At 42.8% G+C, this 72089-nt stretch overlaps 2 protein-coding genes across 2 annotated transcripts; one reads left to right on the top strand and one right to left on the bottom strand.

Moving 5' to 3' along the window:
- Positions 1-2453: 2453 nt before the first annotated feature.
- LOC121932389 (claudin-4-like) lies at positions 2454-14601 on the bottom strand. Its single transcript, XM_042470965.1, has 2 exons — positions 14471-14601; positions 2454-3759 (listed from the first exon to the last, which is right to left on the bottom strand). The coding sequence occupies exon 2, from the start codon at positions 3737-3739 to the stop codon at positions 3095-3097; it is 645 nt and encodes a 214-aa protein (XP_042326899.1). The 5' UTR covers positions 3740-3759; positions 14471-14601; the 3' UTR covers positions 2454-3094.
- A 32534-nt stretch (positions 14602-47135) lies between these two features.
- SRRM2 (serine/arginine repetitive matrix 2) lies at positions 47136-70731 on the top strand. Its single transcript, XM_042473775.1, has 16 exons — positions 47136-47590; positions 50386-50661; positions 51684-51788; positions 51928-52107; positions 53129-53206; positions 53402-53464; positions 53881-53907; positions 54645-54695; positions 54781-54870; positions 54977-55169; positions 55290-60229; positions 62115-62168; positions 62266-62370; positions 66823-66948; positions 67082-67210; positions 69627-70731. The coding sequence occupies exons 2-16, from the start codon at positions 50423-50425 to the stop codon at positions 69634-69636; spliced, it is 6390 nt and encodes a 2129-aa protein (XP_042329709.1). The 5' UTR covers positions 47136-47590; positions 50386-50422; the 3' UTR covers positions 69637-70731.
- Positions 70732-72089: the final 1358 nt, after the last annotated feature.

The raw sequence follows: 72089 nt of genomic DNA, 5'->3' as shown, positions 1-72089 counted from the left end.
TGCAAGCTCAGGCCCATGTCCCCCATTTGGGTCTAACTATCTGGCGTGTGGTCTTCCTCTCTTTCTACTGCCTTCTACCATTCCTAGCATCGTTGTCATTTCTAATTATTCATTTTTCTTCATGATGTGACCAAAGTATGACAGCCTCAATTTAGTTACCTTGGCTTCCAGAGAAAGTTTAGGTTTGATCTGTTTTAGAACCCATTTGTTATTTGTTACAGAGCCAATCCCTCTATGCAGAGATGACATTGCCGTACCCTCCAGTATTTCAAATATGAAAACCAAGACCTATGTGCCCAAGCAACATCAGAGTATGGTCAAGATGGCAAAATTTATTAATGAGGAAGAACAGGCATGCTAGGAGAGGATGCAGCCTGGGTCTACAGAGAATGGCAAGACTATACTCCTCTTTTCTCCTCTCTCCTACTGAGTTGAGTGCAAACTGCTTTTGCACTTTGAAATAATTTTGCAAGAACTGAAGCGAGCAGAGGGCAAAGTGAGAAAGAGGGAGGAGAGAGAAAACCAGAACATTTCAGAATCAGGTGAAAAAGTGGGACGGGATTAATGCCAAATCAGGACAGTTGCAGGGTATGGTAGTGATGGCTGTCAATGTGGACGGTTTCAGGAGGTTGGATAAATGTATGAAGGTTAGGGCCACTTGTGGGTCCTATTCATAATAGCTATATATTGCCTCCAGTATCAGAACCAGTATTCCTATGAAAAGGGATCTTATAGAATCTAAGAGTTTTCTTAGATTCTATAGCATGAGTTTTCATAGACTTGAGCTTACTTTCTCAGATGCATGCTTGGAGTGGAGAATCGAGACAAACCTATACAAGCCAGTTGTATGTAATTGCTGTGAGACAGATGGTATAGTATCACTTAAGCCCTGCGTATGGGTTTCACATAGAAAACTGGATAGGTCTCTTGTCTGATCCCACCTAACATCTTACATTCTTATAAATTCATTTCATAGCCCATAAGACTTTCAGCTTCATATGGATTAGTTACATTTATGCTCTATTCTTTATCACAGCTGGTTTGCAAGCAATTGCAGCCCAGCACTTTTTTAGAGGGAGCTTGGCTAAATAGACTAAGTGTGTGTGTGTTGCTTCAACTTGCCTGTATTATGGCAACCCAATGAACTTCACAGGGTTTTCTTAGATAAGAAATAGAGGTGCTTGCACCAGTTCCTTCCTTCCTTCCTCGCACCTGTTATTCTTTGATGGTCTCTCATCCAAGTATTTGACAACAATTCTCATTAATCTCATGAGTTTAGAGGCATCCTTGTATATCCCAATTTTGACACTTTCCTATAACGGATTATATAGCATGAGTGTTCATGGTCTGTATTCCACAAAAATGGTTACTAAAATATATTTGCTGGCCTTTAAGATGCCAGAGGCCTCCTTTTTCTTTGCTGCAGTAGAGTAACATGATTTCCCTTTTGGAAATTATTACTTGATAAGGAAGTTGGAAATAAAACTTATGGCAGAGGAAAACCATGATTTGGGTTACTGTCAGCAGTTAATGTAAAACAAAAGTTATGAGGGAATAATGTCAATCACTTTCACAGCTTGACTTTCCACCCTCAGCTACAGCCATGAGAGCCACTGTGGAAGGAATTTACCATCTTCTCCTGACCCTTTGGAGCTCATGGTGTTTTGATGGTGCTGTTTTTAGAGGTTAAGCTTTTTAAATAAAGGACTTTTGAAACGCTGTTGCCTTAATTGGGTCACTGGGTGACTTTGGGCAAGTCATTCTCTCAGCCTCAGAGAAAGGCAAAGGCAATTCCCCTCTGAACAAATCTTGCCAAGAAAACCCAATTATAGCTTTGGCTTAGAATCACCATAAGTTGGAATCCAACTTGAAAGTACACAACAAAGACAGTGTGGCCCTCCAGATGTTGCTGGATGCCACTGCGATCATCTCCCACCTTTGGCTATGCTGGCTAGTGCTGAGGGGAATTGCAGTTCAATATCCATCAGGAGGCTTGCACTTGGCTTGTGTGTATGTGCACCTTCATGTCACCTGTCAACCTATGGGGACCCCATAATTTCACTGGGTTTTCTTAGGCACGGGATACTCAGAGGTGGTTTTCCCAGTTCCTTCCTCTGAAATGTAAAGCACCTGGTATTCTTTGGTGTTTTCCCACCTGTGTAGTTTCCAAGATCAGATGGGGTGCCTTTAGGGTATTTAGGCACTGGCACTTGGCTAAGCCCCCCCAAAAAAATCCCTTTGTCTGTCCAGATCTTTGGACTTCTGATTCCTATAAGCAGAGCATATGGCAATAGATTATGGGAGTAATAGTTCAAATCATCTGCAAGGTCAAAGATTATCCATAATTTTCAAGGGGAATTGTTCCAGGGACATATTCTAACTTAAAATGTAGAATCTCATGCTCAACCCCAATTCTTTACTCAAAATAATAAGACCAATACCAATTACCATATACAAAAGCATTATTTTTATTCAGGTCATATTTTTTTTTAAAAAAGAAAAACTGGCATTCAATATGAAATGCATACAAGTTAGCAACAATCACAATACATGTTAGCAAAACAATAAAAACAATAGGACTAAACCCCATTCATTAAAAAATAATATGGTACAACATATCACAGCTTTCATTACACCAGTTTCGGTTACTGACTTCCACCCTTATCCTGACGAAAGATCCTATTGAACAGGAATAGGTCTTCAGGGTATTTTTGGCAGTTGGGAGTCCCTTGGTGAACATTTGGGGGAGGGGACAAGAATTAAAAAATTATAAACAGCATGGAAAGAGGATTTTCAAGATCCAGAACCACATCTATCTACATCAAGAAGAACACACTGATCAGAAGTCGTATGTTATCCAGAAGGAGAGTTCTGATGTCTGTAGGGCACGCCTATACAATGAATATTGTAACAATGGGGAATGGGGAAAGAATACTGATGGGACAAAAATGTTGGGTCGTCTTGGACCAGGATGTTTGGTTTTCAGTAGGGACACTCATTGTAGAGTCCCAGAAGGAATGCAGTCCTTCTCCTTCTTCCAATCCAAGGAGACCCAACATCATTGAGTTTTCCGGACGCTATCAATATGTTCTTCCTAGACATAGTTCTTGCTGGGGTAATCGCTTCTGGGTTGAGAGGCAGCTGCGGTGTACCGGGCACTGTAGTTGTTGCCGTCTTTCTTGGGGCAATTGCAGCACAGCAGTGACCCTCCAAGGAGGAGCAAGGCCGCGGATGCCCAACCAATGTAGAGGGATGCTCCCAGCTCTCTCTTTTGCATCTCACCCACCAATGGGCTGTAGAATTCACGGATGATGGTGTTGGCTGACCAGCACACAGGGATGAGGCAGAGGATCCCAGAGGCCAAAAAGACAGCACCAGAGACAATCATGATACGTGCCTTGGTATCCTCATCCTCCACGCAGTTGGTGCACTTGGCCCCCGCAATGCCAACCATCAAGGCCAGGAGAGCTATGAGAACAGAGATGACCATCAGTGCCCGAGCTGTTTGGATATCTTGGGGCAAGGCCAGCATGGAATCATAGACTTTGCATTGCATCTGGCCTGTGCTCTGCACCACACAGTTCATCCACAGCCCCTCCCAGGTGATCTGAGCAGTCACAATATTGGTACCAATAAAAGCTGTGACTTTCCACATGGGCAGAGCACAGGTAATGATTGCTCCAATCCAGCCCAGCACCGATAGGGCCATGCCCATAATCTGGAAACCAGCAGACACCATGGCTTCTAGTGAGGACAGTCCTGTAGAGGTACAGAAGAAAAAACTTTGATAAATATTCAAGCAGTGTTATTCTTCACATTGCACAGAAGTTACATTTTCCACAGTTTTTGAAAATGCATCTATATTCCAGAAGTACATGTATTCAGGAAGGCTATGATCCACCTACAGTATTATGCACAGTTTAATATACAGAATTCAGGATCCCTTAATATGCTACTGGCCATGAGCCTCTAACAAAGATTGAACTAGCTTCTTTCAACCTTGGATCCTCAGCTGTGGCTGGTCTACAACTATCATCTCTGCCAAGCATGGCTTCAAGAATAATGCAACTCCCAGCATTCCTTACTTGCAATCCAGCAACATCTGAAGGGAGGCAGGATTCCAATCCCTGGCTAAATGGAGCCCAACGTCATGGGATTCATGTTCTCACTTAACAAGGTTCTGATTTGGTACTCTCCCCACTAGCCTTCAGCCCAACCTGAATGTCTTTAAGTAATACCTGCTCTTAACCCGAGACAGAACAAGAGATCTCACAGGCCAATTTCAAAGGCTATAGAGCCCACTGTGTTTCAAGGTTCCCCTTGCCAAGCCGGTTTTCCTTGCTGCTCTCTGGCATTGACTAAGGATTAGTCTCATGCAGTTATACAACCTGTTTTTTCCAGTAGAACCAGGAGTCCAACACTTGTTCCATTGCCCACCCCATCAATGGGGTTAAATATTAGAGGGAAAAATACCTTCTGGCTAAGTTTAGTTTCATTTATGAAGCTGTAATTTCTCCCCCTCTGGAAGACCTCCTCCAGAACCAGCCAAGAAAATGTCGTTGATAAAAAGCTGCACAGGTAGTAGGTGATCAGAGTTACAGGAGACTTGGCAATGCTGATTTTCCAATTGAGCTTGGTAAAGTGATAACTCCCAGGATTCCCTAGCCAACACAGAAAATTAGAGTGCATGCTTTGTATGCAGATGGTCATGGGTTCAATTCTTGTCATCGCCAGCTTTTTTTTTAAGACCAGGTAGCAGGTGATGGGGGGGGGGGAGAACTCTGCAAAGCTACTGCCAATCAGAGCAGACAATGCAGGGCTACGGGAATCTTGTCATGCATGTCAAAAGAACAGCAAACAAACAGCAAGACATGAAGTCAGTTCCCATATCATGTGAAACCACTGCTTGGCATTACATGGGCAAGCAACATGCGTCAATTCAAGAAAGTTCCCTCCTCTTTAGTACACAGTCTAGTATGGCACTGTATCTGAACCAGAACCATCAAGGGCTGCTTTGTACTTGCTTCTCTCTTCCCCTTTCTTCCTCCTCCTGTTCCACAATGTTCTTCTGCTCCTTTCCTATTGTTAAAAAAAAAAGGCCTCTTCCAGGCCCCAAATAGCTCAGGAATGCTCAAAAGCATGGTGAAAATGCTCTCCATGTGCTTTAGAAGGCATCTGGGAGTTGAGTGTGATGTGGGTGGGTGTGCTCATTCTGGGAAGGGGAAGTTAAAACCCCTTCCAGCTTTTCATTCTTTGCCACCCCTGCTTTCAATAAATAAATACTCCACCTCTAAAACCAATTCTTCCAAACTCTGGCTATGGCACAATATGTTTTAATATTGTCAAAAGTTTAATCCTCTTTGAATGTTCACATTTCAAGCTGCATTGTGTTTTTAAAATTGTTAGGCACCTTGAGTTCCAGTTTTGAGAGAAAGGCAAGATAAAATAAATATCATCATAATCTTCATCATCAGGAAGGTACCCAAGTAGGCTGATGTAAATTACTGTTGAGAAGTAGTTTGCCTACAATTCTGCTGGCTATTTCCAAATCCCAGTTGAAAATCCTATGCTATTTCTGGCCTAAGTGGCTAATTATCTGGCATGGTATCTAGTTGGACCCTCTAGTTTGGTTTCCAGTTTGGTGTTAGAATAGCTGCCATAGCAATGAGATGACTAGGAAGATGATCAGCTTGGAAAAGTTCCTTATTTGGACTAAAAATCCCAAGGCATGCTGGGTAGGCAATTCATGAGTTCTAGTCTGGGGGGAAAAAAAACAACTTATCCAAATGCTGGGTGCCTGATGACCTTATTCTTCTTTCCAGGAAGAGAACTTTCATTTTTCAAGAAATATTCCCCACCTGACTCAGAGACAAGAGTCAACCTAGGTGAGTAGGTGATAGGAGATACTCCCTGCCTGTTTCAGACAGAAGGCCAATCCTTTGACTCATCAGGTCATGCAACTTCTCCAAGATAAGGTCCAGTCTCAACCAAGCCAGCAAAGAGGTGGTTATTTTCCTTTCTGCTTGTTAACAGAACAGATCAATCATCCTCCATGCCTAGAATTGCAGCGCTTGTGCAACTAGATGTTCTTCCCCTGCTCCTCCATGAGGTGTTTCCAGCAGGTAGGAAAACACCTGCCCTCTGAGCAACCTCAAGAATTGCATCACTACCTGCAGCCAGGAAGGTTTCTTGCCAGACTCTCAATAGCAACAGGAAAAACCATATTTAGCAACACATTGCAGGTCTATTGGGCAAGACCATTTGCCCAACTGACAATGTGTCATGCTTTTCACTGACATTACTGCTTCACTTATTGTTTGAGTTTCAGCCTACCTCATCACTAAGATTCCAGGCATGTCCTGCTACACCAGGCAGATGAAACTGAAAATGCTCACAGATGGGAGGAGTATAAATATGTGAATATAGATGTGTGCTAAAGGTTTTGTGTGAAAGGTCCCGTTCCATACCTTCCACCAACTGTCCTGATTTGGCAGTTCCAATTAATCCTCTGTCATACCATCCCCCCAGCTATCTTGAAAATGTCCCAGTTTCTCTCTCCTCCTTCCCTTTGTCCTCAGCTTACTTCAGTTTGGTGCAAATTTATTTCAAAATGCAAAAGTGGTTTTCAATCCATTAATTCAGTGGGGAGAAAGGACAGGAGGGGACAGACTCATGGTAACCCCATGAATTTCATAGCATTCTCTTAGGCAAAAAATACTCAGGTGGTTTTGTCAGTCACCTCCTCTGAAATATAACCTACAGTACCTGGTATTGGTTGGTGGTCTCCCATGCAAGTATTAATCAGGCCTGATTATGTTCAGCTTCAAAGATCAGACAGGATCTGATGCCTTTAGGGTAGGTTCAGGCAAAAGAAAACTTACTGTTCTGAGAATGAAAACCATACCATGTCTTTCAATTTTATGTCCGTCCTCCTGAACCACTACTTTGCTGTGGGTCCAAGAAGATGGACTATGTGTGTGGGAGAATGAATGAAGGTCCTACTAGCCTAAAGACTTCTAATGTCTATCCATGTGAAATACCACAGAAGCCAGTGGCACAAGACTAGAGGAAACACAAATGCAATCCTAACCAAAAACAAGTAGCTGTGCAAGTAAAAAGGAGGAAGGGATGGGAAGAAGAAAAAAGAATAGTGGCAGCACCTTTAAGATTTTAGTTTTTATTTTAGCATGAGTTTTCATGGGTATAAACCAACTTCTTTGCAGTGGTAATAAAGCCTCAGGTATTATAAATTTAAATAAAGAATATATTAAAAAAAATAAAGCCTCAGGTATAAAGTATATTTGTACAGTTGTGGGATTGGAATAGAATGCAATAGGATCTAGAAATATGCAAATCATTCCCCTTTTAGGGCAAGGGACATGTTCTTTCAAATTACTGTGACAGTGCAAAGGCTTGAGAGACTCAATGTATTCTTATCTACAAAGGGGCTTGCAGCCTCACAGGATAAGGACAGCCTAGATCTCAAAATATTGTTGCAATCAATAGAGACATTGTTATTATTGGCCCTTTAATGCCTTTGTCCTCATGTGGCCAGGAATGGGTGGGACCTGTAACTGCATCAATCCTTCCTCAAAACCATCTCAATCCCACCTTAAAACACCATCCTAAACAAACATCTTAAACATTGTTTGAGGCCCATGACTCTGTTATCACTTTCCTTTTCCTCTATGATTTTAAAAACATCTTTGCCCACTGAAGAAGCCAACAAGCTTTTAATGTTAGCACAGTATATGTTGCACCTTTTGATTTGCCTAATAAGTTATCACCACAGTATGTATTTTGGATTTTGTTGTCTTTTCCTAGTTAAGAGTTATTCATTAACATTACAGGGCCTGTTGTCTCAAACCAGACAGCCAGATAGTCTAAGCCAGGGGTAGGCAACCTGCGGCCTGCGGGCCGGATGCGGCCCAGCGAGGCCTTGGGACTGCCCCCAGCCTGGTCCTGCCGCCAATTGCCGCCAGGGCCTTTGGGGGGGCAATTGTCTATAGAAGCCTCAGAAACATGCATTTATATTAACATTTTTTTAAAAATCAGCAATTTTTTTTCGCGTGTCCTCCATTTTTTTAAAAAAAGTGTCTTCCATTTGAAAATTTTGTCCTACATTTGTCCTGGTTTATTTATATATTTAATTTTTTAAAAATTATTTAATTATTTATTTTTTGGGTTCGGCCCCCCAGTTGTCTGAGGGACAGCAACCTGGCCCCCGGCTCAAAAAGGTTGCCTACCCCTGGTCTAAGCAATACATTTTTATTTCAGCTGGAAGGACTCTAGCCCAAGATGGGTTGTGTCACCATTTTCTCATTTAAAACCTTCCAAGATAGGGAGAAAGCAAGAGAAAAATGCTTTAAAAGTTAGTGGTAGCAACCATGAAAAATATTAGGGTCATAGTTGGAACAAAGTGAGCAACAAGTTTTGTTGTACAGTATTTCTAAAAGAAATTGGGAGCAGGGTATTTGTCTGAAGAGGGCACTCTCCTTCTTCCAGGTCTAGTCCCCAAAGCCTGCAATTGAAGTTTACCAATATATATGAAGGTACACCATTTTTCTCAAGCAAGGACTGCCAAAAGAAAGAGCAGCTCAACTGCAGCTTGCACCTGAAAATGGAGACCCCAAAGAGCTTGAAAAAGTCCTGTCAAATTTTTGTCAATAGACTATCAAGTGGGAAGCCATATTTTGAATAGGATGTCATACACACTATGTGTCTGTCAAGAAAATGGCTTCCTGGAATAGGCAATGGATTCTAATCAGATCCTTCACAGCTCCACTGGGCAGATGGCATGCACTATGCTAACTAAATATATAGTGCAAGGCCAAGGTACATGCAACAGAGCAGAACTCCCAACCATTTTCTACAATTTCAAAACTGCCAAAAAGGGGAAGCTTTAAACTTTAAGCAGTAGCATGATAGTGTTGGTGTTGGGGATGAGAACGTTACGATCATGCTGTACCAAGATACTGTGCCAAGCTAGCACATATTGATCAGAGTCACTGTCACTATTTAGACTCCCAGGTCTTAAGAGCCAAGTCTAAATTGCAGAACAAACCAGTTTTGCTCAGTGGAAGCTAGACAAACATTGCTGCCCTAAAAAGCAAATCTTCATCTGGAGACATTACCAAATAGGGAGCCTGAAAACCAAGTCTTCTTTGGAAGACAACTTCCCCACAATGCCATAGCAGTGTCGTTTGCAAGCTGAGGGATTCTGGGAGTTGTAGTCCAAATAAACTAACTTCCCCATGCTCTCTGATCAAAGATTAAGGTAAGGGAAAAAAATCTCTCTGCAACAGGGTCAGCTCAAGATATTTTTCTGCCAAAGGTAAAGGGTGAAATGGCAACCCCTTCCATTCCAAATACAGAACAGAGAGCTAAAGTTTTACTTCAGCAACTGCATAGTCTCTTACCACACCAGAAGGCAGCATGGTAGCTGCCCTCTGAAAGTGTGAAAAAGCCAAAGGCTCAGGAGAAATGACTGAGGAGAGGAGGCATGAATGACAGCCCCACCAGCATAAGCCACTTGAGAAGCAGTTGCCTCTCTGTGCTGAGGGTAAAGCAGAAGAAAAGGGAATTCAGGTTGGCAAAACAAGAAAACATGGGAAAGTCTCTCAGTGCCACATCTCTCCTACAAAATTGTCACTCTCTCATTTGATCCCCACAGCTTTGCTTACAGAACTGGCAATTCGACTGCAGATCGATCTGGATGGTTTGGCTCCAGGAGAATGGAGCGTAGACTCTAGATAAGCTAAGCCCCAGCAAGTGTAAAGGGGCCTTGAACACTGAATTGTTAGGTTAACAAAATCCACCCGCATTCTCTGCACATTTCAACTGCCTACAGCAATCCTCCAGAGTCACTTGTGAAGCCTGGGTGGGTTTTTTGCTCTATTTGAGCAGCCTAAACCTAAGCTCAAACAGGTAAGCACAGCAAAGGTCAGGCCTGCTTAGATGCTACACCCTCAGCTCCATGCAAGCCCCTAATCTGAAAGGCAGGGAAGAGAGGCAAGGCTAGGTGCACTTAGCAACCAGAAAGCCCAGACCCCTTTTTATTGCTTTCATGCATTTTTCAGCTATGAGTTTTGCCCATGGAATACAGTCTTGCAAGAAGAGGATGGGACCCACAAAAAGTGTTGTGCTATGCTTTTTAATCATACCAGCAGTAGCACCTTTTCATTTTGAGAGTTCTTCCAGAGAAGAAGAGAGGGAAAGGAAAAGAAAAGGTAGATTAGAATAAAGACAAACATACAGTAACGAGGGCAAAATGATGGTTAACAAAGAAGTTACTTTGTTCGGACTGTAACTTCCTGAATCCCCCACCAACCATGGGGGGGGTCTTGGAGTTGTAGTCCAAGCAAGTAACTCTCCAAAGTTCTGGTGTTTCTCAAGGTAGACCTGAGGCCTGAAATGAGGTTGAATACTATCTACTTCCCAAATCCTGGACCCAAATTTGTACAGAGAAGCCACATATTTACACACACTCCATGTCTTTCAGACAGGTTAGTTAACACTTCCCCACTCCCTCCTTGCAACTTGAACATACATTTTAACAAGGCTTAACAATTACAGACTCAAAACTTTGCATCTCGCCTATTTAAAAGCCTCAGGTTAAATTTTCATGACTTGTACAAGACCATGCATTTCAACAGCACATTAATCCAGAGTTATTTCCACTGCAAGATTTATGGCTCTTTCCCTGCTTTAGGGGACAACTTTCTCTGCTTGCTTGCTGGACAGGAAAGAGTATTTGTGGGAATCAGCCCATGCCCATGCTATTCAGAGAGGAACAAGACTGCTAAGTGCTCCCTAAACAGCAACTTGGAAAAGTTATTCTAGACACTTTAATAGTACTGACTACTGACCTCCCATTCAGCAATTGATTTAATGGATCCCCATAGCTGGATTTGGACTTAGGCCAGGTAGGAATCTCTAACTGTTGCTGGACTTCAAACCCCAGCAGCTCAAGCCAGCAAAACCAATGGCGAGGAACGCTGGAAGCTATAGTCCAACAACATCTGCAGGACCAGGTAATTCCCATCCCAATCTAGGGCTACAAATCTTAACTGTTAGCAGTTCTGCCTGGGGGATTCTGGGAGTCCAAAGATTTTACCAAGCTCTGGCAAACCATTGTGCTTTGCTGGCAACTTTAAAGCCATCTCACACCTTTGCAAGTGAAATAAATAAAACATGGCTTAATCTAGAATTAAACTATTGCACTTTAGACTCTAGTATTAAGGAGGCACTAATCTTTAATAGAGGCACCTGCGTGGCTCATTATTACACATATGATTGGAGTAATAATCATGATCAGGAGTAGCCTCTATGGCATCCTTTGGAACAAAGGATATACTTTTATCATTGGCCATGAGGCAGTAAGACGCATTGGCATTCCCAGTGGGGTGTAGTGGAGAAAGCCTTGTCCTACAATGGCCACCACTAGTAGATCATTTACACAAGCTCTGAAAAAGCATCAAAATGTTTCCTCCACCTTAAGGGTTTCGATCTACAAGGAGCTATGCCAAATATGTTCATCACACCTGGATGGAACAGGTGAGTATGAGTCAAAAGCACACTGTAGAAATAATCCAGTTTGAGACCATTTTAACCTTCCTGGCTCAATGCTAGGGAGTTGTGGGAATTGTAATTTTTTGAGACATTTAGCCTTCTCTGTCAGAGAGCTCTGGTGCCACAATAAACTGGCACAATAAACACAGTAAATTCCCAGGATTCCCTAGCACTGAGCCAGGGCAGTTAAAACAGTTTCAAACCGGATTGTGTTTTGGACAATGGATATGACTTCACCAGTTGCAACAAGTTGTTTCCAACTTATAGCAACCCTAAGGGGAACCTATCACCTATCGAGGTGCGTGTTTTAGTTATGCTTTTTAACGTATGTGATTTTACACCGTTTTAGATTATTTTAATTGTTTTATATTTTTATTGTAATGTTCTAAAAATGTTTTTATCTGTGAGCCGTCTTGGATCCCTTTCTGGTAGAAAGAGGTCATAGATAAAGAAATAAATAAAATATCAAGGTGTTTCTTTGGAGAGGGTTTGCCATGGCCACCCTCTGAGGCTGAGAGTGTGACTTGCCGGAGGTCACACCCAGTGGGTTTGCAAGAAGGTTCCTTTCCAAAATATCATCTCAATAAATTTAGGCAGATGGACACATACGGGTCGGTGCCAAACACCAGACCCATTTCTATTCACACATACTGAGTTGTTTGTAGGAGACAAGAAATCTTGCAAGCCATCTGGATTTTCCCTGCATGTATATGGAAATCTTTTAAGGATTTCCAAAGTTCTGGAATTATACCTCTCTGTGTTGTAATGGTTTAAGCGTTGGACTAAGACTCAAGAGATCAGGGTTAAATTCCCTGCTTGAGCATAAAAATTCACTGGGTGACCTTGGGCAAGTCACACTCTCTCAGCCTCAGAAGATGACAATGGCAACAACAACAAAAAACCTTGCCAAGAAAAAGATAGGGTCGCCATAAGTTTAAATAACACATTCACACAGTTACTTTTCCAACCCAAGGCTCTTTGTGGGTTTGAGATGCTGTGGGGAGATTTCTTGACCACCGGGATGTACTAAAACAAATGATAATACTTGCCCAAAGGAAATCACTGCCTATAGGGAATCAGGGGGATTACTTGTAAGTATGGGCAAGTTTTCTCCAATGATTCTCTGTGGGCAAGCAACCCCCCGGATTCCCTATGGTCAAGTATTCTCCAATGATTTCCTATGAGCAAGTATTCCCCATGATTCTCTATGGGCAAGGATTCTACAATGATTCCCTTTGGGCAAGTGTTCCCCAATGGTTCCCTATGGTCCAAGTATTTTCTATGGACACGTGTTCCCCAATGGTTCCCAAGGAAGTGTGTTCTCCAATGGTTCCCTACGGCCAAGTATTCTCTATGGGCTAGTAATCCCCAATGATTCCCTATGGGCAAATAATCCCTAATGTTTCCCTATGGGGAAGTGTTCTCCAATGATTCCCTAGGACCACCTTTGTCCTAAAGAGCGGGAATCCCTGCTGAAAAAGCCCCTCCGATGCCAGGCTCAGGACAAAGAGACACGAGGCCAGGAGGGGGATCTCTGCTCCAGGGAACAAAAGCCTTCCCTCCTTCTTCCCCTCCAGGGCTGGGCTGCCCTTCCCTCGCCCTTCAACCGAAACTGACCCCCCTTTTTCCCCTCAGGTGGAAAGAGGAGGAGGGGGGGAGGAAGGGGGTTTCTATGGGGCCAGAGCCATGCTCTCCACCCAAACCTGCCAGGACCGGTCAAGGGAGGAGGAGGAGGAGGAGGAGGAAGGCTTGGCCTTGAGACCTCCTTTTCCCCATCGAGTTTTATCACTTTTTGAGCCTTCCTTTCCTATTCTAGAAATGATCCGACAGTAACCACCTCTGGAGCCCCAACACTGACCTAGGATTAATTCCCAGCTCACAGCCTTGACTCGCCCTCTGCATATGCTCAGAGACACCCTCTACATGACTAAAACCCATTTTCCCATCGAGTTTTATCACTTTGGAGGCTTTCTTTCCAATTCCGAGAGAAGGCAAATGACCTGAAAAGTACTGTAACCACCTTTGGAGCCCTAACACCGACCAAGGGTTGGCTCTGCATATGCTCAGAGGCACTCCCTACAATGACTGAAGCCCATTTCCCCATGGAGTTTATCGCTTTCTTTTCACCTTCTGAGGGAAGGGAAGTAACCACCTCTGGAGCCCCGACACCGACCAAGAAAGGAGTCCGTCCTAACAGGCTTCAGGAGCTCTCTGCATATGCTCAGAGGCACCATCTCCAGGACTGAAACCCGCCCTTTAAACTCCCCCCCCCCGCAAGTCAAGAGTTTGTGGCGATGGAAACCAAATGGAAAGCCAGAGAATATTACAAGATCAAGAGGAGCTTCAGGGGGCATTTATTCCAACTCAACTACTCCTAAAAGATGCCCAAAAAACCCATCTTGAAGACTTCCAAAGAATGAGAGTCAAGATGACCAGACGTCCTCTTTTTCCCCCACGACTTGTCCTACATTTCAGCCTTCTGCCCAAGAGGAATGTCCTCTATTCCCCAAATGTCCTCTATTCTGAGCATGACTGAGAAACATTCATTTATATTTAGAGGAGCGGGCAAAGTTCTTAGAGTAACGAAGTTCCTTCCCACACCAGTCTATTCTTCTATCAGATACAGTTCTTACAGTCACTAAAGTTACTTCCCTAACGTATCTATAGGAAGAATATAGCGTCCAAGAGAAGAAGAAAAAATCTTGGATTGAGCATAAAAGGTGGGAACAGGTGCCACAAACTCCAGCTCCCAGAATTTCACAGCCTTGAGCCAGGGTAGTTAAAGCGGTGCCAAAGCGGGTTATTTCTCCAGTGTGGATTGCATTGGCCTTTTTAGTTGTCCCCAAACCCCTTTGGCCAAAGCGATCGCCCTGGCTTTGCATCCCTCCAACCCTCTCACCTGTAAAAGCGGAGCCGAAGAGGGCAGGTGCAGCTCAGCAGCCAAGACTCCCGGAGAACAGATGAATGATGCCAGGCTCCATAGGGACCGGGCTATATATATGTATATCTCCCCCCTCCCGGCCTTTCCCAAACCACACCCCCCTCAGCCCCGCGACGACGTCATCCTCAGGTGAAACTCCCGCCCAGGGACAGGAAGCCGAGGGAGGGAAGGAGGGATCCTCCTCATCATGGACAGCCCTGAGGGAGGGGGCACTTCTTGGGAAGAAAGAGGTCTCCTCCACCAGTATTTCCCAAGACTCCAGGATAACAACATCTCAAAGTGCATTATAACATCCCGAACCCACCAACAAACAGGGATAACCTTGGTGGGGCCAACCAAATATGCCCAAAATATACCCGCAGGATGGGTGACAAGTTATGACCAGGAGCTGTTAGAATCATAGGGTTGGAAGAGACCCCAAGGGCCATCCAGTCCAGCCCCATTCTGCCATGCAGGAAATCTCAATCCAAGCATCCCCTACAAATGGCCATCCAGCCTCTGTTTAAAGACCTCTAAGGAAGAAGACTCCACTACACTCCCAGGGAGTTTGTTCCACTGTCACAGTTCTTACTGTCAGGAAGTTCCTCCTAATGTTGAGGTGGAATCTCTTTTCTTGTAGTTTGCATCCATTGCTCTTTGTCCTGTTCTCTGGAGCTCCCTCCTCAATATGACACCCCTTCAAGTATTTAAACAGGGCTATCATATCCCCTCTTAACCTTCTCTTCTCCAGGCTAAACATCCCCAGCTCCCTAAGTCCTTCTTCACAGGACATGGTTTCCAGGCCCTTCACCATTTTAGTCACCCTCCTTTGGACACGCTCCAGTTTCTCAGTGTCCTTTTTGAATTGTGGTGCCCAGAACTGGACACAGTATTCCAGGTGGGGCCTGACTGAAGCAGAAGAGAGTGGCACTATTAAGTCCCTTGATCTTGATCTAAAGTAAAATAACATCCCAAACCCACCAAACAGGGATAACCTTTATAGGGCCAATCAAAGATGCCCAAAATACAACCATAGAGTGGGTATCATGACCAGGAGCTGTGAGCCAAAAAGATGATCCTTATTCAGGTATGGACATGCCTTTATGGGACCAACCAAATCTGCACAAAATACTCACTGCTTTTGGCTTGAGGAGTTTAGAGCCAGCATGGCATAGTGGTTTGAGTGCTGGACTATGACTCTGGAGACCAGGGTTTAATGCCCAGCTCAGCCATGAACCCCACTGGGTGAACTTGGGCAATTCACATGCTCTCAGCCTCAGGGGAAGGCAATGGCAAACTTCCTCTGAACAAATCTTGCCAAAAAAGAACCCATGATAGAGTTGCCTTAGGGTTGCTATAGGTTGAAAATAACTTAAATGTACACAACAACAAAAGCCCTCTCGACGTTCTCTGAGGCAGCCTTGGCTTTGACATGACTTCACACCTGAGTCCCTGTACTGGGAGGAAGGCAGGGTATAACTAAACATAAAAATAAACATAATAATAATTCATACATTCCCAGCTGGAATAAAGGAATAAAATAAATAACAGGTTTGGGGACTCAGATATAGGCATCCCAATTCAGATTAGGCCTACTAATTAAACTACTAAATCTACCCACATCCCTCAGATGGAGTGGAGTAAACTGTCCTGATCACATTGTTGAAGTACAGTTCAAGTGCTAATATGGACAGATTCTGAACATGGAATGAAGTGGGAAGGCATCATTTTGTCCTTTGCTTCTGTCAGCTGAATGTTCTGATGTATCTTGAAATGTGTGTGTGACTTTTGCCCTACCTATTACTGTCATGCTTTCCTGGAAGGTTTCACATTAGGGAACATGGCCCTTGGGGCAGGGATAGTCATCCCTGCCTCTGCCATTTAGCACACCTTGGAAAAGTTAACCTTTGGGGACTTTTGTTGTTGTTGTTAACTGCTGTCAAGTCGACTTTGAGTTACGGTGACCCTATGAAGTTCTTGTAGACTCGGGGCTGTGGCTTCCTTGATTGAGTCTATCCATCCGGAATGCAGTCTTCCTCTTTTCCCATTTCCTTCTACCTTACCAAGCAATATTGTATTTTCTCAGGTTATGTCCAAAGTACAAAAGTTTCAGTTTAGTCATCTTGGTATCTATAGTGAGTTCAGTCTTGATTTGCTATAGGAACCATTTATTTGTCTTTTGAGCAGTCCATGGTATCTGTAGAACTCTTTTCCAGAACCACATTTCATATTAGTTGATTTCCTTCCTATTAGTTTTCTACACTGACCAGTTTTCACAACCATAGATAGAAATGGGAAATGCAATAGCATGGACAACCCTAACTTTAATATTCAGTTATATATATTCACACTTCAAGATCTTGTCTAGTTCCTTCATGGCTGACCTTCCAATTCCTAGTCTTCTTCTGATTTCTGGACTGCACTCTCATCACCCAATCTCCCATTCAGCCAACTGGGACATTCCGGGAGCTGTAGTCTAACAAATAACTCTTCCAAGCTCTGTTCTTGTAAAGAACAGACTTACTACCTTGCCTAAAGAGAGTTCAGGAGTTCTAGCTCCCAACCCCCATCCTTTCCATTCCACTCAGTTTCCTTATTGTCCCTGAAACTCAAGAATGCGAAACTCCTCCAATGGTCCCTGCTTTAACCCTTAATTCCAGAGGAGAGAATGTTCCTCAGAGTAGCAGAGAATGTGGAATTTCGGGCTGCCATTCCTAAGCACCTTTAACAGTAGAATAAATCCCACTGAATACAATGGGACCCAGTGCCAAAGATGTTCCGAGAGCTAGATATGTTAATCTGCTGCGGCAAAACCAACAGTAAACAGTCTATCGGCACCTTAAAGGCTCCAGAAGCTTTATTTTGTAGAAGTCTCTATGGATTCACTTGATCAGAGCAACAGATTGCTGCCTCAGTTGGCAGAAATTTATACAGCACTTGGGTGAGAAGGGACTAAGTGGACATTGAAATGCAGACTGTAGAAACGCTGATTATTATCTTTACTGTGGCCATTAACAAACAGTAGTCAGGAGGTAACACAAATATCCAAGCACAGATGAACATGTATGGGATGAGAAGACTTTGCCCAATCCAAGTGTCAAGTTGTTTAAGACTATGTTGAAATTTGCTGCCTCTAGGTATGGAAGAGAGCCAGCATGGTATAGTGGTTTGAGTGCTGGACTAGGACTCTGGAGAACAAGATTCAAATCCCAGCTCAGCATGAAAAAACACATGGGCAAGTCACAGTCTCTCAGCCTCAGAGGATGGCCTTGGCAACCCCCCTCTGAAGAAACTTGCCAAGAAAACCCCATGATAGCTTTGCCTTGGGGTAGTCATAAGCTTGAAATGACCAGAAGGCACAGAGCACACACAGAGAGATATGGAAATTTGGGAATTCTGGGAGTTGGAGTCCTAGAAGTAAGTTTTACAAGCTCTGCCCAAGAGGTATAGGCATTTTAACACACACACACACACACACACACACACACACACACCCCATATGAAGATTCCCCCCCCCCCCATTGTGAAATTCCAAGGAACAACCTAGTCTCATCTGAGATTGTGGTTCAGGCCTTCTGGGGAAGAAGCTGTCACGCAAGTAGGTTTGATTTCTTCAGTGGTGGCTTTTTATTTATTATTTCAAATAATTAATTTTGAACTAGACTTATTAAGCACTATGGTCTTATTCAAGGCAGAAACATTGCATCAGTTTCCTTGTTGGATGGGAGGTGGGATCTGGGTACTTGGAGAACAAGGAAATGGGTTGACTGCTTGGGCCTCCTGGTGGGTGTAAATTACCCACCTTGCTGGGGCATGACAATGAACCATTGAAGTAGATCCAGCTGGAAGATCCGGCCCTTTCATGTCCCTGAAGGCGGGTGGGGACAAGGAAGAACAACAACAATAGAACTGAGAAAAACAGTCTCCAGATGGGGGAGGGAAAGAAAGTTCCCACTTTTCAAAAGCCTAACTGGGTCTGTACTTTTTAGAACTGGAGACAGAAACTCAGCAGATGAAACTGTGTCCAAGGTCCAAAGTGGATCAAACATCTCTGTTGCAGATGACCAACCTGCGGGGCTCCAGATCAGATGTTCTTGGTCTACATTTACCATCAGTCAAAGCCAACAGTGAGGGATGATGAGAGTTGCAGTCCAACAACATCTTGAAAGCTATAAATTCCTTATTGCTGATATATGAATTTCTAAGGCCCTTTCACACAACACATTTATAGTGCTATGATTCCACTTAAGCTGTCATGGTTCCATCCTGTGAAATCCTCAGGTTTGTAGTTTAGTGAGGTATTAGAGTGCCCTGGCTGAAAATTCTACTGGCCTCTTTCTACGATACAAATCCCAGGATTTCATGGAATGTAACCATGGCAAGTAAAAATGGATTCATAGTGCTATACCTGTGTAGTATAAATGGGGTCCTGGTAGTTTTGTTCCTGTTGTCTGCCCTCAAATCATTTCCATCTTAAGGCAACCCTCTAATGGGGTTTTCTTGGCAAGTTTCTTCAGAGGAGGTTTACCATCGCCAACCTCTGAGGCTGAGAGAGTGTGACTTGCCCAATGGGTTTCCATGGCCAAGCTAGGATTCGAACCCTGGTCTCAGAGGCATAGTCCAACACTCAAACCATTGTGCCATATTGGCTCTCAACCAAATATAACCATATAACTAAAAAAATTGAACCTGGATATATCATGAGAAAAGATGACTCAGCAGGAAACACAACAGTGTTTGGTAAGGTAGAAGGCAGTAGGAAAAAAGGAAGATGACAATACAGGTGGATGGACTCAATCAAGGAAGCCACAGCCCTGGGTTTGCAAGAACTGAGCAGGGCTGTTGATAACTGGGAGAAATGGAGGTCTCTTATTCATAGGGTTGCCCTCAGTCAAAGTTTACTTGATAGCTACGAACAACAACAGCAGCAACAACAACAGGAAGGATGCCGAGGCTTATAAAGGAGAAATGGGTTAGATCTTGACTGACTCATACTTAAAGTAGACACCCTAATATAAGAGGATTACATATCCACAACTTAAAACAGTTGTGGAATCTAAGGATGGCTAAATCTGGATTCAAAGCACTGTAAGCAAATGAGAGGCAAGTACTTTATCCTCTGAATATCTTTGTTCTGAAGTCCGTTGCTCTGAAGTCAGTGGGACTTTTTCCCAGCTCAGTGCAGATGAAGGCTTCAGTCCTGTCCGCTTAGGCTGCATCTGCATTGGAGAATCATAGAAACATAGAGTTGTAAGAGACCACAAGAGCCATCCAGTCCAACTGCCTGCCAGGAATGCAAATCAAATAATGCAGAAATAATGTAGTTTGACATCACATAAATTTCTATGGCTCAATGCTATGGAATGCTTGGATTTGTAGTTTGTTATGGCACCAGAGAGAGCCAGTGTGGCAAAGTGCTTTGAGCACTGGACTAGAACTCTAAAGAGCAGGATTTGAATCCAGCTTGGCCATGTAAAAGCAGCTCGAAATGATTTGAAAGCACACAACCACGAACAAACAACAATGGCACTCTGACAGAGAAGGCTAAATATCTCACAAAGCTACAAATCCCAGAATTTAATAGCTAGAGCAGTTAAACCAGTGTCAAACTGCATTCATTCTGCAGTGGAGATGCAACCTTAAGGTATAAATACAGCAGGTAAACTCAGTTTTCATCTCAGTCAACAAGATAAGGTTGCACAGCTTGACTAAGGATTACTATATCTCAAATATCATATTACTACTACTGTACTACTACTATCATACCATTTCCTCCACAGTCCAGGACTCAAGACAGTTTACAAAAGGTGAGTGTGTTGTGAGCCTTCAAGTCATTTTTGACTTATGGTGACATTATCAAGAGGTTTTCCTTGCAAGATTTGTTCAGACATTTGTTTTTGCCTTTCCCTGAGGCTGAGAGCATGTGACTTGCCCAAGATCACTCAGGTAGATAGAGCATGTAGATAGATAGATAGATAGATAGATAGATAGATAATAGATTACATATATGTTAAACATATAATTAAACTATCAAAATTGAAAGCAGTTAAAAGCATAACTATTAAAAACAACAAACAAAGCATATGTAAGGCCTCTTTGTCCCTGAGCTTGCCAAAACAAAATGTTTCCATCTGCCTATAATGTTAAGGAAAAAGCCACATGGGTTACACAGTAAGAGAAATAAAAGATGTATGTGAGAGTCAGAGTGACTCAACAGAAGCCAATGGAGAACCACACAGGTGTGAATGGTAATACAATTAACAAGTCCTGAGTGCCAAGGACAAGAAATGCATAGTGAATAATTGGACACACCTGACAATTGTTAAGTGGTCAAGGCTGAGATGATGAAATCATTAATTGTAGGATGAACAAAGAGAACCAATGGGAATGATGTACACGCCTACTGGGTGGAAACAGACCACAGTAGGTGGTACCATGATATGGCTATAATAATGACTATACATCCCAGTGTATTTTGTGGGTTGTAGTTGTGAGTAGTTGGATTGGAGAGTGAGGAGTTGAGTATTGTTTGGAGCTGTGTATATAGTAGAATAAAGTAGATCTTTTATATAAGACTACTGAGTTGTCTGGTGTCTTGGGTGAAGCTACAAGAACCAGCAGGACCCTGGTGAAGAAGGGTGAAGACTTCTGTGGAAGCAAGAGTGAGAAGGCTTGGAGAGTTTGTCGGGGTCTTCAGCCTGTTCTCTGCAACGCTTGCAAAGATATAACAACTGGCCAAAACTGGTCAGCGTGGTGCACAACCAGGTGGTGAGTTCCAGGCCAGGTGAAGAGCCACAACTCCCATCATCCCTGACATATAAAGGGATAGCAAGGAAGATGCCGGTCTAACTTCTCTAGAAAGAGAGTTAGAGAATGGGAGCAGCCACCAACAAGGCCCTCATGATTCTTGCCAGATGTACCTGTGAGGATGGTAGGATCACCCTCCCCAAAAGATCTCAGGACACAGAGAGTTCATATAGGAAGATATGATCCTTCCATACAGCCGCACATTCCTACTTGTCTGAACTTCTAGGGCAGGGGTAGGCAACCTGCGGCCCGTGGGCCGGATGCGGCCCGGCGAGGCCTTGCCCCAGCCCGGTCCTGCCGCCGATTGCCGCCGGGGCCTTTGGCATCTCACGCAAGGGGCATGGTGGGGCAATTGTCTATAGAAGCCTCAGAAACATGCATTTATCTTAACATTTTTTAAAAAATCAGCAATTTTTTTTGCGTGTCCTCCATTTTTTATTTAAAAAGTGCCCTCCATTTGAAAATTTTGTCCTACATTTGTCCCGGTTTATTTATTTATTTATTTATTTATTCAAAAATTATTTAATTATTTGTTTTTTGGCTTCGGCCCCCCAGTTGTCTGAGGGACAGCAACCCGGCCCCCGGCTCAAAAGGGTTGCCTACCCCTGTTCTAGGGTATGAAAGAAGGCTGTATTTTAAAAAATTAATTTTAGTGGGTCCCCTTCCTTTCCCAAAATGATAGTCAGACACCTGAGTACACTGCTAGAGTGAATGAATACAGCAGCTGCCTTTAAGGGCTCAGTATTTTTTCACTATAGTAACGCTGTCACCAGACACTTCTGGTCTTGCTTAAAATATTGGGCATGTGTAAGTTACAGAAGCAACAAGATAAGAACTAGATTACAATAGCTACTCACCTCCTCAGTTCTCTTCACTCCTAGATGCACATTTAGGTCCCAGGCCACTACTTATTTCAAAATGCTTTCCTAAATGACTGTGGTTTTATTCGAAGTCTGAATGCAACAGTCAAACCTTTCCTAGACATCTGTTTCCCTGAGCTGAATGTCTCACGATGGTTAATGATTTTTTCTGAGCAGCTTCTGCAACTTGTTTTTATGACCTCTGGTTTTATGAAGGGTTTTTATTGCTCATTTTATTGTTTTAGTGGCCAAATATCATTTCTAAGGCCTGGATACATGGGTAAACAAAGAAAGCATTCTGGGCTGAGATGAATTGGCTTTTGCTCCCTCTGTTTCAAAGATAACCACTCAAAAAATGACCCATGGTGTATAGATTCTGCTTGTGGACAGTTCAGTTCTCCTTTTGTGGAGTTTCACATGGATTACATCAACAGGTTCTCAGTGACTGGTTGCACAAAGACTAGAGAGGAACTGGGAAAAGGAAGATGAAAGCCATGACACTCACTCCAGATGTTTCCAGTGGTGAGGAGTGTAAGGAGGTTGGGTTTTGTTTTGTTGGCTGCATTGACAAGCCAGGAATAAAAGACATTTTGGGGAAGAATGTGGTCTTCAAAAGGGGTAGCTAGAATGAAGAGTGAGAGCCAGCATGGTGTAGTGGTTTGAGCATCTGAGTACAACCCTGTAGACCAGGGTTCAATTCCCTGTTCAGCCATGGAAACCAATTGGGTGATCCTGGATGAGTCACACACTCTCAGCCCCAGCAAATCCTGTGACAGATTACCCTTAGGTTCACCATAAACCGGAAATGACTTGAAGGCACGCAACAACAACAAACAATGATGAGTGGGTAGAACATACTGTATTGTATTAGAGCAATGGTTCTCAACCTTCCTAATGCCACAACCCTTTAATACAGTTCCTCATGTTGTGGTGACCCCCAACCATAAAGAAGAGCGGAGTCTCTGTTCCTAAGACCATCACAAATATGTGTTTTCCAATGGTCTTAGGCGACTCCGGTGAAAGATTCATTTGACCCCCAAAGGGGTTGTGAACCACAGGTTGAGAACTGCTGTGTTAGAGAGAGCTCATGGTAAAACCGATTTATTATTATTATTATTATTATTATTATTATTATTATTATTATTATTATTATTTTGCAAAGTTGCCAGAAGGTGCAGTTTTAGGAGACAGCATATTCAATCAGCTGCCTGGAAGTCATATATCCTGGCTGGATTCTAAACAGCTGATGTCTTGCCTGAGTCCCCATCACCACTTGGAACAACTGCATACCCTCCAGCATTTCACAGATAAAAAATGGGACATGTGTGGCCAAGCAACATCAGAGTGTAGTCAAAGTAGCAAAACTTATTAATGAGAAATAAATGACAAGCTAGGAGATGCTGCAGCAGTTTGCTTTTGCCTGAGCATGTTATGTGGCCCATAACATCCAAAATCGCAAAACAGTATATCTTTATTGGCCAACCAAAATGCACAAATATATGTTGCAAGCTTTTGAAGCTCCACTGGCTTCTTCATCAGGCAAAGTTTTTAAAAAATCATACAGGAGAAAATAATGTTAGTCACAAGCCTGCATTTTGTGAAGATGTTGCTGTGTTCAGGTAGGCTTGCCCTAACCCGGCTGCAACCGGGAATTTCCTGATTTGGGGGCCCCGAGCCCCTCCCGGCACGGGTGCAGCCCCAAAACCGGGAGCCCCCCGGTTGCAGCCTGGGTTGCTGCGCCCCAGGCAGGCCCCGCTGCCCTCTTCCTCTTCCTCGGGGGAGGCAGGGAGGAAGAGGAGGACAGCGGGCCTGCCTGGGCGCAGGAGGCGAAGCTGGAGGCGGCGCCTCCCCGCGCGCCTGCGCCACCCTCCTCCTCCGCCCCCTCTCCCCCAGGCCGCGGGAGGAGGCGAAGGTGGCCGGAGGCAGCACCTCCACGCGGGGAGGGGAGGAAGGTGGGGAAGGTGGTGCAGGCGCGCGGGAGGTGGGGGATTCCCCGGGATTCCCCCCCCCCAGCGAGGGCCTGGATGGGGCTCCGCGATCTTGGGTCCTCCCAGGCCCATGCCAGGCCTTGGACAAGGTTTAAAAATGTAGGTCCTTTTTTTTTTAAAAATTTCCTGGCCAGAATTTTTTTAAAAAAAGTCCTACATTTTAAACCTTGTCTACATTTTCCCGGTTTGGAGGTCCCCAGGGATGGCAACCCTATGTTCAGGTGTTATTGAGACATTCGTTCAGCTGACCCCTACTCCTTCTTGCAATGTGGATACTCTAGGAAAAAAGAACTCTTCTAGAACACGCCTCATAGCCCAAAAAACCCACAACAGAACTATGGATGCTTGTTGTGAAAGCTTTCGACTTCACATTCTAGGAAAAATTGTTAAGTTCCATTTGCAGAAACAATAAAGATGCTTCTTTGGATTGAAGTTGCTCGTCCTTGTGAAGCCATAGCTTCACAGGTAAAGAGCACTGTTCTTCAAGTTGACTTTTACTTATGGCAACCCTATCCTAGAGTTTGGAGAGCCAGCATAACATAGTGGTTTAAGGATTGGCTATGACTCTGGAGACCCGAGTAATTCGATATCCCCGCTGGCCATTAAAATTTCCCGGATGGACTCAAGACACACTCTCTCAGCCTCAGGGATAGGCAATGGCAAACATCCTCTGAACAAATCTTGCCAGGAAAACCCCATGATAGGTCATCTTAGGGTTGTCATAAGCTGGAAATGACTTGAAGGCACAACAACAATCCTAGAGTTATCCTGGCAGGAAGTTCCTGAGAGGAAGTTTGCCATTACTTTTCCCTAAGGCTCAGAGAGTCTGATTTGCCCAAGGTCACACATGGCTGAGCATTGATCTCCTGGAGTCCTCTCACCAAGGCTTCCACCTTAACTGCCATGGTTCCATTCTATGGAATCCTGGGATTTGCAGTTTAGCGAGGGGTATTTAGATTCCTCAGCAAGAGAACTCAAGTTTCCCACAAAACTACAAACCCCAGGATTCCATATAATACTGTTATGGCAGTTAAAGTGGAATCAGCACTATAATTGTCTAATGTGAATGGGAGTTATTCCAGCATTCAGATCACTACACTACACTGGCTCTCCTTCTTTCTCTGTGTATGTGCCTCCAAATCACTTCTCAGTTTATGGTGACCCCATTAATCTCATAGGGTTTTCTTGGCCAAGGAATACTCAAAGAAGATGGTTTTGCCAGTTCCTTCCTCTGAATTATAGCCTACAGCACCTGGCATTCATAGGTGGTCTCACATCCAAGTACCAACCGGGCTGACCCTGTTTAGCTTCCAAGATCAGACAAGATCCATTGCCTTGAGGGTATTTAGGGCTTCACTTTGTTGTGTTATTGTGTGCCTTTGAGTTATGGTATACAGTATGTGTGTCCCTTCAAGTCAACTTACATGAATTTCATAGGATTTTCTTAGGCAAGGAATACTTAGAGGTGGTTTAGCCAGTTTCTTCTTCTGAAATGTAGCCTACAGCACATGGCATTCATAGTATCTAGGGCTGACCCTGCTTAGCAGTAAAAATACAATGGGAAAAAGTAAGAATTTACTAGTATTTCATTACATTCAAAACCTCTTTCCTGGGGCCTAATTCTACATAATGGTAGATTTTATTATCTTTTAGGACAAGCCAGTGCATGCCTCAGGCTCAGGAACTCTTACCAGCACCTCTTGCTGCTGATTTAGAAGAAACTACACTTTTAAATTCAGTCTAATCACAGTAAATTGGCTTTTTGGTAAGAAGACAGGCTATAAAACTAACATTTAGTATTAAACCCAGAATACTGACTGGAGGATTAGAAATATCTGCCAAAAAGAAGAAGGCTGACAAATCACAATGACAAACATTAGGGTGTCAGTATTTGAGATAGCTCCCACACATTTTCAGTTAGAATTATCTCTCTGTCCAATGTGTGAAAAGCCCTGAAGCAAACTGGAAAAAAGGACTGTGAAAATCAAAACTTGGAAAAGTCACTCGCAGAACCTGCCTGACCAGAAAGAGCTCCCAAAACTCCCCAGTGAACATGGAGGGTAAAACCTGATCAATAGTCATAAAATATAATAATGTGAAATAAAAGTGTGTGGGTGAAGTCAGAGACAGCAGCAAAAGTCGAAAGGGAATTAAAATTTTATTTTACACATCACATTCATACAGCAAGTGACACGAACCATTATTGATCCAAAACACACTACAGATGTAATCCAGTTTGAGATGGCTTTAACTTGCCTTCTCTGTCAGAGAGCTCTGGTGCCACAATAAACTACAGTTCCCAGGATTCCTTAGCACTGAGTCAGGGCAGTGAAAAAGCAGTCTCAATCTGGATTATTTCTGTGTTTTGGACCATAGTTAACAATAACAAGACCAAAAGGGGGGAAATTGCATTACAAATCAATTAGAAAACCCTATAAAATGAATGGGATTGCCATAAATCAACAGTCAACTTGAAGGTACACACACAGACACACACACACACACTATGTGATGGTTGTTGTTTTTAGCTCATATTCTGTTTGTCCAGTTCACCTTAACTATAAAATACGTCTCCAAAATTTCCAAATCCTGAGATTCCAGTCATCCTAAAGAAATGTGTGATCTATTAAATAATTTTTAAAATGAAACAACAGCATACCATAGTATACCAGGGTTCAAATACCAGGTCATCTGTGTAAATTCACAGGCTGAGCTTGGGCAAGTCACACTCTCTCAGCCTCAAAGGGTGGCAATGGCAAACTCCCTCTGAAGAAATATCCAGAATAGGTTTGCTTTAGGATTGTAATAAACTGGAAGTGACTTGAAGGCACAGAAGAACAGCAACAACAACAACAACAAATATTTGCAAAAAAGTATTTCCTTTTTCCCATTTCTTTATCTTATTTGATATTTTTTGAAATAAAAGAACAGTGGACTATATTCGGCTGTAAACTGTTTTTCTGCAGAAGTGTTCTCCAGCACTGAGAAGGAAAGGAACATCAAAAAGTCCTTACATATTTGTCAAGAATTAACATCAACCATATAAATAGTTATTAGTACAAGCCTTAGAAATCTGCTCAGGTGGTTGTATTAATTTTAATGGGTTTTACGGAAGAAAACTGCCTGGTGGTTTGTTTGCCTAATAACATTGCATCAAAGGAACTGTGAGTGAAATGACAGAAAGACCATTATGTCTCTTGGAATGCTGTTTAAACAAAGGGAATTTGTTGTTGGCTGAATAACTGCTCGCCAGTCAGTATGCAAAGGGATCTTGTAGCACCTTTGAGACTAACTGAGTTGTAGCATGAGCTTTTGTAGACTTGAGCCTACTTCTTCAGATGCAAAATGCACCTTCCTCAGTCCTTTTTTTATCATGCCTAACTTCCTCAACCTTTCCTCATAAGTTTTGTTCTTCATACCTCTTATCATTCTGCTCCATCTTGTCTATATCCTTCCTAAAATGAGGTACCCAAAAGTGAGTGCAGTACTCCATATGAAGTTTGACTAGAGCAGAATATAGTGGACTATTTTCCTTCACTTGGAAACTGTGGTTCTATTAACACATGCTAATATATTATTTGCCTTCTTTGCTGCAGCATCACACTGCTAGGTCATGTTCAATGTATAATCAGTAATAATCTCAATATCTTTTTTTCACGTGCATTGCTATTGAGCCAAGTATTCCCCATCCTATAAGTGTGCATTTGGTTTTTGAGGTCTAAATGTAAATATTGAATTGATCTCTTTTGAATTTCATTCTGTTCGTTTCAGCCCAATTTCTACTTTATCAAGGTGCTTTTGAATGTGTTCATATCTTCCAGTGTGTTAGTTACTCCTCTTAGTTTTGTATCATCTATAAACATAAGTATCAGTCACAGAACAGTGCAGTATTCCTCTCTAGACTTTCCTCCAGTTTGAAGCACAGCCATTGAGGAAGATCCTTTGAACACATTTTCCCAACCAATTATGGATCCATCTAACAGTGTTCCTATCTATTCCACATGTAATCACTTTGCTAATTTAATTTAAAGATTTATAATATACCACTTTTCAGATTCAGATATTCAGGACAGTTCACAACATATTGTTAAAATATACTACCAACTCACCAACCCCAGATGAAATAAAGCAACAATGAACAGCAGAATTAGACATTAAAGGAGTTTATGTTCATTATCATGTGCTGATTCCTATGGATAGTCAGTGTGGTTTGTTATTGTTAGTTGCTTCAGTTCAGTTCAGGTTCAACTTATGACAGCGCATGAAGCTAGGCTGGTCACAGTCTCCCAGCTTTATTGCCTCCATGGGTTGTGTGGCCATATAGAAAAACCATATCCCCCAACTGTCAGGGACAATCCAGATTAATCCTCTCTATCTCACTTTTTTCAGCTCCTTTTAAAATGTCCCAGTTTCATTCTCTTCTTCCTGCTTCCCCCCTTTGTCCTCAGTTTACCTCAGTTGCAGCAAAGTACAAAAGTAGTTTACTCTCAGTTAACTCAGCATGGGGCAGAACAGAAGAGAAGGCAAAATCCTGCCCTTCCCAGTAGATTTGGACAAAAGATAACTGCTGCAGCATTTCCTAATTTGACTGTCCTTCTTCACTGATAACTTCTATCATTTTGATAAAACTTTGATGCTGTTTAGGTATACAAGTGGAAGAAGAGGGAATTCCAGCAACTATTGCTCATCATTCCCTCTGCCATACACATGTTAAAGCCACAGGAGCCTTTGTTTTCTCTTTTCATGTGAGTGCCCTACTCTCAAGACGTGAGACCAAACAGGTGGCAGGAGACTAGTCTGAGATTGCTGGGGAAAAGAGGGTGGATCGGTGGGCAAAGGCAATAAATAAACAGAGGACAGTTCAAAGGTCATTGCTCTAACTAACTGTCTCAATTTGTTGGGGACAATACAGATTAATCCTCTATATCCCACTTTTTCAGCTTTTTAAAAAATGTCCCAGTTTTATTCTCTTGACACTAATTATATGAGCTGGAGCATAAGCTGATCTGCTTCATATCTTCTTTCATAAAATAAAGCTGCGTTAAATTTGATAGATATTTACAGTTACAAGGCTTAAATGGGTGCCAGCCAAGGAGATGTTTATATCACCTTGCATCTTCATGATAAAGATACAGTGGAAACTCTCCTTATGTAGGGGATCCGTTCCGGAACCCCCCCCCCCCCGCATAAGGCGAATTCCGCCTATGCTTGAGCCCCATTCAAGTGCATGCGGCGGCCCACACGCTCCTGCATAGCTTTACACATATAGCACGCCTGCATATAACGTGGGTGCACTGTACATATGTACAGTAGTATAACGGTCCATTTGGAAGTGCAGGTGTATTCTGTATGATAATCCCCCCAACCATGCTTTTAAGGAAAATTCAGAAATGTAGACAGATGACAGCTGTGTTGATGAATATCAATAAAACCCATTCCACCAGCTTTCATCTCTACCAGAAGCAGGTCTTTTGTATAGTGAATCGCTCTTAATTCCCCCATTCAAAACCAATCCACTCCCACCCACCCCTCAGTTTGCATTACAACATGGAGAGTTGACAACAATGCATGATGCTGGTGAGAAAAACTGATTTTGTCTCTAAGTTTCTGTGAGGGCTGTAGTGAAATTAAAAGGAACAGGGAAGCTTCTGAGGTGTGGCAAATGATTCTGTTGTCTCTGCTAATCAAAAAGCTTTGACTCTGTGTATATGTGCCTTCAAGTCACCTGTTGACATATGGCAACTCTGTTAATTTCACAGGGTTTCCTTAGGCATGGAATACTCAGAGGTGATTTTGCCAGTTTCTTTCTCAGTCTAGCCTACAGCACCTGGTATTTGTTGGTGGTCTCTCATTCAAATACTAATTAGGACTGACTCTGCTTAGATTTCAAGATCTGGTGCATTTCAGGTGTATAGGCCCTGCTGTGACCTTGTGAGCCCTGGAAGTGCTTTAAGAAAGCAATTCTTATTCTCATCATGTAGACACTTTTGTTTGTCATGGTATAAGTATAAATATATAATTTAATAGACCCAGGTTTGTCCTGTTTTCAGCCTGGAACAGTTTAAGGCAGGAAAAAAAATGACAGTAGTTGGTACCTGTTGGCATGATTATCACTATTTCAGTCTCTAATCCTGGCAATGGCCCTCCAAATGTTTGGACTACAATTCCTTGGCTGGACCTTTTGGAAGCTGAGTTCCAAAACATCTGGAGGGCTAAGGAGGTATCCAAAGTGCTGGATGCTTTGGGGGGATTAGGTTCAGCACCTTGGATAAAACAGAGAGGGCTAAAATCCAAAGTGGGTTCACAGACCTCATTGACAAGTGAGCCACCCACTATTATTGTCTAGAATAGACTAAGGAGTTTATCACATGGGAGGGAAGCGCCCAAATCCCGTGGATAAACAGGGATTAAATCCAGGAATATCCTGATTGTTTTCAGACAATGTTGTGCAATGTCACCATTATCCTGGACATAACCCATTAATTAAAGTGCGCAATTTGGCTGCTTCTTATTTTCAGGAAAATCCCGAAAGTAAAAAGTAGCACATTTTGGTCATTTTATTCACAGATTAAGTCCGGGATCATGGTGACATTGTGAAACATCATCTGAAAACAATCCTGCAAGTGTGATATTCACGGGATTTAAACCCTGTTTATCCATGGGATTTGGGTGCTTTGCTTCCTGTGTGATAAAGTCCTAAAACCTTTTGCATGTACATGTCTTTATGCTGTCTGTCGTTTTATGGTGATCCCATTAATTTCATAGAGTTTTCTCAGGCAAGGAATACTTAGAGGTGGTTTTATCAATTCTTTCCTGTGAAATATGGCCTACAGCTATTTTGATGGTCTCCCATCCAAGTACTAACCAAGACTGATTCTGCTTAGCTTCCAATATTTTTAAAAAACTTATCTCCATTTTCAAAGGCTTTTCAGCCTTTCAGCTGAGCCTTTACCAGCAGTATGACTTTGGCTATTAGTGAGTGAGCAGAATATTTATCTTATGCTGAAAACTTGCTAATTTTTTGGATATCAACATGTCTATTAAAGTTAAAAGAGGCTTGTATCAAGTGAGTCATTTTTTGGCCATTTGAGGCTAAAATTGTTTCTAACAGCTGAAAACTTGTTTGTCTATTGACCTAGACTGGATGGATCTATTCACCTGATCTGCAATGTTAATGACACCAAAGAGTTATAGCAAAGAGAGATCTGTGTCACCTTCTAACATGACAGTAAATTTCAAACCATTTCATCAGCATGGAATGTTGCTTTAGTTGGAAGGTTATTATACTTGTGTGTGAGTGAGTGAGGTGAAGGAACTGAAATGTAAAAAGAACAAACGTTGAGCATTGTTATAAGGCAGACTGCAGTCCTCATACATTTATGCCAAATCAAATTTTTGTTATTTTTTAAGGTCCCACAGGAATCTTTGTTATTTTGGCTGCAACAGATTAACATACCTGCCCCCCCCCCATGCAAGATAATTACCTTAAATTCTTGAGGAATGAATGGGGAATGTGTGGCTCTTAAATGGTTGGTGGATTGCGCTCCCCAAGAACCCACAAGATTGCCTATGTTGCCTAGAGCCAATGAGATGTGCAGCCCCATAACATATGGAGACCAACATGTTCTCCACCCTAATTGCAAGGCAGGATGTGAATCAAATCATGCAACCCTCCTGATGTTGTTACACTGCAGCTCCCAGCAATCCTAGCAAGCAGAGTCAATGATGAGGAATGCTGGGAGCTGCAGTCCAACAACATCTGGAGATTTGTATGATTCCCATCCCTGTTTTGATGTAGGCAAACTAAGCTAATTTCCCAACTCTGGGACCCAGATGTGAAGAAGATGCTTCCTCAAGGTAAAAATGGGGACAAACCAGGAGACACTGATTTTTCTGGCACAAGGGTCGAAAGAGTTAAGATTATTCCTAAGAAATAAGAATGGAATATGCACTGCAATTTTTTTAGCAAGTCATATTGTAATAAAGCATTAGCATTTAGTTTATGCTTTGCAAAAAAAAATCTTTCTTGTATTTTCAGTACCTCCCACCAATAAAGAAGTTATAGTTTTTTTAAAAAAGCAATTTGTCTCAAGATCTGCATTAGGGCAGATGTCCAGATGTGTTGGATCATAACTTCAATCATCTCCAGCCACCATGGCAAGGTGATTGAAGATTATGGTTATTCTGGTCTGATACTATTAAATGGTCAAAAGTGGGAAAAGCTGGTTTAGGGAGTGAAGCTGCTCCAGGATGTTGTTGTCAAAATAAAAGCAACAACAGAAAACAAACAAAACACTGTGCTGAATCACTGAAAGTTCAGTATTAGCTGTGAGTCAGTATTTGGAACCGAGTCTAATCTGAGTATCGAAGAATTGAGATGCCTGAATTTGTAGTCATTCCGACGGTCACCATATAGAAACTAAGGAAACGGTGAGGATCAAGCAGTTTATGTGGACCACATGCTATCATGCTCTGTGGTTGCTGTTGTGGATATCATGGAAACAGCAAATGGAGCCCTACTGCTAGGAAAATGGAGACCACTTCCGGTGCAAGATTTTTTAAAAAGTAATTAGGTCTGGCAGAATGGGGGAAGGATCTTAATCCTAACCCATAGAAAGCAGCCTCAGAAGGAGTTACTTGAGCTGCATCTACACTGCAGAATTAATGCAGTTTGACACTACTTTAACTGCCATGGTGCAAAGCTGTGAATTCTGGGATTTGTAGTTTTGTGAGATATCTCTCTGTCAGTGAGATATCTCTCTGTCACTGTTGTTGTTGTGTGCCTTCAAGTCATTTCTGACTTGTGGCGACCCGGAGGTTAACCTATCATGGGGTTTTCTTGGCAAAATTGGTTTAGAGGAAGTTTATCTGGAGGAGGTTTACCCTGAGGCTGAGAGAGTGTGACTTGCCCAGGATCACCCAGTAGGTTTCATGGCTGAACTGGGAACTCAACCCTGGCCTCCAGAGTCCTAATCCAACACTCAAACCACTACTAACTACTGTCACAACAAACCACAAATCCCAGGATTCCATAGGGTATAGAGCCATTAAAGTGGTGTCAAACTGCATTAATTCTGCAGTGTGGCAGCAGCCTTAATCAACGTACTCAGTTATGTTGGTTGGGGCTGACAATTAGAATCTTAAAATCATAGAATTATTGTATTTCAATACATTGGGAGGGCATCCTTGGTGTGGGAGCGGGTTTATCCCATCAGGGCAGCCATCTCACTGCTTAATATAGCCTTCAAGCTATTTTCTAAACTTCCAGCTGTAAATAAAACTTCCTTAGATTGAATACGAACTGTTTACCTGTGGTTATTATCCAATGAGCTTTGTGGATGAATGAAGATATGAACCCAAGTACCTCTAATTTTAGTCTGTTACTCTAATTTTGAGAGACGTTCTTCCAAATGCATTGACATACCCACCCTCCCTAACACCCCACTTCCATGACGTAAATGGAGTTCAAAGTGCAGAAATATTTTGTGCTCATGTAACTCAGCAGAGCAAAGAGAAATGGAGGAGTCTTGCTCTTCCCAATAGGCTGAAGCAAAAGCAAATGCTGCAGCCTCTCCTTGTTGGTGTGTTCTTCCTCCTCAATAATGTCTGCTATCTTGACCACACTATGATGTTGCTTAGCCACATGTGTCCCACTTTTCACCTGCAAAATGTTTGAGGGTGTGCTGGGCCCAAATGGCAATGGGGCTTCAGACAGGGCATCAGCCATGCAGGATCCAGAAGCCAGGGTATGTAGCTTTCAGGCAGCTGCATGAATATTCCAGGTCCTGAGACTAGACCTTTTGACTCTTTTGCAAGGAATGGGGACGGTTTACCATTGTATATGTGCACAGCCAATTTACTACCTTAGTTATTCATTCAAGATGCCACATATAATGTGTGCTTGTGTTAGGTGAGGCCTATGTTCACTTTTACCCTAGGGCTCATTATCTTGGAATCTGTCTCCAGGAACTGCTTGTTCCTTGGCTTTGATCCTGCAAAGAACACTGGAGCATGGCTTTGTGTTTGCTTTACAGTGCCAACGGGGGGAGTGTTTGGAGCCTAGAGCCACAGGTGCCAAGGGTGCCTTGCTGGGATCCTTTGTGGGGGTTTGGGTACCTGTGTACGCTCCTTGTTATGCTCAAGATGTCCTTGTCAATGTTATTACAACCTGTTTACTGAGGAAGACTTTCCTGTCTCACCTTCCATGTTTTTCAGCTGCACTGTCCTTTATGTATATATGCAGAGAATGATATGGTTGCCTCACACCTCTCCAACTTCCTTTGGTCCTGCTTCAATATAGCCAAAAAGATTTTTCTCCCTCCTCTCCTGTTCCTAAAACAGTGATTCCTAAACATTGTTCCTCTAGGTGTTTTGGACTTCAACTTCCAGAATGCCTAGTCAGGTTGGCCAACAGTCAGGAATTAAGGGAGTGGAAGTTCAAAACATCTGGAAGACCAAAGTTTGGGAACCACTGCTAAACTTAGGTTTGTTGTGATTGTTGTGTGCCTTCAAGTTGTTTCTTATGCCAACCCTAAGGCGAACCTATCATGGGGTTTTCTTGGCAAGCTTCTTCAAAGGGAGTTTGCCATTGACATTCTCTAAGCCAAGAGAGCGTGACTTGCTCAAAGTCACTCCGTGGGTTTACATGGCCAAACTGGTATTCAAACCCTGGTCTCCAGTCATGGTCCCACACTCAAACCACTACACCACGCTGGCTCTGCGCTGGCTTAAGTACTCCCAATGATATTGGGGGTAATGGTTGGAAGTCATACCATCTAACATTTCACAGATGAAAAACAGGACATATATGGCTAAGCAACATGGGAGTGTGATCAAGATGGAAAACATTATTACAGAAGAAGAAGCTGCAGCAGTTTGCTTTCCCCTAAATCTACTGGTATGGGCAAGAATCTTCCCCCTCCTCTCTTCTCTCCTCTGCTGAGCTAAACTGAGCACAGGCCACTTTTGCTCTTTGAACTCAGTTTGCAGCAACTGAAGTAAGCTGAGGACAAAGCAGCAAAGTGGGAGGAGAGAAACTAGATGATTTTTAAAAAGAGGGACAACAGAGGGTAGAGAGCCCATGTGGCATACTTGTTAGAGTGTTGGATTATGGCTCTGGAGACCAGGGTTTGATTCCTTGCTCAGGCATGAAACCCACTGGGTGAGCTTGGGTGAATCACACACTCTCAGCCTCTATGGCAAACCTCCTCTGAACAAATCTTGCCAAGAAATCCCTGGGATAGAGTTGCCATAAATCGGAAATTACTTGAAGGCACACAACAACAACAACAACAACAGAGGATTAACTGGGACTGTCTTTGCCAAATTAGAACATACAACTGAACAGCAAAATCAGAATCGCCCAAACCATTGTATTCCCAATGGAAGGTATGTAAAGCCATGCTAATTTGATATGAAAATGTGTCTTGTGACACCTTAAAGACAGACAAGTTTATTGTGGCATGGGCTTTTGTAGACCAGAGCCTACTTCATCAGCTGCATTAAGTAGCTTCTTCAGTTGGCCAGTGCAAGCTCAAGACATTTTGCTGCCTGAGAGGGAGGACAAAATCCCTTTTCCTTGTCCAGCCTTCTGTCTACAAAACTAGACTGGACTGGTTGTAGGATTTTTCTTCCATGTTGGTAATGGAACAGCTGATTCTTTGACCACAGAATTGCAATGTAGCTTTGGAGACACAGGGTGGGCACATAGCCCATACATACATCCCCCACCCATGAAGGAGAATAGTCAGTGGACTGTTATCACCCCCTTCCATCGTATGCTGTCTAAGGTGTCTTTTTTGCATTATGGTAAGAGAAGCTGTGTATTTGATGTTTGTGTTTGTAGCTAGATACAGACATGAGATAGCAAATAGTTTATCAGGGCAGACAAACAAAAATAATTCTTCACACAACATATACAGATAATTTGTGGGGTTTGCCACCACAAGACATGGCAAATACCAGGGCCAGAATATGACATGCAGAGGCCCTGAACTGTGTCCGGTTTCAGAGATCCTATAACATTACCCACTTTTCAAAGTATGATTCTCAGTTGCTTTTGGCTGGTTGTTTGTTTGTTGTAGCCCCTTCATAATCTAATGTTCTCAGCTGCAGTTTACTTAGCTGGTATATAAATCCAGCACTGGTGATGACCCCTAGTTTAGAAGGTTGTAAAAAGGGATTAGACAAATTCATGGAAGACAGGTTGCACAATGACAATTAGATGTAGGAAACCCCAGTATTTAGTGTTTATAAACTAGGAGTGGTAAAACTTGTGGCCTCCACTGTATGGTTGGGCTACAACTCTCATCATTGGGTTTGAGATGATAGGATTTGGAGTGTCAGGGACCCTTTGCCCCTGCTCATTCTCCAAGCATAAATCCTGTTTGGACAAAATGGCAAGTTCTTTGCACAAAACGGGCTCGAAGGAAATCCAAGGTTTTGCAAAAGCAGGAGAAAATCAGGGGGAGGAAAAAAAAAAGGGGAGGGATACATAATTGCCAAGCATAGACTAATAAAAGAGTTTTACCTTTGTTGCAAGCAGAAACCAGTGACACTTCAAACGCTTGTGTGATTAATTCTGTGCTTTGAAATTGGTCCAATAAGGGTATCAATGCTTTGTGGACTTTGTTGTATTTCTCTTTGGGTGTTCAAATTCTTTTAAGGACATAAAAATAATATCTAATGAAAAAGTAGCAACACTATGCCCAAACTGCTGTTTGGAGATTTGCACCTAGAGTACAGTAGTCGTGATTCCAATGCAAAAAGTAGTGCCAATTATGTCTACGATGCCCAAGAATTAGATGACCATCTTTCATTCTTGCCCTGCCCTGCCCCCTTCTGGACTTGAGGCACAGTTGCAGAGCTCCACAGTCTCACCCTTGTGTGTAGAAAGACCTTAGGAAATTAATATTTTTGGACTACAAGTCTCACAGTCTTACATCCAGCAAGCTGTAGGCTAGACTTCCATCATCCCCAGCAAGCACAGGCATTAGGATGCTTTATATGTTTCTTAAAGGAAATGGTCACACAGTAAAGAATTCTAGGATCATGTGGGAATGCTTACCATACTATTGCCTTCAGTTTTAAATTATCATTTTGAGTCTGATCATTCAATAAACAAAATTAGGACCACTTCTTTTGGCGTCTCCTGTGCCACTGTGTAATAGCTTGTGGCAAGTAATTAAAATCTATTGGGCTGGTGTTAGAAATCATCTCGAGGTTGTCATTTGTACCTTTGGAAATACAAGATCCACACAGTGCACACCCTCCACACTGTGGAAGGCTTTGCTTTTTATAAAATCTGCATAGTTTGGAGGTAGCACGTTTTCATCCTGAAACTCAATGGGCCAACTAGGATTCCATTTCCATGTGTACTATGTCAACAGGAATAACAGGAATATTTTCTTATTCTTAAGCTATGGCTCCAGAAACAGCATCTATGCCTCGAGGTTATGAACCTCCAACTGTAGCTCCTTCCTGTGGTCATGACAGGGAAGGAGACTGAGAAATACGCTGAAGATGAGAACCATGAAAAACATATTTACGTCAACAGCAGAAACAGGGCACACTTATCTTGAAGCAATGTTGGCCCAAGTTTCGGTTCTTTTTTATAAAAGCAGCAGCTGCATTCACTCAGACAAGTGGCAGAGCATTTCTGCAAGGGCTGTTCAGACTTTGAGAGCTACTTGATATCAGAATTATTCAAGAGGGCCTTTCTCCTGGACTCTTCACCTCCCATTTTGATGAAAAGCATTAAATTCTCTGCATGCTTCTTGGCAGGGAGGATGAGAGAAGTCATATACAGGGTTATACAAAGTTCTCCTCTTGTTTCCCCCAAATCCTTGCAAGCAACTCTTGGTAACAACTCCTTCCCAAACAAGTACTACAACAAACTGCCAGGGACAGTTGCTTTCTTGCACGACTTCTTGTGCCATTGTCACTCTCACATGAAAACACTTTCCAAAGAGAGAAACTGCACTCTTGAGATAGTTTGTTTATGCTTTGGAAAGCATTGTGGGGTTTTGTTGTATTTTGCAGCATGGTCAGCACAGTTACACCTGAATATTTTTGCTCCTTGGATTGCAAGATACCAAACTGAGCCACAACAGGGAAATCCTAAGTAAGAGGGAAAGAGAGGCCTGGGACTTAATTCTTTGAGGTTTTCTGCATCAAAGAAAGGTAAAACTCTTGAATTGGACTACAATTTGGGACTACAATTTGGCAGGTTTTACGTATACAGCAGCTAAAGTTTTTTCCAGATGCAACAGTAGCAAGACTCCTTGGGAAATTCAGTGTTGTCTGCCTAAGAAAGGAAGTTAGTGTCATGCATAGGGGCAGTTGGATGTCAAGAGAAGTTACTTTTCTGTTGCTAATGGAGCTGAAATTGCATTACCTGTCCTTTACTGCTCTTTGTTCTTTTCCTCAAATGGCTAATAGGAAGAATGGCTTCTGCCTGCATTGAAATCCTCCAATACATCTTGACTGAAACATCTCAGACTGAATGTAGGCCTGTGACTCTAACATCACCACCACTTTTCTCCTGTTTGGTTTTTAACATCTTTTGCCTGATGAAGACTCCAGTGAAGCTTTGAAATGTTGCATAATGTATTTTAAGCTTTGGAGTTGGCCCAGTTAAGGTATCGCTGCTTGGGGACTTTGGAGTTTGTTGTATTTTGCTGTTTTTTTAACTGCCCTTGAGTCAACTCATGGCAACTCTGTGGATGAGGCATCTCCAAGAAGCCCCCTATTTTCCACTGCTCTGTTTAAGTCCTGCAGATTCATGCCTGTGTCCTCCCCAATTGAGTCTATACATCTGGTGTGTAGTCTTCCTCTCTTTCCACTGCCCTCCACCTTTCCAAGCATTAGTGTCTTTTCAAGTGAGTCATGCCTTCTCATGATGTGGCCAAAGTATGATAATCTCAGTTTTGTCATCTTGGCTTCCAGGGGAGTTCTGGTTTGTCTTTTTGGCTGTCAACTGTATCCTCAGCACGCTTCTTCAGCACCATATCTCAAATGAGTTAACTTTTTTCCTATCCGCTTTCTTCACTGTCCCGCTCACACATCTGTACATAGTGATGGGGAATAAATTGCCTTGGACAATTTAGTGACTTTAGTGTTCAGTTGTATGTCTCTACTCTTTAGGATATTACCTAGTTCTTTCATAGCTGCCCTTCCCATCCCCACTCTTCTTATTTTGCTACTCCTGAATATATATGGTTTTTCCTCCTTTGTATTGTAAAAAAGCCTCCCTTCCATCTAGCTGATAGGCTTCTGCAGGGGCACCAGCAAAGTCACTGTGGAAACAGAGTTCTCCCCTACAAAAGAACAATATGAACAGTAATTACTTGCCTCATTCATTTAGAACTCCCTTTTCAGGGTGAGTATTGCTGCCATTGGAAGCAAATAATCCCCATGTCAACATGGAGGTACTCAAGGTCACATTTTAGCCCAGATGTTAAAGGTGCTGAACCTTGTCTCCCAAAATTTGTGCAGCACCTTGGAATTTGGGCTAAAACTCAAACCTGCCCCACTGACATTGAACCTACTACCCAAACTACACAAACCTACTACCTACTACACAAACAGTCATGGGCCTAGAGCAGGGGCGAGCAGCTATGGAAGGCTAGGAGTTGGCACCCCTCCCCTGTAGATCTTGGAAGGCCACATCTTTCCACCACACTTGGTCCAGAAAAATAAATAAATTATTAATCCCCCCAAAGCTTTCTAGATGTACGGGGGTGTTTTCACCCTATTTTGGGGCCATCCAGGGCCATTTTAGGCCCAGGCGAGGCCATTTTACCCATAGGAAATGAGCCAAAGTCAATTCCTGTATAATTCCTATTTCAATAAAGGCCCTTCCTCTATCACTTTATGTTATTGGATTTGCTATATGATATGGCCAACATGGCTACCCCTGGCTGTTTTCTGGTTTTCAAGATACTGCATTATAGCTGCAACATGGGAATCCTATTTGAGGTTTCTACCTCCAACAAAGGAAAAACATTTTGCCCTAAAATTGGGACTGCATTGGCATGTTTTACCTCAACATCACCTAACCTTTTCCTGATGCAAAAGAATGAAGACTCCTTGAGAAATGCAGTGTCCTCTGCCTAACCAAGGGGCCTGTGGCCTCACAAAGAATGGAGACATGCTGGATTGCAAATGAAGTATATTTTTGTGTTGCAAATGGATGCTAAATTTCTTGGACTTTGAGAATCTCCCAGCAGCAATATGGCCAGAAAGAAGAGGTGCCAGCCTGCAAGAGATACCCCTCCATACCATCTGAACTAAGAACAAAGACAGCAAAATGCAGGCCTATGACTAACATTTTCAAGTTTTTTCCCTGCTGTATGGTTTTTAACACCTTGCCTGATGAAGAAGCTAGTGGAGCTTTGAAAGCTTGCAACATGTATATTGTGCATTTTGGTCGGTCCAATAAAGGTATTGCTATTTGATGGATTTTTGAGGTTAATGCATTTGCTAAATTGGTCCAGGAAGGCTGCAAAATGGGCTCCAAAGTGCCCACTGCCCCCCTAGTGGACATTTCAGGACATTTCAGGGCAATTAAAAATAATTTTGATTAAAAAAGTGTTTTTGACCCTTAGGGGCCCTAGAGACCTCCAGACATGGTGGAAATCCACATATACACACCACTAGAGAAACTAGCACTCACTGGCATACTGCCTCCTATACTTAAAATAATATACTAACATAACATGCAGCCATTGAGAGCTCTAGCCTCCATTAATTTATCTAATCATCTTTGAAAGTCATTCATGCTGGTGATGTGGACTGGACAGGCCTTTGAGTTAATCCAGTAGGGCTCTTCTTATGTTCTTAAGCTCAACTCTATTCAGTCTCACAATTGGGGCTGACTAGAACCAAGTCGACGTGTGCAAGAATGATGAAGTTGAAAATTGATGGTGCAATGCAGCAGAGGCATTAATCCTGAATCTGGAAGTGTGGAACTATGTAAAAGTGCCCCGCTGAAGTCAGTGAGACTGACTTCCATGTAGGCATGAACAGAATCGGGATCCTCAAATAAAACGTGCACCTACGAAGTTCCACAATTATGCAACTTGAAGAGTAAAAATCCCATAGCCTTGAAGGCAGCAAAATTGGAGAAGTTCACATTAAGAAGAAGGATTTTCCATAAAAAATCTGTTGTTTGGTAAGGAAAACAGGGTTAAAACTGGAAGTCCCCCTGAGTGAGACACAGTTCCCTTTTTTGAGGTCAATTTCTTAAATATTTGAAATCTGCTGTCATCACCTTTGTCCAAACATGGCCAATACTTCCAGCTTTTCCTCTTGCAACATACATTCCATACTTTTGATCTGTTTTTGTTTTCGTTGTTGGTGTTGTTTCTTGGGGGCACAGCAAGAGAAGTCAGAAGTGCAGTGCATACTAGAAATGACATGCTGTTGTGGAAACATGATGATGGTTTTTTCCTCCTCCTGTATCATTAGCCTTCTCATGCACAACTGATACCACGGGATTGCTCAATTGTTTTTAGAGAAACCGGCAAATGTAAGTGCAAAATTGTTAGATTCCACACTGCATTTTTTTCAACATGTGGCATGTGGCATGTTAAACAAACAAACAAATCCCAGGATTGCTTTGTTAACAGGGGTGACAATATCATCTCTCCTCCATCCAGTCCTCTCCTTCTCCTCTAAACTTAGATTAAAGCCCTATACTACTTGCAGGGTCAAGGAATGGGTTGTCTTAACAATTGCACATTACTCGGAGCTGTCCTTGTTGTTATATTAAACATTGTGGGAAAGGCAGTCCTGAAAAGACAATTAACACTGTTGTTGCTGTGTGCTGTGAAGTCAGCCTTGACTTAAAGGGATCGTATGAATGAGATACTTCAGTAATTCATAACAGACCTGCTCTGGTCTTGAACACTCAGGGTTCTGGCTTCCTTGGTTGAGTCAATCCACCTGTAATGCAGCCTTTCTCTTTTCCAACTGCCTTTCTCTTTACCTAGCATTATAATATTTTCCAGTGAGTCATGCCTTTGCATGATATGTCAAAAGTATTATAGCCTCAATTTAGTCATGCTGGCTTCTAGTGAGAGTTCAGAATTGAATTGCTCTCGGATCAATTTATGTGATGTTTCGACAGTCTACAACATGCATAGAACTCTGCTCCAGTACTGCATTTAAAATTACTTTATTTTTCCCTACCAGCTTTCATATCTGTACATAGAAACTGGAAATACTGTGGCATGTATTATCCTGGATTGGATATAGGATGATACATCTTTGTATTAGACCATCATATCTAGTTCCTTCACAGCTGTCCTTCTAGGTCTTACTCTTTTGGGTTCTTTTTAACTACCGATTTTATTTCAATAACAGATCAAAGGTCACCCATATCAAAAACTTTAAAATTCAAATGTCTTTGTCATCCACTTTAAAGTTACATACATCTTCTGAGGTTCTTCATCTGTAATCCTGCTTTTGTACTGTCTTCTTTAACCTTCATCAGCAGTCATTTCACCTCTTTGCTATTTGCTGCTAGTAATGTGGTGTCATCTGCATATCTTTTTAAATTCTCTGCTCTCCAAACTTTCAACATCTTCAAGACCTATTAGCTTTACAAAAGACCTCTCCCCTCCATGAAAACTGTAGAACTTCTTTGTTGATATGGATCAACATAGTTCTCCATATATTTTTTTTGTTTGGTGGCCCTAGGTCTGTAATGACTGATTGTGCTTCAAAATTTATCACTGCTTGCAGAGTAGTTGCTGATAGAGCTGGTGAAGCCCTGTTGTTTTGCCATGATTACTTTTTCTTTCCAGCTGATGTAGCTACAATTACCTCTTCAGCACCAAGGTGTCTCTTTTAGCAAAATGAAAATACTGCAGATCATCTATTTTAGAAGATGATTCAGCCTCTCCCGCCCCCCTTTTCAACCTGCTGTTCTGTGGGATTTTAACCTGCATTGGCTGTTCTGTCTCTGCATTATATCACCTTCCCCATTAAAATTCAACAAGTTCTGTTTGCCCTTTTCTACTTAAAATTGTTTAGATTTTATGTGCTCAGTCTGGCCCTCTCTCTCCAGTTTTTGTGGGTCATCTCCAGATGGGAGACAAGGGCATCAGTTCTCCAGTTTTTGGGGGCTTGGGTCCAGGAAAGAAGGTCTATGCGGATTCTGGGAACTGTAGTCCAAAAAAGTAAATTTCCCAAGTTCTGAACATATCCAGCAATAGATAGATGACCTTAACAAGTGGTCTCTGCCCCTGTGATTTCATACCTGTTGCTCTATGCACTCAGGTGACCAGAGGCCTGATTCTCTTGCTCACATCTTATGGCATCTGTAAATCCAAATGTTGACTAATAATATAATATAATAATAATAATTTTATTTCTTATCTGCTCGAGGTGGGTTACAACATAATTAAAACACAACCATTGCTACCCTTGGAATCTTAGTATTCCTGATTATTATGGTACTTATTTCTCTGCCCTCCTGCTGCCAGTTTGTTGACACACATTTTTCGTTCCTCCCATCCATACTTGGACAATGAAAGACCTCTGGGCCTTGATGTTCTTAAGAAAGCATGACTCAAAATATAGGGGTAAAGTGGTTTGGATTCTGGACCCTAGGATTCGAATACCGGCTCAGATATGGAAACCCACTAGGTAGCATTGGACAAGGTGCACTCTCTCAGACTCAGAGAAAGACGAAGGCAAACCCACTCTGAACAAATCTTGCCAAGAAAACCCTGTGATAGGGTTGCCATAATTTGGAAATGACTTAAAGGTGCACAACAACAGCAACAACAAACATTTTAACTCTCTCTTCCTCAGTTTTAGAACTTCGCCTGTTTAAAATGCAGCTTATTTGGCTCCAGTAAATCTCATGTTATCTAGACTGTGAACATCCTAGAAAATGAGAGTGAGCAAATATCAATACACAGGGGAAACTTTGGCCTGTTACAGACTGCCAAAATAAAGCTGCTTCGGGTCTCTTTGGAGGTATGCTGTTTAAATGATGCATGCATCCTAAGAATCCGGAAGCTGCACCAAAGCTGCGCTCCAGTGCTTAGGAATGGAGTGTGGCTTTGGCGCGACCTCCGGACTCTTAGGACCCATGCATCATTTAAATAGCATACCTCCAAAGAGACCGGAAGCAACTTTATTTTGACAGTCTGTAACAGGCCATAAGCACTCAGCCCTCTGTCAGACTAAACACTATAACCACCACAACTGAGGTTATAGTGTTTAGTCACACATTTATATACTGTGTATTTCATAAACAGTAGATTTTTAACTATATATTTACAGCACACTCCTTGGTCCATTCTGGAGGTTACAGTGTTTAGTGAGCAAACATTCCCAGGCTTCTTATTTCTTCTTCATGTTTACACACTTATAGCCCAAGCTGTGCCTGTCTGGACATCTGGGATTGGTACAGTACCATATTCCTCCTTATGCAAAGTCTGGTTCCCATCTGAGAGCAGTATGTTGCAGTGAGTCTGCTCTTTCCTGTGGGTCCAAACTTGGACTGCTAGACATTGGTCCAAAACACAGTGTAGAAATAATCCAGTTTGAGAACACTTTAGCTGCCTTTGAGTTGACCTCGACTCATGACGATCCTGTGGATGAGACATCTCCAAGACCCCCTGTCCTCCACTACTCTGCTTAGCTCCTGTAGTAGATTCAGGGATGCGACTTGTTAAAGTTAAAGTGGTCTCAAACTGGATTATTTCTGCAGTGTGTTTTGGACCAGAGTGGACCAGAAACAAAATGGCAGGCAGCTCTATGGCTGCATCCGCACAGCAGCAATAATCTGGTCTGACAGCACTTTAACTGCCATGGCTCGATGCTGTGGAATTCTGGGAACTGTAGTTTATTTCGGTATCAGAGCTCTCTGACAGAGAAGGCTAAATATCTCACAAAACTACAGAATTCCACAGCATTGAGTCATGGCAGTTAAAGTGGAGTCAAACCGGATTATTTCTGCAGAGCGGATGGAGCCTATGATGCAAACACACACACACAGAGACACACACACAAACACACTATCTGGTGTGCAGTTTTCCACTCTTTGTGCTGCCTTCTACCTTTCCCATAATTATTGACTTTGCTAATTATTCATGTCTTCTCATGATGTGGCCAAACTATGACAGCCAAGCTTCCTCTCAACCAACAGTATATGTACCCAACTCTCTTCCATGCCAGCATTCTCTGAAGATGCCAGCCACAGCTGCTGGCGAAACGTCAGGAATAAGCTATTCCAGAACATGGATTCATAGCCCAAAAAACCCACAAAAAACTATGGGTGCCGGTTGTGAAAGCCTTCGACTTCACATATGACAGCTTCAATTTGATCACCTTGACTTCTAGGGGTATTTCAGGCTTGATCTGTTTTAGGACCCATTGATTTGTCATTTTGGCTGTCCTCAGCACTCTTCTCCAGCACCACAGCTCAAATGAGTTTTCTTTTTATCCGCTTTCCCCGCTGCCAAGCTTTCACATCCCCACACACTGATGGGGAATACTATGGCTTGGATTATTTTAACTTTGGTTCTTAATTGTATATCTTTGCTCTTTAAGATCTTGTCTAGTTCTTTCATGGCTGCCCTTCCCATTCCTAGTCTTTTTCTTATCTCTTGACTGTAGTCTCTGTCGCAGTTCCTTTAACATATAAACCCTTCACTGAACGAAACAGCAGTCTATATACTACACTACAGAGGTCCACACTGCAGAAATAATCCAGTTTGAGAGCACTTTAACTGCCCTGGCTCAGTGCTAGGGAATCCTGGGAACTGTAGTTTATTGTGGCACCAGAGTTCTGACATAGAAGGCAAAATGTCTCACAAAACAACAGTTCCCACAATTCCCTAGCATTGACCTTGGGCAGTTAAAGTGCTCTCAAACTGGATTATTCCTGCAGTGTAGAATGGACCAGAAACAAAAATGGCATCTGCATTGCAGCGATAATCCGGTCTGACACCACTTTAACTGCCACGGTTCAATGCTGTGGAATTCTGGGAACTGTAGTTTGTTTTGGTATCATAGTTCTCTGACAGAGAAGGCTAAGTATCTCACAAAACTACAGTTACCAGATTCCACAGCATTGAGTCATGGCAGTTAAAGTGGTGTCAAACCAAATTATTTCTGCAGAGTGGATGCAGCCCATGATTTTAAAATACAAACACACACACATGAAATATATATATGCCTGCCCCAAAAGATGTCTCGCCTCAAATATGTCTATCGGTCGCAACTAATTTTAATTAGTATTTTATATTGCTGTCATTTTTGTTTCTGTTTTATTTTTAAAGTAGGGAGGGGGGTTGGGGGTTATATATGAATTGGTTTTATATGTATTATGTATTTTATTGTTACTTTTGTGTTACTGTAACAGGACATAAATAATAATAATTATTATATTAATCAAATAAATACATTTAGCACTGTGTCAGGCCAGGAATTGTTATTATTCTAGAGGGACTTCTTGAAAAGCCCAAAGGGGAAGATTGACTATTTCTTTCTGTTGTTAATATATATATATATATATATATATATATATATATATATACACACACACACACACATATATATATATACACACACACACACATACATATAGTGTATCATAAAGGTGACGTTTCAAATTTTATTGACCACAGAAAGAAAATAACCAATCTTCCCCTTTGGGCTTTAGAGGAAATCCCTCAACAACAACAACAACAACAACAACAACAATAATAATACTTTGCTTGACACTATGCTAAAGGGAAATGGTGATGACACCCGGTGCCTGCTGGGGATTGTAGTCCGCCCGCAGCAGCAACCTGAAGCGCTTGCAATGGCCCCGTGGAGGCATCCGAACTACTACTCCCAGCATGCTCCCCTGAAAGGCGCTGAGGCGAGAAAGAGAGAGCGATGTACGCCACAACACGTCTTTCTAGCGCGAGTTCTCGCGAGAGCTCCGCACCCACCCCCTTGTGACTCTAATTCGGGAGCGCGCGGTGGCTGACGGGAGGCACGATCCTTTCGTTGCCCCCATTTTCCCCAACCCACCAACGCGTCCTCTGGCGTCCATTTTAGGTCGGGTGAGAAAGAGAAGGAAGAACGGGAAAATAATAACAACAATTATAATTATAATTATATATATATTTTAAAAAAAGGTCGACTCGGGAGGAGAACCGAGAGAAAAAAGGCTTTACAAAATGGCGGACGACCTTCGCGCTGCTGAAGAAGAAGACCGCTTTCGGGAGTTGTAGTCTTTTGGGCTCTTATTCCAAGGCACCCGGGGCCTGGCTTCCTGAGGGAGAGGACTACGTTTCCCACAAAGCCTCGGGCGGAGCGAAGGGGTCGACGGGAAGGCTGAGGTGGAGGTGGGGGGGACGGCTTATGGCTATCCTCCCCTTTCGCCTTCAGTCTCTTCTTCGCCTGCGACGCGGCGGACGCTGCTGCGTCGGGTGAGGAAGGAGCGCGGACACGGCGGCCTCCCTTGGGGGCCTCAGGGAGGGAGCCAGGGCGGGTGACGAGGGCCTTGTCGGGGCGGGCCCCGGGTTTTGCGGACCCCTGGGCTTATGGTGGAGGCTCTTCTGGCCTCTTCCTCCCAGGCCTCGAGGAGGAGGAGGAGGAGGGCGGCCGGTGAGTGGTTTCCAGGGAGAGCGGAGAGATGGGTTTAGAGCCAGGTTGAAAAGAGGGAGGTGGTTTAGGCCAGTCTTTTCAGGCGTGCGCCTAGGACTGCAACCTTAATGGGGAAGGAGGCTGGGAAGGGCTGGTGTGAGTGAAGGAGAGGTTGAATAGATGTGTGTGTGTGTGAGATGGATATATATATATATATGTACAAACACACGCGAAATATATAAGCAAACATGTTTGTAAGTGTATATGTATGATGGAAATATATACACACACATATATGAAATGTATATTAAACATGTTTATGTGTGTGTGTGATGGAAATATATATATATATACACACACATACATATACATATATACACATATTCACACGCACGCACACACACATATATAAACACACACACATAAAATATATAAACAAACATGTTTGTATGTGTGTGTATATATGTATGATGGAAATGTATGTATAAAACATGTTTATATGTGTGTGTAATGGAAATATATACATACACACACACTTATATACATACATACACACACAGATATATATATACACACACACACAAACATATGAAATATATATTAAAACACATGTTTGTATGTGTGTGAATATACAGGGAGGGAGAGAGAGAGTCAGCCCTCCATGTCCACAGAGCGTGGAAGGTAACACCAAGATAGGGAACATCTTCCTTCAAAGGGTAAGGAGAGAGATGATTTAGGTCAGCCTTTGAGGCATATTTATTTGGAAAGCTGGCTGTCTGAGCTTCCCCAGTCATTGTGCCTGAATTGGGAAGTAGGCTTGAAATGGTTGGTGTGAAGGGGTTAAATATATGTATCTGTGATGGAAATGTGTGTGTGTGTGTATACGCACATACATACATACACAAACACACACCCATATATGAAATGTATATTAAACAAACACATGTTTGTATGTGTATATGTATGTAGACAGTCAGCCCTCCATGTCCACAGAGCATGTGCAAGTTAACACGAAGAAAAGGGTATATGTGTACACATTCTCTCCAAGCCCCTTCTTTTTCTTGGAGGTTGGTCGAAATGAGGTGGTTTTTAAAATCTGGGTGGGGAGGGAAGGCTCTTTCTTTCAGGCCATGGAGAGAGGGCCTGCTCAAAACCTAGGGGACATGTTCCTTCAAAGGCTAAGACACCTTAAAAGGATATGTAGCCCAAAGATGTTTTGAGGTGGCCTTTAGGGTATGGAGATTTGAGAGGTTTTTTTAAGTCACTTAAGAAGAGAGATGGTTTAGGCCAGTCTTTTCAGGTGTGTTTATTTGGAAGGCAGGCTGACTGAGCTTCCCAAGTCGTTGTGCCTAGGACTGCAACCTTAGTGGGGAAGGAGGCTTGAAATGGCTGATGTGGCTAAATATATGTGTGTATGTCAGCCCTCCATGTCCACAGAGCATGTGCAAGTTAACACCAAGATAGGGATATATATATATATATGTATAGGTGTGTACATACACACACACACACACACACATACAGAGTAAGGGTAAGAAACCTTTCAAATGGTAAGAAATCTTAAGGGGGGGGACCCAATTGTAGCCCAAGGGATGTTTTGAGGGGTGCTTTTAGTATGGAGATTGAGATTTTAAGAAGAGAGGTGATTTAGGCCAGCCTTTTATGCATATTGATCTGGAAGGCTGGCTGACTGAACTTCCAAGTCATTGTGCCTAGGACTGCAACGTTAGTGAAGAAGGAGACTTGAAATGGCCAGTGTGAAGAGGCTAAATATGTGTGTGTTATATATATATATATATATATATATGCGCACACACAGAGCCAGGCCTCCATGTTCACAGATTTTTGTTACCTATTGATTCAAACATTGATGATTTGAAAATATTTTTTAAATAAATGAATTCCAAAAGCAAACCTTGATTTTGCCACTTTATCTAAGGAATACCATCTTACCATGTCCTTGTCTGTAATGGGACTTGAGCAGTCAAAGATTTTGGTATCCACGGGGAGGATGGGTCCTGGAACCAAATCCCAGCAGATGTCAAGAGCCCACTGTATATATGAAGGGATTAGGAGAATAGTGGCTGAGGTACAAGGCTTTGTGGGATTTGCTGTCTTCAGAGCAGTGCTGTTCCATGGGTCGATGAACTGTCGGCTGTTGGTTCCTGGAGAGTTTCTAGGAAAGAAAGAAAGTTGTAGCTTGTGGACACAAATATGGTACTGGTCGGGGTTGGGGACAAAGGATTGCTTATACATCATATTAGATAGTGCTAGCACCACTGTTCTAAGGGATAATGATCCTTTTTATTTATTTTGTTAAAATTGAGAGCAGTTCTGAAGTGTTGGAGGCAGAGGCAAGGGCTGTGAGCTGAAATCCAAGTTTCTTTGGGATAGCTTATAGTGCTTGAGTTTTGGAATAATGTAATACTGGCGTAAATTGGGGAGCATTGGCAGTCTAGGACAAAGGCTCCTAAGCTGTGGTTCTCCAGGTGTTTTGGACCACTATTCCCAGAAGCCTTAGGTACCTTGCCTAGTGGTCAGGGATTCTGGGAACTAAGTCTAAAACACTTTAGCGAAAGCTGGTAAAAGCTGTCAATTGCTTCATTCCTGCCATTTGACATACTCCTTGTATTTTCAGGTATCAGAGGCACCAGTGGTGCTAGCCTGTGAGAGCCATGTACAATGGGATAGGACTCCCCACTCCCCGGGGCAGTGGCACTAACGGTTACGTGCAGCGCAACCTCTCGGCCGTGCGCCACAAGAAGGATCGCACTGACTACAAGTCAGAAGAAGAATTGAGGAAGCTGGAGTCGTCTCTAGTTAAAAAACCCAACCAGGAGATCCTGGACCACGAGCGCAAGCGGAAAGTTGAGCTGAAATGTTTAGAGCTGGCTGAGCTCATGGAAGAACAGGGGTAAGTGGTTACAGAACAGTAGAAGTGAAGGCATTTGTAACATAACCATAGGGGATGGATAGGAAGCTAAGTGGGAACAACAACTGATAACTAGGAATTGAAGGATGCTGAATGCAATGGAAGGTGGCTCACAAGATTTTGGAATATGGATGTGTGTGCCTGACATTCAGAATTGTTTTTGTTCAGCTGTTGGCCACTTTGATCTTTGCAGTGGTTTGCTTTATTTTATTAAATTATTCTGAACTGTAGTAGAATGAAGCCTTTACACATGATAACTAAGATATACTGGATATATAAACATAAGGTTGTGGCAGTGCCTGCATGCCCTCATTTTTGCTGATTTGACATCTTTTGATTTTAGTGCTGCATGCTCAAGTGTCCCTGCATAATGTTTAAAATACATATTTAGCATAACATTATTTATCTTTTCATTTATCTTTGAAACTTGCAGTGAAATATCTGTCTAGTGGTATATGAATAACTCGCTTTTATAGGAACTGGAGGAATAGTTGAATTTAGAAAGTTAAATCTGATACATGATAAAAATAAAGGCCAATTTTTTTTCTTTTAACATAGTGGAAAATAATACTACATGTAGCAGTACTATCTGTGCTATGCATTTATGTAGCACAGCCATTCTAGTTCTATTGCTCTATATTCCCAGCCACCTAGTGTTGTACTTTAAAATATTGAATAAAGTACTATAGCTGTAATCTTAGAACAACTCTGTGAGTCGGGTTAGCATTCCTGTAATGCAGGTGTGGGAGGTGAAAGCTGTAAGAACAGGGACTTACTGAAGGCTCATAGCAAGGAGAAGGCTTGAAGTAACGCCTTTTTGGTTTGCATTTTATTTATATCTACTGTACTGTGGTTTGATAGATTAAAAACTATTAGCATGGTGCAAGGTGAATTTTTGTGTCTGTTACAGTTTATACATTTTGGAAACATTTTGTAGTAGCTCATAAAAGCAGGAGTAAGTTCTGTTTCGATTCGATCTGCTAAATCTCGTGTATACAACCTAGGTATGGAGAAGGGGAGATCCAGGAAAAAGTAACCACCTTTCGGATGATGCTTCTTGAGAAGGATGTAGCAATGGTCAAGGAAGGGGAACAGCAGCAGAAGTCAACGTAAGTAAAGCTTGGTTGTGATGTAGTACGCTACTTCTGCAATGTTTGTTGTTTCTCAGCTCCTCCTATATTCTTCCCCTCAGATTCCTCTCGCAGTTGCCCATTCCTCTCTCTAATCACTGCTACTGTTCTTCTCCAGTGTCACAGAGACTCATCAGTTGGCTGAAGCCAATGAGAAGAAAAATGAAAGGCTTCGAGCTGCTTTTGGTATTAGCGACAATTATGTGGATGGCAGCTCTTTTGACCCCAACCGCAGGGCCAAGGAGGCAGCATCAGCTGCTGCAGCCAAGCAACAGCAGGAGCAGCAAAAACAGTACAGGTAGGTTAAGATCCCTACTGAGAGGAAATGAGTGGGTTGGAAAGGGCAGACAGATGTACTGTATTTTCTGGCGTGTAAGACTACTTTTTAACCCAGGAAAATCTTCTCAAAAGTTGGGGGTCATCTTATACTCCGGGTGTCTTATAGGGCCGGTGCTGAAACTTCTGAGCCAGAATGGAGAATCTGCGGTCGCTGCATATAGTGAGGGGAGCTCAAAAACAGCCGCAGCCGCATCCCCACCATATGCGACGATCGTATGAAAGCAGCTACCGCTTTGATAGTCTTGGAGAAAGGGAGGTCTGGGCAGGCAGGGAGAGCTGACAAATCCAAGCAGGCTTTGTATACAACAAGGTTTCCTGCTAAGTACCTGCATGTCATTTGAATTAAAATTACCATATTGAAATCAAATCTGATTTTTTTTTAATTTTTATTTGGTATGCGTTGGAAGAGGGGTAGTCTTATACGTTGAGTATATCCCAAACTCTATATTTTAACTGGAAAAGTTGGGGGTCATCTTATACGCCCAGTCGTTTTATACGCCAGAAAATACGGTAGTTGTGCTAGCTCAGCAGAGAAAGAGGTGGAACCATTTTTAATTAAGAGGCAATATTTTTACATTTTATTTTAGTTTATAAACTTAATGCATAGTTTTTTCTAAAAGTTTTCAAAGTGTAACTAACATAGAAAATATCATCTAGAGATGGTAACACATGAAAATAATTTTCTAGTTTATATTACCTTAGGAAATCTTTGTCTAAATCAAGTTGTTGACTTACCAAATTCCCATTGATCCAGTGGGTCTAGTCAAGTTGACTTAGGCCATTTCTGTAAGAACTGTGATTCTGTGTTTTTGTCATATACTCAGTCAGCTTTATTTTGCTTTTGCATCTATGGGTCTGAGGGGACCATTCTCATCTGCCAGCTTAGCTGCTTGATTAGGAGGAGGAATGAAGGAAAAACTTGCATTTAGAAACTTCTTGTTGGGAAGTTGCTCCTTAACTACACATCTTTATTTCCCCAGTCTTGTCAAAGAGTCCAGCAGCTCTCGATCACCGTCTCCAAAACAGAAAAAGAAGAAAAAGAAGAAAGACCGAGGCAGGTGGGTGGGAAAGCCAGAACACCTTGGTGTTCCCTCTGCAGAACCCTGAAATGGGATGCAGAGATTACAGGGGGAAGAGTATGGGTTGGGCAGGAGGTATGTATTAGACAGGGAAGAAGGCAAGGGAATTTGGATGTATGGGCCCAAAATTGTATCTGAGATATGTTCCAAGTCCCTTTTTGTTATTCTTTCAAGGTCTGAGAGCCGGTCACCTTCTCGAAGAGAGAGGAAGAAGAGTTCAAAGAAAAAGAAACACAGGTAAGGGACTGTACTGGGAAAAAGCATACTGGCTTCTGGTGATGGTTGGGGCTCACTTCAGGCTGTTTGGCACTTGAGTTGATGGTTATCTTAAAGTAAATGTATTTTAAAACAGATTTTTTGGCTTTCTGAGATAAACTTCTCTTTGTGAAAAGAAAGTTCAATTGTGGTTGGGAACACCAAATTTTTAGGGCCAATTCTTTCTTTCCCTGTATATTGCAGACTCCTTTATTATTTTTGTGTGTAAGCAACATGAAGTGGGGTAATGGGAAGTCCATGCTTCTACTTCGCTAGCAATTTGGCACATTGTTTTTGCCAAACCAGTGTTGCTTCTAGGCACCTCCTCACATTTCTTTTTTTATTTGACCACAAGCTTTAGTGTGGAAAAACCTTGTTTCTTTTTTTTTTTTCCCCAGGTCAGAGTCAAAGAAAAGGAAGCACAGGTGAGTGGTGGTAGTAAACCATTTTTGAATACTTTTTGATATAAAATTGCAGTTTTTACTTTGTTTACTTAGATTGTCAATCATTATATAAGTATGTAGAGAGATCTTGTAGCACCTTTGAGATTAACTGAAAGAAAGAAATTGGCAGCATGAGCTTTCATAGACTTAAGTCTACTTCCTCAAATGCATTTGGTGGAGTGGAAAGCCTGGGACAGTCATTATATGCCATTAGTGTGTGAGAATGTCACCACTTCATTTCCCTACACAAAGAATTTTGAATTTGACATTCTCACACACTAATGGCAAATATACATATGTCCCTGGCTTTCTGCTCCACCAAATGCATCTGAGGAAGTAGATTTAAGCCTACGAAAGCTCATGCTGCCAACTTTTTTCTTTCCGTTACTCAAATGTGGTGCAGGATCTCTTTACATACTGATTGTACATACTTAACACAGCTGTATCTTTGAAATTGTTATATAAGTTATAGTGAACTGAGTTCTTTAAGGATATCTAAGCTGCTTAGCTGAGTGGTGCCATGCATGTAGTTTTACTATATTACTTCAAAGATTATGCTGTTGATCTCGTGAATTTGGAACCATTTCAGGGGCAAGCTCTTCTATATTGCTCTAAGGGTGGCATGATTCTGCCATAGACACTAGAAACTAAGGGAGGAAACACTGTATATAAAGCATTTTATTATTTCAGAATGGTTCAAAGCAAAAATTTTTTCTTAGGTCTCCAAGTCCCAAGAGCAAGCACAAATCTAAGGAAAAGAAACGCAAGAGGTAAAGTAATTTATTCCATCTGCAATATAGATCACTTCTTGCTAAAGCCTTGCAAAGTTCCGCTATGTTTCTAACTGTCTCTTAGGTCCACTAGTGAATCTGCTTCTCAGAAAGGCCGTCGGGAGCGCTCTTCTTCTGCAGATCGTTCTTCATCTTCAGATGCTTCCCGCAGCAGGTATGTGTTGCTATGCACATCCAAGAGCTTATAACTAGATATCAAGTTTTGGGCAGAGTCTTGAAGATAATCTTGGTTTTAAGCCTCTATTACCTGTTATTTACAGGTCAGGCAGCATCACTACCCAGAAACGAGCCACCTTAAGACGTCAGAGCAAGTCTCCATCAGCACCTTTGCGGAAACAAGAAGAAAGTGAAGTGGTTTCAAAGAGTCTGCCAGAGAGAGAACGTTCATCTTCTGCTGAACCTGCCCGGCGGGGCAGGAGTACAAGTCCTCGAGAAAGCAGAGAAAAACGAGAGGTAAGGACTTGTAATCTAGTGATTTAGAAAATGGTGGCCTAACTCTAGTGGAAGTTGTTTGTACTTGTATTGGAGAAGCCATGGAGTCTAAGCAGTTATTTTTGTATTTTAACTGTTCAGAAAACATCATCCAAGCATTCTCCATTGTGTGAGACCCGCCAACGATCAACCAGTCCTTTATCTCTTGCCAAAGAGAAGGAAAGAGACAAGGAGAAAAAGTCTGCTCGGCATGGGGATCGAAAATCTACCCCCTCATTTGAACGGGATTCAAGGCTCAAGCATTGCTCCCCAGGGTCAAATGATCATCCTTGGGAAAAAGTCTCTGGGCACAAGCGCCCTTCCTCTAAGGAGAGCAGGTCTCCTACCTGTGCCTCCCCACCACCTAAGAAACAAGCAGAAGATCATAATGGGACTCCTCCACCATCCAAGGCTAAGGTGTCCCTTGACCAGAAGGAGCAACCAGTAGCTTCCTCATCTTCTCCTGCTTCTAAGACAAATGAGGCCAAGACAAAGAAGGTCTCTCAGGATGCTTCATCCCGGCGGTCCCGCTCTCCATCAGAAAGTGGTAGCTGTTCTTCCTCTTCGTCTTCTTCTCCTTCACCAGCAAGAAAGCCAGCCCAAGTTTCTCGTAGCTCTTCCCCAGAGGAGGCCCGCAAAAGACAAGACAAAGAGAAAGCCTCTACCCAGAGAGAGCAGTTGAGCTCATCCCCTGAAGTTTCCCGCTCTGGGAACAAACAATCTTCCAAGACCACATCTCGACGTGAACCATCAGGCTCACCTCCACTGAAGAGCACCAGGTCAAGAGCCAGCCGCAGAGACAAGTCTCTTTCACCAACACCCATTGCTCGCAGAGGTAGGTCACGGTCTCGCACCCCACCTAAAAGAGGCAGATCACGCACACCTCCAAGGAGGGGAAGATCTCGATCTATACAAAGACGTGCCCGATCCCGTTCACGGACTCCTCTGAGAAGGGCCCATTCTCGCAGTCCACGGTGGCGCGGCCGATCGAGAACACCCCAGCGGTGGGGAAGGTCACGGTCACGTACTCCTCCCAGATGGGGACGATCTCGTACACCTCAGAGGCGTGGCTGGTCGCGTTCTAGAACTCCCCAAAGGCATGGTTGGTCTAGAAGCAGAACTAGTGGGAGATGGGGGAGGTCAAGAACCCCACCCAGAAGAGGGAGATCGGGCTCACGAACTCCACCAAGAAGAGGCCGGTCTAGATCTAGGACGCCACCCAGACGAGCACGGTCTCGATCCAGGACTCAGTCTAGAAGAGGCAGATCTAGAACCAGAACCCCTCCCAGAAGAGGGAGATCAAGCTCATCACCAAGAAGAGAAAAGTCTCTGATTTCAGCTAGGCGAAGCAGGTCTGTATCATCTTCAGGCCGGAAAGCCTCTAGAATTTCTTCAAGGAGAAGTCGCTCTGACTCTTTCTCCAGAACAAGAGACAGGTCCAAAAAACCACTGAGACGTAGCCGTTCAGGATCATCACCTGAATCAAGAAGCAGGTTGCGTGTGTCTCCCAGGCGGAGTCGATCTGGTTCTGTGCCAAAGGCAAAAAAGAAATCCCAGTTGTCTCCTAGAAGAAGTCGTTCAGGCTCTTCTCCAAGGTCTAGGAAGAAAAAGTCAAGAACACCTCCACGGCGCAGTCGTTCTAGTTCTTCTCCAAGGTTAAAAAAGAAGTCAAGATTATCCCCAAGGCGGAGTAGGTCTCGTTCTTTTCCAACACCAAAGCAGAAATCGAGATCACCTCCCCGACGTAGCCGATCCAGGACACCTCCAGTACTCAAAAATAAACCCAGAATGTCCCCAAGGAGCAGATCTGGTTCATCTCCAAGACCCATAAAGAAAACTGATGTTTCATCAGTGGCTGAAGAGAAGTCCAAGATGCCTTCTAGAAGAAGTCGATCTGGTTCATCTCCAGCACTGAGGAGGAAATCTAACTCTCCCGTGAGAGATAACAGGTCTGGGTCCCCTTCAGATGTGGAGGAAAGATTGCCAAGAAGACGAAACAGATCTGAGTCTTCTCCAGAAACAAAAACAAAGCCAAGGTCAGGGTCATCCCTGGGAATGAAGAAAGAATTAAGTTCATCCCCAAGACAAAGCCGATCTAGTTCCTCTCAGTCATCAACAAAGGAAAACTCCTTATCTCCCTCAAGACGAGCAGCCTTGCCAGAACCAAAGTCTACATCTCCATCGCAGGGAAGCAGATCTGGAAGGCCTCTAGCAATAAAAGAAAAACCTCGATCACCACACGTAAGGCAGAGCAAGTCTGGATCGCCTCCAGCTTTGAGAGAAAAGTCTGTTTCTCCTCCAAGACAAACTTCATCTGGATCTTCCTCGGAATTGAAGAAGAAATCCAGTCCTCCACTGGAGAAATGCAAACCCGACTCCTCAGAGTTGAAGAAACCCAGATCGCCACCAAGGCAAAGGAGGTCTGGCTCTTCACCATTGATAAAAGAACAGTCTAAATCGCCTCCCAGGAGCAAGTCCAGATATTCTCCTGATGCAAAGAAATCTACATCACCTTTGAAGCAGGTCAAATCTGGCATTTCCCCTCTAGCAGTGAAAGAGAAGTCTAAGTCACCTTCCAAGAGAAGTGGATCCAGATCATCTCCTGAACTGAATGGCAAATCTAAATCTTCTCCAAAGCAAAATAAATTTGAAGAAGTGAAAGCAAAATCAAAGTCACCTCCAAGGCACAACAAATCTGGTTCCTTGGCAGTAATGGAGAGCGTTACTTCACCATGCCAGAAGAGTAAATCAAATTCATCTCTCTCTGGGAAAGAGAAATCACAATCTCCCACAAGGCACGACCAGCCAGGGACGCCACCAGGACTGAAAAAGTCAGAGATTCCATTGAGGCGAAGTAGATCTGGGTCATCCTCCTCATCCTCGTCCTCTTCCTCATCCTCTTCCTCCTCTTCGTCTTCATCATCATCGTCATCATCATCTGCAGAGGATGACAAATCACAGTCACCCCCCAAATTGAGCCGGTCTGCAGCCATGTCAGTCAATAAAAGCAAATCTACACCTTCCCCAGTGCACAGCTGGTCAGTTTCCTCTCCAGAACCAGAGAATGGCATATCTGTAGCAGTTGCAAAGCACAATAGACCTACAGGTTCTCCAGAAGCAAGAGAAACTTCAAGAACTCAAATGATGGGACCTAGATCACCTTTGGAGAGGAGAGACACAATGAGAGATGAACCTCGGAGAAGCAGATCAGGATCATATCCTGGACTTAAGGAAAAGCCAAGAAGGCAGTCTAGTGACAGCAGTTCGGACTCATCCCGAGAACGGAAAGAAAAATCTCCAAGCCAATCTGTGTCACCAGTGAGACCTGTAAAATCAAGGACACCCCCAAAACGCCGAACTTCAAGGTCACCAGTTAGACCTAGAGCAAAATCCAGAACTCCACCAAAATGTGACTGGTCTGGATCACCAGCAAAACCCAGAGTAAAGTCCAGAACACCCTCAAGACGACGTAGGTCTGGGTCATCTCCACGGCCCCGAATGAAGTCTAGAACTCCACCAAGGCGACATAGGTCTGGATCATCCCCAAGGCCCCGAATGAAGTCCAGAACACCACCTCGCCGTCACTATAGATCTGGATCATCTTCGAGACCCAGAATGAAATCGAGAACCCCTCCCCGAAGGCGCAGGTCTGGGTCATCTCCACGACCTAGAGAGAAATCTAGGACGCCAGTTACAAGAAGGCGGAGATCTGTATCACCACTGAGCCCGAGACGGAAATCTCGCACACCTCTGAGGCGTGGAAGATCCAGATCACGCTCCAGAGAGAAGTCAGACACCAGCATGTACCCACATAGGTCTAAGTCATCATCCCAATGTGATAGAACAAGAAGCGCCTTGCGACGGGGAAGATCTCGCTCCCCATCACAGAGGAGCCGCTCCCGTTCACTCTCCAGGAAACGAGACAAATCCAGAGGGTTGCTGCGGAGGGAAAGGTCCATTTCATCTCCAGGCCGAAGTGGCTCAAGGTCTCCTTCTCGGCAGGACAAAAGCCACTTCAAGTGGAAGGGTGAGCACTCTGTCTCCTCACCACGCAGGGCTAATTCCCGATCACCAGCACGGAAAGAGATGTCAAGGCTGTCCCCACAGCAGTCTTCTGCCAGTCGGAATGCATCCCGTTCCCCACCAAGGCTAGATGCTTCGCGTGTCGCAGTGGCCTACAAAGGCACCGGGACCAGAGGATCTCCTGATTTTCAGTCATCTCCTGTGAGGAAGCATTCCAGGTCAGGCTCCCGGGAAATCTGCACCTCTCCAGGGAGGAAATCCCGCTCCCCTCCTGTGTTGGAGAGATACCCTAAGGCTGACAGCCAGGAGAAGTCATCAGCCTCCTCTCTGTGGCACAGCAGAAGCAACACTGCCATTCCTCATACTTCAACTCCACCTCAGGAAGACTCTTCCAAACCCCAAAAGGCCCTCTCTCCTACACCATCCATGTTGCGTGAGTCTCCTGCAGTTTTGAAGAATGGTAGTTCCACAACTCTAAAAGATATCCCAAAAGAAAAGAGTCAGACCATACAGTCTGCCCTTGTTAGGGATGATGCAGTTACTGGTACTCCTCTTTTATCAGGGAGAAGCAGTTCTCATGCAGGCTCCCCTTCTCCAGTTAAAGCTAGGTCACCATCCCCTCCCTCCTCTGCTTCCTCCAGTCCCTTGCCAGCCCTGGTTTCTGTGTTAGTTCCAGTTCCAAAAGAAGAAGAATCTGTAGCTGAAGGAAATGTAGTGGAAAGGCCTGAAGGCCACCTCCCAACACTAGAGGCTGAGCCACAGTTAGCTTCCAATACCATGGAGGTAGATGCCAGGAGCAATTGTTCCACAGCCCCACAACTGGCTCTCCCTTCTCCACCACCCTCAGTCCCCTCAAAGGCAAAGAGAAGTTCATCTGCTTCATCCACCTCTTCTTCATCATCGTCCTCCTCTTCTTCGTCGTCCTCATCTTCTGATTCTGACTCCGAATCCAGCTCATCTGAATCAAGCCCTCATGATCAGCCAACAAAAGATGTTGAGGCCGAGACTGAGCTGAAAAAGTAAGAGCCTGGCTTTCTTTCTCCCCCTCAAACAGCCACTATTTATTGCCTACATCCCATTGCCACTGGAATCTTGCTTCTAGGTCATGTGTCCTGCTACATTTCCCTTCCTGTCTCTGGCCTACAGTATTTTGTTATCCCAGCCCCCTGAATTGGATAGTACTGTAGTATGCTTCCCTCTTGAAACACAATCGTGTAACATGTTGAAAAAAAATCACATTTAATTTGCTTTTAAAATATTTTGAGATCCCAGAGACATTGTTTTGCAAGAGTACAAGACAAGCACAAGCCATGACTATCTTCCTAGCATTGCTGTGCTTATCAAACATTTGTGGTGGGGCAAAAGAACCTAGTTCTTAGTTGAGACATAAACCAGCTTTTTAAATAAGACCACAGAAGTCACTAAGAAGCCAGTACACCATGTGTTTCTTTGCTGACTTTGAGTCAGGGTGCGTTTTTTCCTCTTTGCTGGCTTGCAAGTGGGATGGTGGAACAGTGATGGTGCATTCTGTCCTTCCTTTTGGTATCAGATAGAATTTCTTGTCATCTCCAGCAATCAGGCAGTCTTTTAACTAGAGTATCATAAAACAAATAAGGCACAACATGATTAATATAGTTGTACTGACTGAGAGATTTGTGACAGCAAAACTACTGATAACGTAATGTATTTTTCAGAATGAATGCTGTGCTTACCTTACATGATTTTGTGTGGGTTTTTGGGCTATGTGGCCATGTTCTAGAAATTTTTCTTCCTGACGTTCGCCAGCATCTGTGGCTGGCATCTCAGCCACAGAGGCTGGCAAACGTCAGGAAGAAAAATTTCTAGAACAGGCCACATAGCCCAACCCCCCCCCCCAAAAAAAAAAAAAACCATGGAGGCCAGCCATGAAACCTTTGACTAACCTTATAGGCTTTTCAAGCTGCAGAAGTTGCACTTCATTTTTACAGTTTTTTTGTTTTTGCTACTTGCTTTTGGTTTCCCCTCTTCTTTATGCAGGACATTTAACAAAGGAAACCACTTTTCATAGACTAAGGTGCCACAAGGTGTCACATGAGTCCTGTATTTCGGTAATGGGTTTAACATACCTCATTGAAATGCTTCTGTCACAGTCTTTTTAAATGCGGCAGTGTGGTTTGTCCACCAGAGGCCACCCTGCTTTCACTTTACTAAGTATTAGCAGGAAGCCCACTACAGAATTGCTCTGTGTCTCTCAAGTACCATTGTCAGGCTTCATGCAGTTGGTTTGTTTCATCAAAGCCCTGTGGTATGTCTGGATGCAGAATCTCTTGCAGAATATATTTTCTAATTGCTGTATTTGCATTTAACAGTTTTAAGTACCATCTGTAAATTATTCCCCCAGATCCCAGTTCATTGTATAATATTGGGATAAGGTTTGGGGTGGTAGAGGAAGAGGGAAAATTGGCAAAGCTGAGGAGGTGGCAAGGGCTGACCACTGGAATCTTGCTCAGAATAATCCCAATTTTGAATTGTTAACAGGTGCTAGAGACTCTCTTAAGACACAGTCTTAGTGGCAGGATTGCTGCTTCTCCTCAGTTTGTTTATATGCTGGTCTAAAAATGCCTGAAGTCTTCCACTTCCTGTATTCTTTTCTACACGCAGCAACCCGAGTAGTGGGAAGACTTGAGATTTTTTTTTGTACTGTGAAAGAAGCAGCAAAAGTTATGCTGATGAGAGGAACTTTGAAGTAAAACTAAGTTGACCAGTTTTCAAGCCTTTTAACTAACCGTCATCTCTGAAATTTTGTGTGTCCTTATTTTTTAAACTAAGAACCTTGCATTACCAAACAAGACCTTATCTTTGTGATACATCTACCTTGCATGTGGTGAGCTTGATAATTTCTCTTCTATCCTCTCTGCACCCTAGGCCACACAGCCCAGTGCTGAAGGAGAGTATCACGATGAGCGGCCTCCAGAAGTGGCAAGCATAACGCCATTCTCGGAGCTCAGTAGTTCCAGCAAGTAGCTCTTCTTCCCCTCCTCCTCCTCCTCCTCTTCTTCCTCCTCATCATCTTCAGCCTCTTCTTCCCCTCCCCTCATCATCCTCAGCATCACCTCAAGACTGGCTCCCAGGCACCAGCCAAGGTGGTCCCCAAAAAGAAGCCCTCTCCAGAGAAGAGGAAGTAAGTATTTGTGTACTGGGGATGAGAGATGGTCTGTTATTAAAAACTGAAGACATTCTTTATTGGCCATGTTTCTCGGGAGTTCCATAGCCTGAGGGGAAATCAGCCCTTTCTGTCTGAACACCAACAGGGTCTATCTTCTGGCAAGCCCACTGAGCGCTTGAGTGACCGCCAGCACATATGTCCAGTGCAAATGTTTTTAAAGACCGGTGGCAGCTTAAGAGTACACTGCTCCCTCGGGTTACGAAATTAATTTCGTTCCGCGCCGCTTTCGTAACCCGAAAAGCCTTCGTAAGCCGAATGCCATAGGCACTAATGGGGAAAAGCCGCGTTTCGGGCGAAAAAGCGCCGAAAAGCACAAAAAATTTTTCGTAACCCGAAAAACATTCGTAACCCGGAACAATTATTTCCAATGGGATTTTTCGTATCCCGGAAATTTCGTAACCTGGGTATTTCGTATCCCGAGGTACCACTGTACTATCAAATACCCAAAACTGTTAGGGTAAAGGAAAAGCTTTATGAACTATTTTTTTGGGGGGGGGGACACAGTGGTGTTACATGAGATTCTACTAGAAAGGCTTTACTAAGACCATAATTGGTAGAAAGGTAAGCCAAATCACTTGCTGAAGAAGCTGAATCTGAGCCCTAATCTGTTAACAGGGATTAAGGAAGCTTGTATTTGCTGGCTGGACAGAAAAACAAAATGAACTTGTGTGTGATGGCTTTATCTTTAAGAAGATCATTGACTTTTCAGTACAAGGTAATTTGTGCGTTCCAACAAACTCGGCTCAAGTTTTAGTTGGTGGCTGGCATCCTTTTAAGATTTACTATGATATAATCCAATGTATACCATCAAAACTCACTTTGCTGATCACTGAGGAGTTCAGAATTCTGTACTTGACAGCAAAGTGACCCAACTTCTCCCTAGTTGACATTTCTCTGCTGCAGTGCCCCCCCCCCATGGCTATGTCCTGGCTGAGGGGGAGACAGGGAAAGCGAAGAAGCATCCAGCTGCTTCCTTATAACCAGATGCAGACAACAGGTATCTTCTGGGACTTCCTGCATCCTCTGGAGATCCCAGAGGGTGGTGTTGCTGCTGTGTGTCCAGCTGTAGGAAATAGTTGACACCTCTCTGTCACTTCTCTCACTCTCCCACAGATCTGGAATAGTAGGTTGAGGAACTACAGCAGAGAAAAGATAGAGTGTGTTGTTGTTGTTATTTGGATGTTTTGATGGGAAGACATATTGTTCAACATTTTAAGAGGGATTAGCAAATTGTGAGGTATTTCTTCTAGCCAGTCTATTGCTGTATTTTTCAACAGTAAAAAATGAGATTGGTTTGGAAGTCAGACCTTATATGCAGACCATGTCAATAACAGGAGATATGTTTATAAAAATAATTATAACCCACTCTGTACAGACAAAAGGCACTTTAGAACAATGAAGAGAATTGTAAAACAATTTGACATAGTCTAATATATATGAAATAGTTAAAGCAACTAAAATAACTTACAAAATTCAACCCTACTTACAAAAATACTAGCTACATCATTACTCCTTAGACTCTAAGGTTGTAAAGTTAGACCAATAGCTGTACTGAATTGGGTCTCCAAGGGAAGGCATCCCACAAACTGAGGTACTACAACAGAAAAGTCCTTCTCCTATGTCCTCCCGTTGGTGTACATAGAATAGAGGCCATCCGGCCGATCTTACATTCAGGCAGATGTATAAGGAGGAGTCACTCCTTCTGTTGAAGCCATTTCAGGCATAAATGCCATTACCAGCCCTTCCATTCAGAACGAAAGCTATTTTTGTAGGATTTACACTCAATAGGTAGGAGTGTAGGCATCTTATAGGAGTGTAGACTCAGTATTATATACAGTTTACAACAGTTTTTCTCAACCATTTTACCATGAAGGAATCCCAAAATAATTATCAAGTCCAGGAACTCAACTCTTAAAATTTATTATTTATACAGCTTTAAAAAAGTCTCTTTTCAGTCACGATCTCTCGTGGGACTCCCATGTCAGCTTCTCACAGAACCCTGGGGTTCCAGGGACACTAGTTTTAATTGAAAAAACTTGATTATAGTAAAGATCTTTCTTCTCTGTCTCTACAAAACAATCATAGCATTTCTGTGTCGGGGAACAAATACTTAAAAAAAAGGTAATCAAAATAATCACCATGAGAAAATTATTTAGCTTTCCAGTTTGCATTTAATTCATACTTACCTAAATAGTGTTCGGTAGCCACTTAGGTCTTAGCCTAATGCTAATGGAAGTTTTTATGTCCATGTAGAGGAGACTTTGAGCCAGCATGGTGTGGAGGTTTGAGCATTAGACTATAACTCTAGAGCCCAGGGTTTGAATCCCTGCTCAGTCATAGAAACCCACTGGGTGACCATGGGTAAGTCACATGCCCTCAGCCTCAGGTAGGCTATGACAAACCCCTTTGAATAAACCTTGCTGAGAAAACCACATTACAGGATTGTTGTATGTTGGAAAGGACTTGAAGGCATACAAACCCATAAGTCCTTGTGTACCTCAGGTTCTTTCTGACTTACGACAACCCTATAATGGTTTTTTGGGCAGATTTGTTAAAAGGCAAGGTTTTGTTCCAACTGTGCAGTTTAGAGCTTGAGTTTTCACCCTTAAAAGCAAATGTAAGTTTTTACAATAAGTTGGATGAAAGGAGCAGGCAGAAACAGGACTATTGAAAGTTCTTTGGCATCTAAGATTCAGGGAGTCTGGCTCAGTCTTGTATGGATTAATTATAACCCACTGGCTGTAGCACATTTACTTGATTGTATGCAATCTGCAGATTTTGTTACTGGAACACAACAGTCCAGCTAATATAGCATTTACTTAAACACAAAACTTAAAAGTAAAGTAATGGAAATGTCTTCACACCTAGAGTTATAAGAGAACATAGTTCCATATCAATATGCAAAGGGAATTTGTAGCACCTTTTGAACTAAGTGTGCAAAAGAAGTTGTAGCATAAGCTTTTATAGACTTGGTTTACTTCATCAGATGGATAGATCTGAGGAAGTACACCAAGACTACAAAAGCTTACGCTACAGCTTTCTCTCGGTTAGTCTCAAATGTGCTACAAGATTGTTGCATTCTGATATTCCAGGCTAACATAGCTATGTGTCTCAATAGTTTCATATGTTAAGGCCATGACTGAACAAAATGAGAGAAAGGAGATGGAGGTTTTGCTCTTTGCTACAACTGGAACCAAATGGGGAAATTCCAAATGAAGGGGAGCGGTGGGCAGGAACTGAAAAAAGAAACATCAAATAGAAACATTTACAAAAGAAAAAGAACCATAGAAATGAAAGATCTGTATCTTTATTTAGTCATTTAAAAGAAACCTGGATTGTAACTTAATTTTTTATTGCAGTTCTGAAAGGTATCTTAATGTTCCTTCAGTTGAATTTAAGCTTTTATATATTTTAATGTAATAACTAGAAGGAAAAAAAAATACTTTGACAGTTGTTATTGTTAAGACCAGGGCATTTGCATCTTTAAAAGGTTGAAGGGAATAAATTCTGTCTTAGTGACCCCAGGGCCACACAGACTGGCAAAAAAATGTCAGAAATACATACAAAAGACGAAGTGGTCCAGAGGACCAACTTTTGCAATTAAAAAGCGGGCATTTTTTCAGAAGTGAATTCACCAACTGACTTGGAGGTATTCAGGATTTTAAGCTCTTCTTTTCTTAGGAAAAGGAATACAGGAGAGTGGATATTGTCTACTGTAAAAGAGCCTGGCTTGAGATTAATTGTTTGCATCTTGCTGAAATTTATAATGCAATTTCAAAACAGATGTTGGGTGTGTTTTTTTTTTTTTTTTTTTTTTTTCAGTGTTGAAAGTGCTCATACGGAAGCAAGCTCCTATCTTGAAAAAATGCATTTGGCACTTGCATAGTAAACCTTTATTTAATGAAATAGTACCTTTGAATTTTTAATCTTGTGTTGGTTATTTTTGATAGGGGGAAAGGAAACTCGGGAAAATGAGAAATAATGTTTGGATGGCAACTCCATCTGCTTTAAAGATATCCTCTGCCAAGCCTAGAAGAGCTGAGGTAGGGCTGAAAAGTGGAAAAATTGGTTACAGTAGGTGTGGGGGCCTTTTAGTAAAAACCTTTTTTAGTTTTTAAAAAATTGGTGAGCTAGGGAGGTATAGCAGAAGGTTGGGGTTTTTCAAAGTCTTTCCAGAGACCCCAAAAACTTGAGCTGACAAAAAACAAAATTATTCTGGATGCTGCACTTGGGGCTACTGGTTTCTGAACATGAAATATATTCCCAGGCTAATGAAATGTGGATCTTCCTCTCTTGTCCAATAGTTTATTGCAGAGCACCTGTGTAATTCCTACGGTTGAAGGGTCTTCTCTTCTCATGTCAGATTGTGGTGAATGTCATTTAACTATCCTTTCTCTCTGCATCTAGGTCACGCAGCCCCCGGAAACCTATTGACTCATTGCGTGATTCGCGTTCCCTCAGTTACTCTCCAGCAGAACGGCGTCGAGCTTCACCTCCAGTGCAGCCACCCCTGACTTCAAGGGAACGACGCAGGTAAGTATCTTAATCCAGTTTGGTTCCCTTTTATGTGGAGACTGTGTGATTGGTAGGTCTGCTTGAAAAGTAACTGCGAGAATGTTTGGTATGGGAATCTGGTTCAACTTTCTGCCTTCGTTTTTTTATCCAGGGATAGGTCCAGGGACAGGTCTAGGGACAGATCCATGCAGAGAAACAGACGAAGCATCAGCAGGTCTCCAGGACGGAAACGGCGACGCAAATCCCCTAGCCCCCGAGTCCCCCGCCGCAGAACTTCAAGGTAGTGTGTGCTTGTGGCTTGCTTGTATTAAATTTTTCTCACAAAGTACTCAGTGAGGCTCATCACACGCAACATATCATGAAAATTAAAAATGCAGAAGCAAACTGTTATTAGAGAGCAGCCATTTTTAGGTCTCACTTTCGATGAATGTTGGATGGAATTTGTCAGACCAATGGTTGCAAAGTACATTTTGAAAATGACATTTCCAGTGTCCTTTTTGTGTGGCTCCCATGGGGCTCCCCCAATCACTCTTCCTGTCTCAAGGAGAAAATTCCACTCAGAAATTCCTTTTCCTTTTTCTGGAAGCCTCCGGGAGTGGCAGGTTTTGTTTTGAGGGAAGGGTCTCCCAAACCCGAACAGGAAATAGCCACCCCCAATCATTTTCTTTTATGTTGAGTGAATTATGGACATGGTGTGTTCCTTATTGGGTGCTGGGGATGAAAACCTGACCCCCAGGCCCTTCAGACACAATATGCTTTTCAGTTCTCAGAGGATAGGTCTAATGATTTTCAGTTACAGGAGGGTAGATTTTGATATAACAGTAGAAGCAACCTCTTGACAGTGAAAGCAGTTTGGCAGTAGAACCAATTGCCTAGAGAGATGGTGAGGTCGCCTTCTGGACAGCTACCTGCTGGGGATGCTTTAACTGGAGATCCTGTGTTGACCAAGGGATTGGATTCAGTGACCCATAGAGACTCTATGGCCTGTTACAGACTGCCAAAATAAAGCTGCTTCTGGTCTCTTTGGAAGTATGCTATTTAAATGATGCATAGGTCCAAAGAGTCCGGAGGTTGCACCAAAGCCACACTCCATTCCTAAGCACCGGAGTGCAGCTTTTGGTGCAGCTTCCGGATTCCTAGGATGCATGCATCATTTAAATAGCATACCTCCAAAGAGACCCGAAGCAGCTTTATTTTGGCAATCTGTATCAGGCCTATGATTCAGCATTCTTGCTGTCCTTGGAGATTCAGATCTAAGGGATCATTAAATGGTCTGAAATCATGTGGTGCAACTGTATTTTTCTTTTGAAGTGAAGCAAGTCTTGTCCTGTAACGGTTTGGATGTGATATTGGGTGCATTCCCTATTGAACTTGCTTTGATGCTTGTTAGTTAATCTGTCTTCTCAAGGAGAGGGGCCATGGATTAGATCTTCTTCCATGCATAAAAGTACTGTATGGGGTAACATTTATTGTATTTATGCCTTACTTTCAAGACAGTGAGGATTCTCAGAACAGTTTCCGATAAAACCTCATACATTGGTAAAATGCTTTATAAATAAATGGCAGCCCGTTTTGACAGTTTGCTTTGGTCCCTGGCTGGCATATTCCACAGAATAGGAAGGAAGATGGTGTGTAGCGACTTGAAAATAGACTTGGGAACTGACTGATAGAAGCAGCACGTCCGTTGATCTGGCTGTATGGAGATTGTGGATGACCTTTCCCTTGCTGTGTTCCTCAATTACTTGCAGATGCTTTAGGGTGTTGAAACTTCTCCAGTTGGCTTGTTGCACTTTTTTCTCCATCACTGGTTCAGTCCTATAAATATCCCAGTGACCAGCTTACTTTAAGATAAGCAATTTATGTGTGTGAATTATAAGGATTATTATATTATATGTATTAGATGCTGTTTGAGAGCCAGTGTGACATAGTGGTTTGAGCGTTGGACTGTGACTCTGGAGCCCAGGGTTTGATTCCCAGTTCAGCCATGTAAACCCACTGGGTGACCTTGGGCAATTCACACTCTCTCAGCCTCAGGAGAAGGCAAGGGCAAACCATCTCTGAGCAAATCTTGCCAAGAAAACCCCATGATAGGTTCGCCTTAGGGTTGCCATAAGTCAGAAATGATTTGAAGGCACACAATAAACAACAAAACTTGATAAGAAATGTTTGCAAGCATATCTATGTAACAGAGAAAATCTGCTGGACTTTTCCCCTTCCCCACTGCCATTCCCTTCTCCTTTTGTGTCTTGCGCAGTGGTTAAATGCCTGTACTGCAGCCATTCACTCAAAACTACAAGGTTGCGAGTTCAAGACCAGCAAAAGAGCCCAAGCTCAACTCAGGCTTGCATCCTTCTGAGGTCGCTAAAATGAGTACCCAGACTGTTGGGGGCAAATTAGCTTACTTGCTAATTAGCTTACTTGCTGTTCACCGCTATGATCTTTGGATTAGCAGTATATAAATAAAACAAATTATTAATTATTATTATTGCCTCTTTAGACTGTAATCCTGAGGGCAGGGAAATGTCTAATTAACCATTTGTAAGCCGCTCTAATAGCCTTTTGGCTGAAGAGTGGGGTGGTGGTAATAATAATAATAATAATAATAATAATAATTGTTGTTGTTGTTGTTGTTGTTGTTTCTGGGCTGGTTCAAAGCCTGCTTTTAACTGTCTCTTCCTCTTTTTTTATCTCTTCAGGTCCCCCTAAGCTTCTTGGAGCATCTGGAAAGCCCTTGCCCATGCAACCACAGACTGCACCACCCAGCCTCCCACAGTGCTGTCCCAGGTGGGAGCCCCCTGCCTTCTGATGCCCATTGGAAACCAGTGTGTTTGTGTGGGAGGAGAGGGGGGCTCTTCATTTGCCATTGGCTTTTTATTCTCATTAGTTTTTTTCCCTTCACTGTCCCTGTCTTTATTGCCCATCATTTGTCGGCAGCTACATTCCCCTCCTCCCTGGACATTTCTGCTCAGCACCCACCAGGATTCGCTGCCTCTACGCTCCTCCTCGTCCGACAGTTGGTGACATTCATTTGATTTCCCCCCCTCTCCTGTGAGCGTTTTTTTCTGTGCGTTTTACAGCTAAAAATACTTTACTTCTGTGTTTTGAGAGAGGGGTCTTCTTTTCGTTGATTTAGACATAAAAGGTTTTAAAAAAAGAAAACACAAAAAGGGGGTGGTTGGGTGGGGAGTAGGGAGATATGTGAGCTAATCTGTTTGATTTAGTGTTTCTCAGGCACACCTGTCCAAAATGGCAGAGGGCTGTAGGGAAAAAAAAACCAGAAGGAGTGCATGTTGCATTAGAGATCTCTCAAGAGTTCAGTGGGGTGAGTTGGGGGGGAAGGCTGGGCCATAAGTAGGCCTCCCTCTGTAGCCTGCAGGCAAAGTTTTTTGTTTTTATTTTTGTTTTTGAGAAGGGAAAGGTTTTTTTTTTTTCAGTCGCCTGCTGCACTGGAATTGGCTTTTGATGGTAACAAAATTGGGAATCAGACCATTCCTAACCCCCAAAACAAACGGATTTTAATGTGCTGTGCTCTTTTTTCCTTTTCATCCCTCCCTCAAAGCAGACTCTTTCATATTGATCAGCTGAGCCAGGTCAGGAGGGGTCAAGAATAGGGACTGGAAATTGGGCAGTCAGTTATTTTATGGGGGAAAGTGATGGAGATTTTGCTGGAAAGAACTGAGAAACCCTAAATCAGGGAGGGGTGGGAACAGAAGTTTCTTCATATTTCTTAAAAGCATTTAATTTTTTTTGATATGTACAGCAAGGAGATTTTTTCTGTCAAATAAAAAATTACGAAATCCAGTCACTGTTGTTCCCTGAGACTTTTATCTGTGCCTTTTCTGGGGTATCATCAAAGGAGAACTCCAGTTATGTATGGATGGTTTTGTTCTCCTTTTTCCTGCCACATGGCTCTTTGTCTATGAGCATTTATGTTGGAGCTTTATCATAAAGCACTCTCCAGAGGATGGAAACTGAAGTCCTCAGTTGCTCCGTAGTTATTTCTAAAATCACGCCACTGTTGGTTCAAGGAAAAGTGAATGTTTTAAACTACACTGCCCTTCCTAAAGATTGGAGGTAGCATAAAGATAAACATACTCTTTTATAATGCATACATGATCCACACCTCCCCCTACGTCAGCTTAGTCCAGCCAACTAACCAAGCAGAGAAAGGGCCATCTTAATCTTCCTAGCAGCTCCTAAGCATTGATTTGAGTTGATGTTTTGCAAAAGGGAAAGGAAGGAAGAAAGAGAAAAACTTGCAACAGAAAAGTATCCATTTTGTCCCTTTCAGTTGGTGAGGAAGGAGACCTGTGGCAGCAAACCTTGGTTGAAATTTGTAATTGATATTGCTAGGGAAGGGGAAGCCCAGTAGTTCTAAAATGGGAGTGGGTCAAATTACAGCCTTGTGATGTTAGACTGCAACTCCCAACAGCCGTAACCAGTGGTGAGGAATACTAGGAGTTGTATTTCCACAATATTGAGAGGGCTGCATTTTGCCAATCACTAATTTAAAAAGAAGAAATCAAACCATCCTGACATTGCTTGGGAGGTTTGGGCCATTCGATTAAGGACTGCCAATATAAATCTGCAACAAGATCTTGCATGTGACTGACCAAAGTGGGACTCTTCATATTCTCACTGAGTATGAATAAGAGAAATGCTTTGGTTCTGATGTGGAAAAAAATCAAGATGTTTTCTCCCCCTTCTGGTTTCAAATTCTGTACTGTCGTAATGTCCAAATACGTTGCAAGCTTTCAGTAATATTGGTGCTGCTGAAAAGGTTATAAACTTAGGCCTGAAACAAACAGGTGGACAGGGTGGCTTCAGGCTGCTCCAGAAGCTTGCCATTTACATGATGCATGCTCCTGGAAGCTGCCACGGGGTCACGCTGAGGCGGTCTAAGGCGGCCTAAATCTGACTCCAAAAGGAGCATATCTTTTTTGCTCCTATTTGTGGCCCCAGGTTGATTGGGCTCAGAGCTGCCCACTCCTTCCTGCCTATCTGTTCCACCCCTTACTCTCCTTGCAAGTGCATTACATTTGATTTGGTTCCCTTTTTACCAAAGTACTTATACCCCGCTTTCTGCAGTGAGGTACCTTCTCTTCTCCTTGCCCACTTCAGGATTCTTGAGTGTCATTTGTGGGGTTGGGAAGAGGAGG

The sequence above is a fragment of the Sceloporus undulatus genome, chromosome 6 (genome assembly GCF_019175285.1).
Source record: "Sceloporus undulatus isolate JIND9_A2432 ecotype Alabama chromosome 6, SceUnd_v1.1, whole genome shotgun sequence".
Lineage (NCBI taxonomy): Eukaryota > Metazoa > Chordata > Lepidosauria > Squamata > Phrynosomatidae > Sceloporus > Sceloporus undulatus.
The sequence above is the reverse complement of the archived record's forward strand: the minus strand, read 5'-3'. Positions and strand labels throughout refer to the sequence as shown.

Bases quoted from the DNA above. Each gene is read 5' to 3' on its own strand.
- LOC121932389 (XM_042470965.1), bottom strand. From the start codon at position 3,739: ATGGTGTCTGCTGGTTTCCAGATTATGGGCATGGCCCTATCGGTGCTG.
- SRRM2 (XM_042473775.1), top strand. From the start codon at position 50,423: ATGTACAATGGGATAGGACTCCCCACTCCCCGGGGCAGTGGCACTAAC. The intron at 62,371-66,822 runs GTAAGTATTTGT...CTCTGCATCTAG, and splicing joins CCCTCTCCAGAGAAGAGGAA to GTCACGCAGCCCCCGGAAAC. The intron at 66,949-67,081 runs GTAAGTATCTTA...TTTTTTATCCAG, and splicing joins ACTTCAAGGGAACGACGCAG to GGATAGGTCCAGGGACAGGT.